General features: G+C 49.8%; 2 protein-coding genes and 1 long non-coding RNA gene across 7 annotated transcripts; 2 read left to right on the top strand and 1 right to left on the bottom strand.

Moving 5' to 3' along the window:
- Nucleotides 1-7,633: 7,633 nt before the first annotated feature.
- LOC113904046 (cytochrome P450 11B1, mitochondrial-like) lies at nucleotides 7,634-14,766 on the top strand. 3 transcript variants are annotated; one of them, XR_003514379.1, is made up of 10 exons: nucleotides 7,649-7,887; nucleotides 8,261-8,416; nucleotides 9,215-9,414; nucleotides 9,509-9,712; nucleotides 9,984-10,138; nucleotides 11,552-11,718; nucleotides 12,135-12,213; nucleotides 12,288-12,479; nucleotides 12,611-14,331; nucleotides 14,429-14,766. XR_003514379.1 is itself a non-coding variant. In XM_027560689.1 (9 exons), the coding sequence occupies exons 1-9, from the start codon at nucleotides 7,649-7,651 to the stop codon at nucleotides 12,722-12,724; spliced, it is 1,506 nt and encodes a 501-aa protein (XP_027416490.1). In that variant the 5' UTR covers nucleotides 7,634-7,648; the 3' UTR covers nucleotides 12,725-14,766. The 3 variants fall into 3 exon arrangements, 1 of the variants encoding a protein (XP_027416490.1); XR_003514380.1 differs by having other exon boundaries at nucleotides 12,611-14,428; nucleotides 14,617-14,766; XM_027560689.1 differs by having other exon boundaries at nucleotides 7,634-7,887; nucleotides 12,611-14,766.
- Nucleotides 14,767-17,994: 3,228 nt separating this feature from the next.
- Nucleotides 17,995-45,251, bottom strand: LOC113904045. Its single transcript, XR_003514378.1, has 4 exons — nucleotides 45,129-45,251; nucleotides 25,243-25,321; nucleotides 24,543-24,650; nucleotides 17,995-18,469 (listed from the first exon to the last, which is right to left on the bottom strand). It is a non-coding gene; the product is annotated as an uncharacterized LOC113904045 (long non-coding RNA).
- An 8,171-nt stretch (nucleotides 45,252-53,422) lies between these two features.
- Nucleotides 53,423-60,532, top strand: LOC113904044 (cytochrome P450 11B1, mitochondrial). 3 transcript variants are annotated; one of them, XR_003514377.1, is made up of 10 exons: nucleotides 53,433-53,676; nucleotides 54,051-54,206; nucleotides 55,005-55,204; nucleotides 55,299-55,502; nucleotides 55,774-55,928; nucleotides 57,341-57,507; nucleotides 57,924-58,002; nucleotides 58,077-58,274; nucleotides 58,406-60,123; nucleotides 60,220-60,532. XR_003514377.1 is itself a non-coding variant. In XM_027560687.1 (9 exons), exons 1-9 carry the CDS (start codon nucleotides 53,438-53,440, stop codon nucleotides 58,517-58,519), a joined length of 1,512 nt encoding a protein of 503 aa, XP_027416488.1. In that variant the 5' UTR covers nucleotides 53,423-53,437; the 3' UTR covers nucleotides 58,520-60,532. The 3 variants fall into 3 exon arrangements, 2 of the variants coding, with proteins under 2 accessions (XP_027416488.1, XP_027416489.1); XM_027560687.1 differs by having other exon boundaries at nucleotides 53,423-53,676; nucleotides 58,406-60,532; XM_027560688.1 differs by lacking the exon at nucleotides 54,051-54,206 and having other exon boundaries at nucleotides 53,423-53,676; nucleotides 58,406-60,532.
- Nucleotides 60,533-69,391: the final 8,859 nt, after the last annotated feature.

The following is a 69,391-nucleotide window of genomic DNA, read 5'->3' as shown; positions in this document are numbered from 1 at the left end:
GTTACAGGCATCTCGTAGAAGAGAGAACAGGGTGAAAATTTTCTCAGCTGCCATTCAGGAAGTTAGATAAGCATAGATTAACTACCCAAAGAAATGAAGGAAATACAAAGAGGAGAGGAGAAATGAATAGGAGGTAAACACACAAAGCCAAAGTTGATTATCTGAAGGCATTCAAAGTATTGGTGAAACAGAAGAGACAACAAAGAAAAATACTCATTCCCAATATCAGAAATGGAAAGGGAGGCATCGATCAGCTGTTACTGATCTTATAAAGAAAATGAGTGGCTGCGATGAGTAGGCTTCCTGTGATAAACGTCACATTCCTGATGAAATGAACTAAAACCTGAAGAACACTGGGAACCAGAGGTGACTCACAATGCAAGTGTAGGCTGAAATTATCAGACTCTTTTGGAAAAACTAGGTACCAGGTCTTCTATCGAAGTTAAATCCTTGAAACAATAGAAGGATAACCAAGCTTATGAATGCTAAGTCCCCAAAGAGTAAAGATAAATCTACAAATTCAATGCAATTTCAGTAAGAGTCTAAACAGGTGCTGTGTGTGTGTGTGTGTGTGTGTTTGTGTGTGTGTCCGTTTGTGCATGTGCGTGAAGTTGATTCCAAATATTCAGATGTTTCAGAAACGGAAAGGGCTAGGAGTAGCCAAGGCAATATACTGGGAGAAGAAAAGTACTGGAGGACTTGAGCTCCCAACTGCCAAGATATTTATATTTTCTCACTTATTGAGAGAGTATGGTGTTGGCTCAGGGTTGAAAAACAGACCAATAGAGGAGAAAGCAAAGTCAGAAAGCACAAATATCCAATTACAGGCTTTCTGATGAGGCTTCCCCTGCCTTGGCATGGGGAAACGTTCTTGTGTGCCTTGACGAATGGTGAATAGATGAGATATTATACACGGGTACCACACAAAAGAAGCAGTTCAGGACATTTGTGGATCTCAATGAATCCTCAGAAAGGAAAAAGGAAAATGTACAATGCTATCCTGGTGTCCGTTGGAAAATTAAGCATATACAAAATTGAAAAAAAATATTGCTGGTCACATAAGAAAAAGTGATACATGACAATATGTAAAAACTCACAACATCTGCTGTTCTACTGACAAGACAGTGCAAACCCAGGAGAAAGCATGTAGCCCTTATCTCCTTAACTGGTATTCAGGATATAGAACTTCTTCCTAGCAACTGGTAACTAAAATAGCAGATCATCCAATAGAAATTTGAGAGAAAGGCATAAAGGCAGTTTACCAGATAGGAAATTTGTGAGGGTACTAAATATAAGAGAAGTGGCTGAACACAATTTCTCTTGGAGCAAATGATGACCCCAACAGGGATGATTAAACATTCAAAGACAACCACACCATGTGTTGGTGAGATTTTGAAGTGTGTGGGCTCCTGAGGAGTACAAATAGGTATAATCAGTTGAAATGTCTCCCACAGCCTCTGCCAAAGCAATACTTAAGCATATCTGAGCCCCCAGATTACCACTCCTGGGCACTCAGCTCCTGAAATGCTCGCATGGCCACACCTCAAGACAAGGACAAGCACGTTCACCGCAGCACTACTTGGTATAAATTACAACCAGAACCAGCCTTAAAGTCCGCCAATAATGCCCAACAATAAACTGTCTTCATCAGAGCATACAACTGTGAGAATGAAGAACATACAACCATACACAAAGACAGGGACTCATATCACAAACATCAGTAGAGAAGAGAAGGCAGCAACAAAAACTCACAAAGCAGGATTTCATTGTTAGTGGTTCAAAAGCAGACAAACTCACATATAGGCTCAGGAACCCAGCCCCTTTCTTCTTAGAGTTGCACGGGTCTGCTTCTACTGCCTGAATAGAGGGATGTGGGGAGGAATTTGGGGCTCTCCACCCAGTTCAGTTTCCTGAGATGGATTCTGGTAGGGGCTTATGTACATTTGGTGAAAATCCGTAAAGCTGTCCACATAGTGTTATGCACTTTGTGTAGAATGTTGAATTTTAAAGGCCCCTCTTTTGAACAAGGGGGAGGGGAAAGTTCTGGGAGGTGACTGAAGCCCAGGGCATCCATCTCACCCTGGAAATGGGAATAGTGACTGTAGCATGCACCTTCTAGGAAAGCTGCCAGGGGAGGGTGAGACAACTCGTGACCCCAAACTATGGATCGCACAAGCACAGGGAGGGCTCCAGCTGTGTGGTTGCTGGGTCCCTGGGAGAGTGGGGAACCCACAATCACGCTCCTGTCACAGATTTTCCCCACCCTTGGAGCTCATGTTCCTGGAGGAAAGAAGGATGTGGGCCCCTAGCACAGACCCCATGGAGTGGGGCAGGGACCTCTCACCTTTCTGACTGAGAAGGGGCTTGCCGGCCACCCTCCCACTCCCTGCCAGTGACCCTGTGTTCTGGGTTCTCTGCTCCTCAGCTGGATCAGCCAGGCCAGACTGACAGGGCCTTGGCCACATTACTGCCGTGGCTGCCAGTGTGCCAGTGGAGTCTCTGAAGTGCCCCCCCGTAGGACCGCAAGCCCCTATTGGAAGGGATCCTTGTTGGCTTCACAGAGTGCAGGTCGCAATCAGGCAGAGTAGGCATGGTGGTCCCCAGGGTGCGGACTGTAGCCAAAGCTTGCTGACTCTAGATCGAGCCTTTGTCTGCCACTGGTCTAGTGCCTCAGATTCCGTGTGCTCATTGCACAGTCCGTCCTCAGTCTCTGGTCGGTAACTGAAGCCCTGCTTCAAGCTGCTGCAGGTCAAGGCCGCCTGAGATCACCACTGCAAGACACACTGACTTCTCACCCCGTTTAGAAATAAAACACATGATAAGTACAGCCCGAAGTTGAAGAGGTAATAGAATGAGATGTGGAAATGGCTCTGTTCGTATCAGCTCGTGTGAACTTCAACGTGGAAAAATGCGTGAGAGCTAAAGGAGGATGGAGATTTTGCATTCAGAAGGGATTTTGAAACTCAGAGTACCTTTCCTAACTGGATTAAGCAAGAAAAGAGTCGTTTCTGTTGTTTGCAAATTAAGAACACAATTCTAGATGTCAATGCCCTCCCTACTTCCCACCCTCATCATTCCCAGTAGAAAATAGAAAATATTTGGGAAATGTGATAAGAAAAGTATTACAGAACAAAACCAGACGTGGCAGGATAAGAACGTATACAATCACACAGAAACGCTATAGACCAGGGATCTCATTTTCCAACTCCAAAAACCCGGAAAGTGACAGCAAATTCAACGCAAAACGAAGGGCCTAAAACAGAAACAGCAGAGAATGGAATGGGGACGCATTGCTATGTGTCAGGTGGAGGTTCCTGTACCCAGGGGTGGGGCTGCTAGATGGATTGGGGAAGCCGAGGGACCCCATGGGTGGGGGTGCTTTGGGGCTCGGCTGGCAGAGTTGTGTCAGCGGGATTCTGCAACCTTGTTCTAGGGCAGCAGGGTCAAATGCCAGGATCTGTCAACACTGATCTGAGGCCAAGTCTGGGGCTCTAGCCCCCCACCACCCTTGACCTGCCCAACTTTCTAGAACATTCGACACTTGCCGTGTTCTGCCCAGAACTTCGGGGACCTACCCCCTCCCCAAGCCCCTGACTCACTCCCCCCAACCCCTTCCATCCTCTTGTCCAGACCATCTATAATTTTTTGTCTCCATTTTCTGCCCAGATCTTCTGGAAGTTTCCCCATGGCAACCATATCTTGCCCCATATTCTGGAACCTTCCCAGTTGTCTTTGCTCAGATTACTGACCTTCCCTGTGGCCTTGGCTTCTGCTTAGACCTTCTGGGACATTTGCCACCACACCCTTCCACCCCTACTCCCCTGGGTCCTGCCTGGCCTTCTGAAACCTTCTCCAGGGTCTGTGTTCCTTGAAGACCTTCTGGAGCCTTCCTTGAGACGCATCCTGCCAAGAACTCTGGATCCTTCCTGTAGTCCCATATCCTTCCCAGACTTTAGAACTTCCTACCCCCACCTCCTGCCCTGTGTCTTGCCCAGACCTCTTGGAAATTTGCCTGCCCTTGTGTCCTGCCCAGACCTTCTGGACATGCAAGCCTTCACCGAGCCCTAGAACCTTGGCATTAACTCCACGTCCTCAGCAGACCTGCTTTCCAATTTTCCTTCACAGTAATCATCACGGGATCTTTCCACTCTTCAGCTTCTCAACCTATTTGAAACTGTTTTCTCTGGTGCATATAAGTCTCTAGTTCAGTCCAGATACAAAGTGTATTACAATGCTGCAAACTTCTGATGTGTGTTTCATTCATTTAATATTGTCTTGCTAGCCAGTCCTTCTGTTTTTGGTCATCCTCCTTTTCGTGTGTCCTGCAGTAATTCTGTCCATCATCGTTAGAAATTCAATTGTGTGACTGTAAGCAAAGGGGACATATTCTGTCTGTTCATATTGAGCTAAGTGTGTGAATGAAAGGTAAACCTTCGATTACGCCACTCATACAATTCAATTGGGTAAATGTCCCACTTTGTAAAAATTGGAGTTGATGTATGATACCACTTAAGTTACAGGTGTAGGATATAGTGACTGAAAATTTTTAAATGCATAGTCCGTTCGTGGTTACCATAAAATATTGGCTCCATCTCCCGTCCTGTACAACATATGTCCCTGTGGCTTCCTGTATACAGAAGAGTCCCCCACCTCTATACTGCCCCTCTCCTTCCCTCTCCCCACTGGTAAGCACTAGTTTGTTCTCTGTATCTGTGAGTTGGTTCTTTTTTGTTGTAGTCGCAAGTTTGTTTTATTTTTCAGCTTCTGCGTATGAGTGATAACATAACAGTGTTTGTCTTCTTCTGTATGACTTCCCTCTCTAGCACAGTGGCCTCCAAGTGCATTCATCTTATTGCACATGGCAAAATCTCATTGTTTTTTATGGCTGAGTAGTATTTCCCACATAGTTCTGGTGGCTTAGATGGTAAAGAATCTGCCTGCAATGCAAGAGACCTAGATTCAATCCCTAGGTTGGGAAGAGGTCCGGGGGAAGGGCATGGAAACTCAGTATTCTTGCCTGCAGAATACCATGGACAGAGGAGCCTGGTGGGCCTCAATCCATGGGGTGGAAAAGAGTCAGACGCGACTGAGTGACTAACACTTTCACTTTCTATATATTTACATATAGACTATGCATATATTCATACATATTATGCATGTGTATATATACATATATATTTCTATATGTTCATATATATCTGCATGTATATATATGGATATACACCACTTCTTCCTCATCCAATCCTCTGCTGATGGACACTCATGCTGTTTCTATATCTTGGCAGCTGTAAATAATGGTTCTAACATCTTCCCAAATTAGCGTGTTTACTTTTCTCAGCTATGTACCCAGGAGTGGCCATCCTGGCACATTGCTAGTCTTTTTCTGTTGCACACAGACTGTTACTAACAGCATGGACCTTGCAGATGCTGAGGTCTGTGAGGTCCAGTGCATCAAGTAGGGGGCCCCTGCCTCCTCGAGGAGGTCCCCGTCTATCCTGGCTGGGCTCACACTGCAGTTGGCAGTCCACTCCCCTCAGAGGACGGCAAAGAGTTCAGATATCCAGGCCAGAGGATCCTGTGGTTCGACCTGTGTGGGAAGGCTGAGGAAGGGGCTGGGCCACTGTTGGGGTTCCGGTTAACTCCCCCAGCCCAGGGAAAGAGGGGAAGGAGTCTGAGAACTGTATTGGGGCGCAGGCTCTGAGCCTGGAGTTGGGGTAGGAAGGACCAGGGATGAAGTGTGGAGAATTCGGTACCCAGCACGCCGGGGAGGAGAAGGGTTCTGCCTGGGAACAGCCTGATACAGATATCAGGGCTCCTGGGCACTGATCTTGCCCTGGGACGCCCACTGAGTGGTACTGTTCTCCCGCAAGACCCAGGCCTGGCCCCACCGGGGGAGACCATCAGGCAAGGCCTCCCCTCTCAGGGCCCTGGGCCTTCTGGGGCTAAGCTGGGTCCTCAGCCACAGCTGTGCCTCGGGGGACGACAGCTCAGCTGGCTGGCCCTCAGCACAAGAAGAGGTCTGCCGGGGGTGGGCTCAGGGCCCATGCAGAAGGCAGAGCCCCACCTTCGGCAACATGGGGACCAGGGGCCCTGAGAGCACTCTCGGGTCTTCCTCTGTGAGGAGTCATTGTTTGAAGATTCCCCTGGGACCTGCACCTTTCTCTGAAGCTTGGCCGGTCTAGGAAGTACCAAGAGCTCGGCCCAAGTTCAGGAGCTTTTGGTGCTAGTGCAGGCAGAGGCCACACAGACAGGAACAGGTTCATGAGGCTGGCCAGGGTGGGCTGGGCCGAGGCAGCGGCACCCCAAGGGCAGGCTGGGGCTCCAGGCTGCGTCTCAGCCCGAGGACAGCTCTTACGCCACCTGGGGCTGAGGCCCATCGTGCATCTCGGCTTGATGAGGGACCTTGGCAGTTCTGACTCATGGCCACAGCTGAATATCCCCCAAGAAAGTGTCAAGAGAGGGAATGAGTGAAAGTAGAAGAACAAGGAACACTCAGATCTTCAGCCACCCTGCTAGAAGCCCACGTGCTCCCTGTCCTACCTCCAGAGCCTGCAAGGTGGTGTCATCAGGGCACCATCCCCAAATCAGGGCTGGGGCCCCTGGGCACCTCTGCAGAGGCCCAAGCATGAGGGCCCTGGGGCCCTGCTGACACAAGGGGGGCCTGGGGAAGGCACAGAAGACCTGCTGTCAATCTCCTGCTTGAAAGCAGGGCCAGGGACAGCAAGACCGACCTCCTGGGAGAGCTGCCAGGGGTGGGTGAAACGACATGGGGTCTGAAACTATGGGTCCACGAGCACAGGGAGGGCTCCAGCTGTGTGCCTGCTGGGTCCTTGGGAGGGTGTGGGGCCCACGACCACTCCCCTGTCATAGACTTTCCCCACCCTGGGAGCTGCTCATGTTCCAGGAAGAAAGAAGGATGTGGGCCCTGAGCACACACCCAATGGGGGCAGGGTCCTCTCACCTTTCTGACTGAGGAGGGGCTTGCAGGCCAGCCTCGCCCTCCCTGCCAGTGACCCCGTCTTCTGGGTTCTCTGCTCCTCAGCTGGACCAGCCAGGCCAGACACACAGGGCCTCGGCCACAAACTGCCCGGGATGCCAGTGTGCCAGTGGGGTCTTTGCATCCCCTAAGTGCCCCCTGTGGGACTGCAAGCCCCCATTGGGAGGGACCCTGGCTGGCTCCTGCCTCCACCCCTGGACTCAGCATCCGGCCCTGGCAAGAGTAGGCAAAACCCGGGGCTGCAGGAGATGAGAGCCCAGCCCTTCCCACTGCTCCCCGTTAAGGTCCTTGTAGAAGAGAGACGAACATACCCAAGGTCCCCTTTCATCCCTTGCGAAGATAAGGCACCCATCCATCTTGCGCCTGTCCCATACTGGAGGGGGAGGAGGCCTCTTGCCCCCACCGCCACCCCTTTGGGTCCGTGCTCCAACCCTGACCCGTTCCCAAGAGCCACCCACCAGCAGGCCTGGGTCACTGCCGGACCCGGTGCCATCCATCTCCCTCCTCCTGCTGGAGGCCTTCAGCGTGAGCGCAGCCCCAGGCTTCCTGGTCTGGCCCAGAGCCAGTCTGGCCTGTGACGTGATCAGATCGCCTGGGCAAGCAGGCCCGGTGAGATAAAAGGAAGGGGCTGAGGGGGTGGGGAGCAGCAGGATGGCACTGTGGGCAAAGGCCAGGGTGAGGATGGCAGGGCCCTGGCTGTCCCTGCACGAGGCACGCCTACTGGGCACCAGAGGTGCTGTAACCCCCAAGGTGGTGCTGCCCTTTGAAGCCATGCCCCGGTGTCCTGGCAACAAGTGGATGCGGATGCTGCAGATCTGGAAGGAGCAGGGCTCTGAGAACATGCACTTGGACATGCATCAGACCTTCCAGGAGCTGGGGCCCATTTTCAGGTAAAGCTCTCCCCGCTCACCTCAGCGAGAACACCCTCACGTTCTGTCCCCCTTGGTGCCTGAGTCCCACTGGGCCAGGGCTGTGCCACATCCCACTGCCCACATCCCGGCAGGGGCACCCGGCCGTGGGAAAGGGGTAGGGAGGGGGCTCCTTGGGGCAGGTGTGCGTCTCAGCCACTGCAGACTGGGGCCCTTGTCAAGCAGGAGCCCTGGGCGGCTCGCTGCTGGGAGCACAGAACGCAGACCCCAGAGGAGAGGAGGCTTCAGTGAGACCACGGGAGGGCCCGCCTGCTCTGATCCAGCGCCTGGCTCTATGGAGCGGGGACCAGGCAGGACACGGCCCCTCAGCAGACCGCAGAGCTCTGTCCCACAGGTACGACGTGGGAGGGAGACACATGGTGTTCGTGATGCTGCCCGAGGACGTGGAGAGGCTGCAGCAGGCGGACAGCCATCACCCCCAGCGGATGATCCTGGAGTCCTGGCTGGCCTACCGACAGGCTCGCGGGCACAAGTGTGGCGTGTTCTTGCTGTGAGGGCCGGTAGGGGTGCGGAGGGAGGGGCAGGGTGGCCTGGGTGCAGAGAGCACGTGGGATGGGGAGGGCCTCAAAGCGAGCCTGCCCGAGGCCCACCTGGGTGGGTGGGGAGACGGTGCCCACCGGCTCTGGATCGGGCCCGTGCCCCAGGCAACTTGTGTGCCCTGGAGCCAGGTAAGGGGCGGGCCACAGTGGGAGCCCTCCCTGCAGGGCCAGAGGAGGGAGGGTGAAGCCTGCAGAGGCCTCCGAAGGGCCTTCCGGCTGGGTGCATGTCTCACTTCCCTCAGGCCCCCAGGCCCTGCTAGCAGCCCCCCACGGGCACTGGGCCCTGTGTGGGGAACACCAGGAGGGGCACAATTGGATTCTGCCTCAAGGGGCAGAGGCTGTGTGGGGAGGGGAGTGGGCAGCCAGTATGGCAGAGGCCTCGCCCACTCTGGGGCGCGGTGAGAGCAAGCTGGGCCAGCTCCCAGGGGCTCAGCCTCCTTCCTCACAGAAGAAGCCTCCAGGCCCAGAGGTGGCCCAGTGGGGAGGTGCGTGTGGCAGGCAGGGAGCCTGCGATTCTGCAGACACCCCGGCAGCAGTCTCAGCCAGAAGCCCCTGTCTCAGCCTGGGTGAAGTACAGGAAGCTGCCCCGAGGAAAGAGGTGCCACCGGCATCCCAACAGGGTCAGCCTGCCCCTGACGACCAGCAGGCGGCTCCCTGTGTGGCCCGTTTCGCTCTGGAGAGAGGAAGGTGGGGTGCAGGTCAGGGCCACTGCTGACTGACACCCTGACACTCCGCTCCCTGCTCTACAGCAACGGGCCCCAGTGGCGTTTGGACCGACTGCGGCTGAACCCAGACGTCCTCTCGCTGCCAGCCCTGCAGAAGTACACGCCCTTGGTGGATGGCGTGGCCAGGGACTTCTCCCAGACCCTGAAGGCGAGGGTGCTGCAGAATGCTCGGGGGAGTCTGACCCTGGACATCGCGCCCAGCGTCTTCCGCTACACCATCGAAGGTGTGGGCTGGGGAGGCAGGCGCACCTCAGGGCGTGGGGGGAGCTGGCCCTGAGGCCCAGGCTGCCTGGGGCTCAGGAACCCCTCATCCCACAGCCAGCACCTTAGTCCTTTACGGGGAGCGGCTTGGCCTTTTGACCCAGCAACCAAACCCTGACAGCCTGAACTTTATCCACGCGCTGGAGGCCATGTTGAAGTCCACCGTGCAGCTCATGTTTGTGCCCAGGCGCCTGTCACGGTGGATGAGCACCAACATGTGGAGGGAGCACTTTGAGGCCTGGGACTACATCTTCCAGTATGGTGAGGGCCGGAGCCCGGGCCGTGCGGTGACTAGGGATCCCGGGGCCCCCTCCACTCACCACAGTCGCAGAAGGACTGAGGTCCCGGGAGGGGCTTGTGGCTTCGTTATGGTCCCAGACCCATCGGCAGTGATGCTGGCCTGGGCGGGCCTGAGAACTGGGGCAGGACGTGGAGAATTGGGGGTATGGAGGAGGGTAAAGGGCAGGAGGATGACAAAGAGCAGTGCTTCCCAGCGCCAGACCCGGGGCTTCTGTCGCTATGCATCCTGCAGCCAACAGAGCCATCCAGAGAATCTATCAGGAGCTGGCCCTCGGCCACCCGTGGCACTACAGCGGCATCGTGGCAGAGCTGCTGATGCGAGCAGACATGACCCTGGATACCATCAAGGCCAACACGATCGACCTCACTGCTGGGAGTGTGGACACGGTCAGGCCAGCACCCAGCCCTTCCCATAGAGCAGGGAGCTCCCCTGCCTCCAGGCAGCCTCCTCCCAGGGCAAATGTCTCCTCCACGCCCCTCCCCAATCTATGCCTCCAGCTTCCCAAAGGGAAGGAGTCTATGGTGACCCACATGAGAAACCAGGCTCCAGACAGAGTGTAGAGTGGCCGGAGGCCTGGGTACCTGCAGCATCAGAGGTCCTCGGGGTCCTGGGGGGAGGGGAAGGGCTGAGGTTCGGCTGCAGAGTCACACTAGAGACCTTTTCCAGGGACAGACACGATCCTTAGGAGGTGACTGGCTAATGGGAAAGGGCAGCAGGAGTCTCCAGCTTGTGGGGGAGAGAGCAGGTGGCAGGGAAGCCAGCCCAGGGGGCGGGCCAGGCCCAGGGTATGCAATGCAGCTGAAATGTCCTGCCTCTAGACCGAGCCTCCCTCTGCCAGCATCTCTGAGGGCCAGGCACCCAGGCCCTGAGCTGAGGTGCGGGCTTCAGATGGAGACACTCCCTGAGCCGGGGCTGTGATGCAGCCATAAGGTGAGAGAGGGTGGGCCAGGCATGTGCCTGCTCTGGGAAGGCTTCCTGGAGAAGAACAGCTTTCGCTGAAACTGGAGAGACCGCACAGAAGAGGAGGCCCGGAGGGCAGCAGGCCAGGCCCTGCAAGATCCGGCAGCAAGGAAAGGCCATGAGGCTGAGTGGAGGGAACAGGGCAAGCGGGCAGAGGAAGGCAGACAGGGTCAGGGCCTCTGTCAGGAAGGGCCTTGCACACCCGGCCTGTATCCCAGGCTAGAGGAAGCCAGTGTGAGGAGTATCTCACTCAGGCATCGGGTCCCTCACAGGCCACAGGGCAGAGCACAGTATGGACTACAGCTCAGGGAGCCCCAGGGAGGCCCGATCTGCACGGCAGCGGATGCCAGAGGCAGGTTACCTTGGGGACGACATTTAGGAGATACCGAGCTGCCCAGGTCTCCAGCTGGATAGCGGGCACCACTCTTTGCACATGGAAATGATCCAGGAGGAGGCAATGGCTGGGAGTCTGGGTGGCCGGTTCCTGCTAGGACCCTGTGAACCGACCTGCCTGTGGATGCCCAGATAGACCTCAGCTCCTCAACTCTGCCCACTTAGTAGATGCCAAGAGTGAGCCCCTCCTGGACCCAGAGGAGGAAGAGAACCTCAGGTTCTGAGGTGGCCAGAGGAGGCCTGGGTCTCAGTGCCATTGGGGGCGCCTCCCCTGAGGGATTCAGGGAAAGCTGACGAGCTGGTTTTAGAATCTCCAGGACCCCAGGTCTGGGCTTTGTGGTCTCCGAGCATGCAGGTCCCCTGTCCCCAGAGGACCACCATCTTTCTGGGAGAGGCTCCGGAGTGGAGGGGCACGGCCTACACCTGGCCCTCTGCGCCCCCTGCAGACAGCCTTCCCCTTGCTGATGACTCTCTTTGAGCTGGCTCGGAACCCGGAGGTGCAGCAGGCACTGCGCCAGGAGAGCCTGGTGGCTGAGGCCCGGATCTCAGAAAATCCCCAGAGGGCCATCACGGAGCTGCCTTTGCTGCGGGCGGCCCTCAAGGAGACCTTGAGGTAGGCGAGATGGACCTGGACTTCCCCACGGCCCTGGCCCTGTGCCTGCAGAGCCCTCTTGCTGGGCTTGACGACGGATCCTGGGGCTGACAGCTCCTTTGCCCAGGGGTGCACACCCCTTGTACCTCCTCTTCTTCTCTCTTGGGGGAGCCTGGTGCTCCTTCCTCCGGGATCCCACCTCAGTGTCCTGGTGACCTTGTCAGTCACGTCCTCGCTGGCTTGGGGAGCTTTGGCTTACTTGGGAATTGGAAGGGAGGAATGCCTCAGGATCTGGGCTTCCCAGTGCCAGGAGTGACCTGTGAGGGTCCGGGGTTGGGAGGCTGCCCTCAGGCTATATGCACTGGGCTAGGAAGGCTGCAGAGGGTGTCCGGAGCCCGGTCACAGCTGAGGACCCTGCTGGATGCTCCTGTGCGCAGGCTGTACCCCGTGGGTATCACCTTGGAGCGGGAAGTGAGCTCGGACCTGGTGCTGCAGAACTACCACATCCCAGCTGGGGTGAGTGAGGCCCTGGAGCCCCGTCGAACTTCACCCAGGGGCCAGCTGACATTGGCCCCTTCCCGCTGCTGCAGACGCTGGTGAAGGTCCTACTCTATTCCCTGGGTCGAAACCCCACCGTGTTCGCCAAGCCTGAGAGCTATCACCCCCAGCGCTGGCTGGACCGCCAGGGCTCTGGAAGCAGATTCCCGCACCTGTGCTTTGGCGTGCGCCAGTGCCTGGGGCGGCGCGTGGCCGAGGTGGAGATGCTGCTCCTGCTGCACCATGTGAGTGGGCCGCGAGGGGCACGGGTGGACAGCCTGGCCGGGGACCCCTGGCTTCGTTCTGGGGCGCCCAGCCTCAGGGCCCTGGAAGGCAGGGCAGGCTGAGGCCAGGCGGAACCCTGCCTCTGTCCTAGGTGCTGAAGAACTTCCTGGTGGAGACACTGGAGCAAGAGGACATAAAGATGGTCTACCGCTTCATACTGATGCCCTCCACCCTGCCCCTCTTCACCTTCCGGGCCATCCAGTAGTCGTGTCAGCACACTGCTGGGCCACGCACGCTACAAGCCCCTCTGTCGGACCCCGGCCACACCTCTTTCTCCTACAGGCCCTGACTTTTGAGTCACACCACTGTGCAGCCAGCACTTTGCACTCATGGAACAGCACAGGCCCCCGCGGGTCAGGCTTGCCGGCCTGTGCAGCAAGGCCAGGGCAGAGCTGGGGATGAACCTTGGTGGCAGGTCCTGGTCGCATGCCCAGTCCCACCAGCTCTTTCTCCAGCAAGGAGCGCTGTCTGAGGGCCCTTGACCCCAGTCACCCCAGCACTAGCCCCAGGCCCCTCGTGTGGTCATCCAAGCGATGGGCCTCAGACCGTACCGTCTGCCTCCCTGTCCACTCTTTATACCTCCTGCGCTCAATTCTGCTCCAATGCAAGAGCTGACAACTTGGGCGTGCCCTGTCCTGATGGCTGCCATTTCAAGTGCCGTCCCCTTTGCCTCCAGAGCTCTGGCATGGACTTGCCTTCAAGCTGGGTTGTTATCTGTCTACCTAGCCTCTTGGGCTCACCCTGGCAGTGCCAGTCGTCTGTGATTGTGGCTGAAGTGCCCAGCCCAGGCTTGGACAGGCAGGTGGTGAGTCCGGTTTCCTAGAAGAGACGCTGCCAAAAGCCAACCTGGACATCAGGGTCAATGATACTCATCTGAGAGCACGAGGGATGGTGAACCCCTCTGGCACGAGGCAGGCCGGCCATAGAGAAGCCTCTAGAAGAAGGGTGTGGGGCCACCTCTCACTCCCTTCAGTAGAGCCAGTCTGAAGTGCCCACTACCCTCTCACAGTGACCCACAGTGACCCACAGAGGGACCACCCTGATCTCAAGGCCGGAAGAGGCTTTGAACCACTGAGAGCCAACTGGGATCCCCTAGTTGCAGAAGCAGGCAGTCTGTCCCATCCCACCTAGGGCCAGGTGACTCCCCCGGTAGAAAGTGGGCCCAGAGGCAGGATGAGGGGCCGTGTGGTCTCTCCACTCTCCCGCCCTCGCCACCCCCAGTTCATCTGCTGAGGCACAGGCAGGCCGAGCAGGCAGCAAGGTGTGAGGAGTCGTGTTTCTGGCTGCACCAGCCCTGCCCCTACTGAGGGCTGGGGGGTCTCTCCACTCTCCCTGCCGTCAGTGAACCGCCCCCCAGGGCATCTGTTCAGTGCCAAGATCCCTGGAGGAGGACAAGAGCTGCACACCCCGTCACCACTCCAGTCCATCCGCGGCCAAAGAGGCCTGCGGCCGCCAGTGTGATCTTCTCCCACCCCAGACAGGACTGTTGAAAGGGACCCAGAGATTCATGCAGGAGGGAGGAGGTTCCAGACTCTGTGGTCACACAGGCACTAGCTGGAGCCCTCGCCCAGCATACAGGCCCAGCCTTCATTCCCTCTGAGCCCTGAGTTCTTCTTACGGGAATTCTATAGTATCACCATTTCGCTGGGCCCCCTGAGGCACCGTGAGATGGGTTTTTGGGAAGTGCCGAGTTTTCTGGCTCAACTGGCACTCAACCTATCCGATCCTTCTCCCACCACTCAGTGGCCCTCCTCTGCAATGAGTGGAGCAAGTGTGGTGACAGGAAAGGAGTGAAAACCTAGTCCCCTCGTGGTGAGTGTGTGTCATTGTGCGGAGCTTGGCACATGTGGATGCTTGATTTTCACGGCAGCCCAAAGAGGCACGTGCTACCCTCATTCCCATTTTGCAGGTGAGAAAACCGGGGCTCAGAGGATTCGCTCATCTGGCAGAGTCTCATGGCGCTTCCATGGAAGGGGTGCTGCCTGAAGCCGTGAGGACCGTCCGATCTCTAAGGCCCTCGTTAAGGAACTTGGTTTGGTAGTGCTCACGGACATCGTGGAGACAAACTCCAGCTAAGCATCTCTGTCTGCTTTCCAGATCCTCTCCTGGATTTCTGTTTCTCCAGATTTCCTCTTTCAAGCCTATGGAGGGGCCCCTTTTTCTTGATCTGGCGTGGAATTTCCCGTCTTGCCGTGTGAGGATCTGTCCGGCTCTTTCTGACAACCTTCCAGGTTATTGCGGTCTCGAGTCTGCTGTGTGGTCCTCATGATTCTTGCGCCTCTTCGGGCCTTTCAGTGTAGCTGCAGTAGTGCCTTTAAGAAGCCCGATGCCAGGAACCGGAGCGCCCTCTGTGCTCCCTGCTGCTGGGGTCTGCCTCGGGGCCCTGCCATCTCTTGCCCAGCGCTGTCGCTGTCCTGGAGCCACTCTGTGCTCACTGCTCAGCCCGGGTCTCCTCTGGGCTGACTAGTGTCAAGGCTAAACCCCCTTGAGGGCCTTGTCTTGGTTCTCGGGAGGGAACGGGGATCCAGGGCTTTGTCCTCAATCCACCTTGCAAAGCTAGGCTCGCTGCTCGCCTGATGGTGCTGAGGGCACCTGCCGTGTTGGTGTAGTGTTTTCAAGGTCTCACCTCCACGTGGGGCTCTGTGACAGCCTACAGGGGAGGGAAGGGAGGGGGTGGGAGGAGGTTCCAGAGGGAGGGAACCATGTATACCTGTGGCTGCTTCATGCTGAGATATGGCAGAAGCCAACACAACACTGGAAAGCAATTATCCTTCAATTAAAAATAAATACATTAAACAATACATGCAGCTGACAGGTGTTTCAAGTTCAGCCTTCTTTTAAAAGCCTGGCCTCTCCGCAGGGTTCTAGTTGTGATTCCTAATCTTACTCTTGTCCTGTGCTTCAAGCCTTTCCCTGGGAAGTGGGGCCAGCAGACCATCAGGCTTGGTGGCTTGGCCCCAAGCCTCCCCTGGCAGCGCTGTACTGGCTTCCGTGCTCCCTCCTCCCTGCTCCTGGTCGCACCTTGCTTCCTGGTCCTGAAGACATCCTGCCCTTTTACAAGCACAGAAATGCACTTTCTACATGTTCTGGATTGTGTAGAGTTGCTGGAGTGGGGGGATTTTCAGAGTATTAGCTTGAACCTTGCTCGAATCCGAGGACCCTCAGTGGCTCATTTAAGCAGACAGCTGGTGTCTGGAAGCTTTCTGTCTGTGGCTGCCCTGGGGGATGACCAAGCATCCCACAACTGTCAGGTCTCCACAAAGTGTTCTTCAGCTTTCTTGTGGGAGGAGCTGCCTACCTTGCAGGAGGGGTCTTAGGTGCTTGTAGAACCCTGGACACCGGTCAGATTGCGGGCCAGTTTCAAATGGCTAAATATCCCCTTTCATTGATCACTTAACACGTGCTTATCAATATCCAAAAGTCCGTTCATCGTAAGAGGACAATGAGCCCATTAGTAGCATAGAAAAGAAAATTCACATCCTCCTCACCTCTATAGACACAGAGGAGCATTTAACCAAATTCAATACCATTGCTGTGCTAAGAGCTACGGCACAAACCAGGAGTGGAACAAGGGCATCTATGAGAACCCAGGGCTAACACCATACTTCATTGTGAAAAACAGGCTGCTTTCCTCCTCAGACCAGGAACACGAGGACTGCTCTCACCACTGCCAGTCAGCCCAGTCCTGGAGGTTCTACCAGAGCAGTTTGGCAACTAGAAGTCATCCAGGCAGAAGAGGAAGGAAAACTGTCTCTACGGATGGATCAGATGATCCTGCTTACAGACCACCCGAAGGAAATCACTTCAAAGGATGATTTCTAAGAAAGCTTGCAGCAGTATTTCAAGATCCAAGTGCCGGGTATAAAAATCTATTGCATTTCTCTTCACTTGTAATGACGAAGGAAACACATTCCATTTACAAGAGTGTCAAAAAGAGGGAAACACCTAAGAATTAGTTCAGCAACAGATGTTCAAATCTGTCCTGGGAAAACCACAAAGCACCACCGAAGAAATGAAAGACGGCTAGAGTTGTAAAGCCTCCTGCATCCATGGGTCAGAAGAGAGCATACTGCTACCAGGACAATTCTCCTCACATCACTCTCAGGTTTGATGTAATCCCAGTGAAATTTCCGGGCTTCCCTGGCAGCTCAGGGATAAAGAATCCACCTGCAATGCAGGAGATCCAAGTTAATTCCCTGGTCTGGGAAGATCCCCTAGAGGAGGGCATGGCAACCCATTCCAGCATTCTTGCCTGGAGAATCCCATGGACAGAGGAGCCTGATGGGCTACAGCTCATAGGGCTGCAAAGAGTCAGACATGACGGAAAGTACTGAGCACACATGCGTGCTCTGAAAACTCCATGTTCATCTGTGTAGAAAGTGCCAAGTTGATTCTGAAATTCACATGAATGCAAGGAACCTAGATGGCCAGTGTAATCCTAAAAAAGAATGACAAGGCAGGAGGACTCGCGTTTGCTGATTTCTAAGCTTACTGCATAGCAAACTGCTCAAGACAGGATGCTACTGGCACAAGGACAGACAGACCAATGGACTTGAACACAGCGTCCAGAAATGAAATGATATGTCTGTGGTCTTGAGTTTTTACAGAGGGGCTAAGGCCATTCAACAGGGAGCATCTGTTTTCGAGGAATGTTGCTGGCACAACTTTCTAGCTACGTGGGAAAAAAAGAAGGTGGACCTCTACCTCATTCAGACAAGAACCGACTCAAATGCCCAAAGACTTAATCATAAGAGCTAACAGTGTAAAAGCCTCAGAAGAATACACGAAGCGAACTCTTCATGATCCTGGATTTGGCGAGATTCTTAAATTGGCAGCGAGTGCTGTTAAAAATGTGAATTTGAGGCACTGCTTTATCTCAGTCATTTCAATTCAGGGTGATTTAAAGGAGTAGAAGGAGGAGGAGAGCAACGATGGTCTGAGTTTCTGTTCCGTCAACACCTTTTTCTGATGCTGACCTTCGAGCACGGAGCGTGACAGCAGTCGCCTGGACTTCTGTACCTGCCACTTCAAGGCAGTCAGAGGCTGGCCTTAGGGCCCTCACCCTCCTAATAGGCAGCATCTGGAGAAACGTTCCGTCACTCTTAGGAAGCCAGGCGCCACCGTGGGAGACGGCTCGAGTCATGCAGAAGGTGTCTGACGGCAACAGGGCGATGTGCAGGGCGATGCACAGTCTCCATGGCAGCTCTGCCTGTCCTCATTCCACTGCTCTGCCAAGCACACTCTCGACTTCCGCCATCCCCACCTGAAGACTGGGAGCGTGCAGGCTCGGGTGCCTCAGGGGCATGTGGTCTGAGCAAACCTGGGGCCGCTCTTTAGGTGGGCATGTAGACCAGGCCCTGTGACGCTTTTGCTGTTACTAAAATACTCCACCTCTGCTCACTAAAGTGGCAAGAGGTTGTGTGAGGTGACACCTACCAAAGGGAAGACAGATCAAACGTTAAAACCACAAAGAAATCTCTGAGTCCACAGAACCTGAACGATTCTGGTGTTTATTTCTCTCTGGAAACAATTCCTAAATGGGGAACTCATCAACTCGGGGCTCCAGGGGTTAGTGTCTGGCTCACAAGACAGTAAAGGACAGCTACCTTGTGAGAGATGGGGAGATAGTCAGCCCCCCCAAAGGAGGCCTCTCACGTCAGTGTGTTCCTGACCAGGATGGAGACGATGCTTAGGAACACAGTGGATTGCACCAATTGCGCATTTCCTTCGATATCCTCTTCAAGTGGATAATCGAGTGTGATGTCCCTCTCCAGATTAGTAGGTCCTCCAAAATTGCACATGTTCGAACCACAACAATGAACCCAATAGAAACTGTTAAATCTATGAGTCGTCTTTCTTCTGGGGGTTTCCGGAGGCTCTTCGGCTCTATACAGAAATGTGCAGTTAAATGTACAGTTCTTGTAAACGAGTATTTCCCGAGAATTCAAACCTAAAAAAGAACAGAAATGAAAATCACAGATTTCACGCTTTCAACATCCAAATATCGAAGCACAGTTATCTTAACTAGCTCCATCCCTAAATATTGTTGTTGTTCTGTCGTGCAGTCATATCTGACTCTTTTCGACCCCATGAAGACAGCACGCCAGGCTTCCCTGTCCGTCATTATCTCCTGAAGTTCGCTCAAACACGTGTCCACTGACTGATGATGCCATTCAACCATCTCATCCTCTGTATCCCCTTTCTCCTCCTGCCTTCAACCTTTCCCAGCTTCAGGGTCTTTTACAATAAAGCGACTCTGCGTCAGGTGGCCAAAGTACTGGAGATTCAGGGACTCTCAAGATCTTCTGTAACACCACAGTTCAAAAGCATCAATTCTTTGGTCCAGATCTCACATCCATACACGACTACTGGAAAAACCATAGCCTTGACTATAAGGACTTCTGTCGGCAAAGTGATGTGTCTGCTTTTTAATGTGCTGTTTTAGATGTGTCACACCTTTTTTTCCCAAGGAGCAAGCATCTTTTAATTTCACCATTCTGCAGTCACCATTCTTAGTGATTTTGGATCCCAACAAAATAAAATCTGTTACTGTTTCCATTTTCCCCCCCCCATCTATTTGCAATGAAGTGATGGGACTGCAGGCCATAATCTTCATTTTTTGAATGTTGAGTTCTAAGCCAGCCTTTTCCCTCTTCTCTTTCATCTTCATCAAGACTCTTTAGTTCCTCTTCACTTCCTGCCATTAGGGTGGTGCCATCTGCATATCTGAGGTTGCTGATATTTCTCCTAGCAATGTTGATTCCAGTTTGTGATTCATCCAGCCTGGAAGTTTGCATGATGTAATCTTTGAATAAATTAAATAAGCAGGGTGACAATATACAGCCATGATGTACTCTTTTCCCAATTTTGAACCAATTCGTTGTTAAGTCTGGTTCTAACTGCTGCTTCTTGACCAGCATACAGGTTTCTCAGGAGGCAGGTAAAGTGGTCTGGTATTCCCATCGCTTTAAGATTTTTCCACAGTTTGTCGTGATCCACACAGTCAACGGCTTTGGTGTAGTCAATAAAGCAGAAGGAGATGGTTTTCTGGAACTCTCTTGCTTTTTCGATGATCCAACAGATGTTGGCAATTTGATCTCTGGTTCCTCTGCCTTTTCTAAATACACCTTGTATATCTGGAAGATCTGGGTTCCTGTAATGTTGAAGCCTAGCTTGAAGGATTTTCAGCATCAACCTGCTAGCATGTGAAATGAGTGAAATAGTGCAGCAATTTGAACATTCTTTGGTGTTGCCCTTCTTTGGGACTGGAGTGACAACTGACCTTTTCTAGTCCTGTGGCCACTGCTGAGTTTTCTAAATCTGCTGGCATATTGAGTGTAGCACTTCAACAGCATCATCTTTTAGGGTTTGAAAGAGCTCAGCTGGAATTCCATCACTTCCACTAGCTTTGCTCTTAGCAATGGTTGCAAAGGCCCACTGGATCACACTCCTGGATGTCTGGCTCTAAGTAAGTGACCATGCCGTTGTGGTTATCCAGGTCATTAAGACCTTTTTTGTATAGTTCTTCTGTGTGTTCCTGATGCTTCTTTTTTGTCTCTTCTGCGTCTCTTAGCTCCTTGCCATTTCTGCCCTTTATGGAGCCCATCTTTGCCTGCAATGTTCCCTTGGTATCTCTAGTTTTCTTGAGGAGATCTCTGGTCTTTCCCATTCTATTGTTTTCCTCTATTTCTTTGCACTGTTCACTTAAGAAGGCTTTCTTATCTCTCTTTGCTATTCTCTGAAACTCTGCATTCAGGTGGATACATCTTTCCCTTTCTCCTTTGTCTTCCACGTCTCTTCTCTGTTATTTGCAAGGCCTCCTCAGACAACCATTTTGCCTTCTTGCGTTTGTTTTTCTTGGGGATTGTTTCGGTCACCACCACCTGTACAATGTTATGAACGTCCGTCCATCCATAGTTCTTCAGGGACTCGGTCTTTCAGATCGAATCCCTTGAATCTATTTGTCACTTCTACTGTACAAATTATTTAACTCACACCAGAGTGGCTGAGTGGTTTCCCCTAGTTTCTACAATTTAAGTCTGAATTTTCCAATAAGCAGTTCATGATCTGAGCCACAGTCAGCTCTGGGTCTTGTTTTTACTGTTGTATAGAGCTTCTCCAACTTTGCCTGTAAAGAATATAATCAATTGGATTTTGGTATCGATCATCTGGTGATGTCCACATGTGGACTCACCTCTTGTGTTGTTGAAAGAGGGTGTTTGCTATGACCAGTGCATTCTCTTGGCAAAACTCTGTTAGCCTTTGCCCTGCTTCGTTTTGTACTCCAAGGACAAAGTTGTCTATTACTTTACATATCCCTTGACTTCTTACTTTTGCATTCCATTCCCCATGATGAAAAGGACATCTTTCGGTGTGTGTGTTAGTTCTAGAAGGTCTGTGGGGCTTCCCAGATGGCACTAGTGGTCAAGAACCTGCCTGCCAATGTAGGCGATGTAAGAGATCTAAGTTTGATCCTTGGGTCGGGAAGATCCCCTAGAGCAGGGCCCGGCAACCCATTCCAGTATTCCTGCCTCAATAATCCCATGAACAGAGGAGCCTGGTGGACTACAGTCCACAGAATTGCAGAGAGTCGGACACAACTGAAGCAACTAGCATGCACACATGCTAGAAGGTCTGGTAGGTTTTCATAAAACCGTTCCACTTCAGCTTCTTTGGCATCAGTGGCTGGGACATAAGACTTGGATTACTGTCACGTTGAATGGTTTGTCTCGGAAACAAACCAAGGTCATTCTGTCACTTTTCAGACTGCCCCCAAGTACTGCATTTTGGACTCTTTGGTTGACTATTAGGGCTACTCCATTTCTTCTAAGCGATTCTTGCCCACAGTAGTAGATATAATGGTCATCTGAATTAAATCTCCCATTCTCGTCCATTTTAGTTCACTGATTCCTAAAATGTCAATGTTCACTCTTGCCATCTCCGGTTTGACCACTTTCCTGTTGGACAACATCCAATTTACCTTGATTCATGGACCTAACCTTCCAGGTTCCTATGCAATAGTGTTCTTTACAGCTTCAGACTTTCACCACCAAACATCTACAACGCAGGGCTGTTTCTGCTTTGGCTCAGCCTCTTCATTCTTTCTGGAGCTATTTCTCTGCTCTTCCCAGTAGGATATTGGATACTAACCTAGGACGTTCATCTTTCAGTATCATTTGCCTTTCCATACTGTTCATGGGTTCTCAAGGCAAGAATGGTGAAGTGGTTTGCCATTCCCTTCTCCAGTGGACCACGTTTTCTTAGAGCTCTCCACCATGACCCATCTGCCTTGGGTGGCCCTGCACTGCGTGGCTCAGAGTTTCATTGAAATACACAAGGCTGTGATCCATGTGACCTTTTTGATTAGTTTTCTGTGATTGTGGTTTTCATTCTGTCTGGCCTCTGATGGATGGGGATGAGAGGCTTGTGCAAACCTCCTGATGGGAAGGACTGGCTTTGTGGAAGACCTGGTCTTGCTCTGGTGGGCAGGGCCTTGCTCAGTAAACCTTTAATCCAATTCTCTGCTGATGGGTGGGGTGGTGCTCCCTCACTGTAGTTTGGTCTAAGGCAGCCCAGTCCTGGAGTCTGTAGTGTCTATGATAGGCTGCAGGCTCTATGGTCAGGCGAATGGTGATCTCCTCCAAGAGGATTTACGCCAACATGCTACACCTCCCAGGACTGCTGTGGCCTGTGCCCCTGACCCCACAGCAGGCCACTGTCAACCCACACCTCTGCCAGAGACTCTCAAACATTCACAAGCAAGTCTGCCTTGGTCTCTTGTGGGGTCACTGCTCCTTTCACATGAGTCCTGGTGCACACAAACTTTTATTTGTTCAGTTCAGTTGTTCAGTCATGTTTGACTCTTTGCAACCCCACGGACTGCAGCATGCCATGCTTCTCTGTCCATCACCACCTCCCAGAGTTTACTCAAACTCATGTGCACTGAATGGTGATGCTATCCAACCGTCTCATCCTTTGTCGTCCCCTTCTCCACTCATCTTCAATATTTCCCAGCATCAGGGTCTTTTCCAGTGAGTCGGTTCTTCACATCAGGTGGCCAAAGTACTGGAGTTTCAGCTTCAGCATCAGTCCATCCAGTCAATGTTCAGGACTGATTTCTTTTAGGATGGACTGGTTGGATCTCCTTGCAGTCCAAGGGACTTTCAAGAGTCTTCTCCAACACTACAACTCAAAACTATCAATTCTTCAGCACTCAGCTTTCTGTATAGTCCAAATCTCACATCCATACATGATTACTGGAAAAGCCATAGCTTTGACTAGATGGACCTTTGTAGGTAAAGTAATGTCTCTGCTTTTTAATATGCTGTCTAGTTTGGCCACAGCTTTTCTTCCAAGAAGCAAATGTCTTTTAATTTCATGGCTGCAGTCACCATCTGCAGTGATTTTGGAGCCCCCAAAATAAAGTCTCTCACTGTTTCCATTGTTTCCCCATCTATTTGCCATGAAGTGATGGGACCAGATGCCATGATCTTAGTTTTCTGAATGTTGAGTTTTCAGCCAGCATTTTCACTCTCCTCTTTCACTCTCATCAACAGGCTCTTTAGTTCTTCTTCACTTTCTGCCATAAGGGTGGTGTCATCTGGGTATCTGAGGTTATTGATATTTCTCCCAGCAATCTTGATTTCAGCTTGTGCTTCATCCATCCCAGCGTTTCTCATGATGTACTCTGCGTATAGGTTAAGTGAGCAGAGTGACAATATACAGCCTTGACATACTCCTTTCCTGATCTGGAACCAACCACTCTGTTGTTCCATGTCCAGTTCTAACTGTTGCTTCTTGATCTGCATACAGATTTCTCAAGAGGAACGTCAGATGGTCTGGTACTCCCATCTCTTTCAGAATTTTACACAGTTTGCTGTGATCCACACAGTCAAAGGCTTTGGCATAGTCAAGAAAGCACAGGTAGATGTTTTTCTGGAACTCTAATTTTTTCGATGATCCAATGGATGTTGACAATTTGACATCCGGTTCCTCTTTGTTACAAGGCCTTAAATTCTTTTGAAAAATGTTTATGTATTCCATAGTTTGGGCCACATCAGGTCTTAGATGCAGGATGTGGGAGCTTTCCTTGTGGCACCCAGGTTTCTCTCTCCTTGTGGCCCACGGGCTCCAGAGCATGAGGGATCATTAGTTGTAGAAGACGGCCTTAACCGCCCTGCCACATGTGGGATCTCAGTTCCCCAACCAGGGTTGAACCCACGTCCCGTGCACCGAAAGGTAGATTCTTAACACTGGACCACCAGGGAAGTCCCCAGTGCCTAAACTTCTCGAGTGAGCAAGAATATTCAGGTCCACTAGAATTTTCATTACCTCATCAACAACTTCACCTGGGGATGATTTTCCATCGGCACTGCCAACTTGTCTAGGCACCTGGCCTCCCTAAGTAAGTTTACAGTCCCTTGTAAGGAAGCTATACAAAGGAGTCACTCTGTTCATTATTTGTCATAAGGAATCTAGGGACCCAGAAATGAATGGAGACCAGGAAATATGTTTTTGCTGATGTCCCAAAGATCATACAGACCCTCAACAAGAAAGCGCCTATAGCATGGTCTTCTGCTGATAGTCTGCAGTCGCCATGGCCCTTCTACATCAGCTCCTTGTGTGGTAAGCACTTTCCTGAGGGATCTAGGTGCATCCACGTTTTGGGCCTGCTTTGTTGGAAAACCTTCTGGAGGACCACGCTCCTGTGGGAAACAAGGAATTGCCTAAGCTGCACTGGGGAATCTACCTCCTTGACCAGGGATGGCCAAGGAGTGGAGGCCTTGAGTGGCAGCAGTCCTTCCAGCCCCTGAAGACACAGCAGGACACCTGTGGACACATGGGCCCACGTGGCAGGCTATGTGTCTCTGCAAGAGGCTATTACTGCCTGCCCTTTAATGGTGCTGAGCCTCAACATAGAAACACGCTCTCGGGATGGGTACACAGAAAAGAGTGACAGTGTCCCCTGAAACTGCATTGATGGGGTGACTCGTTAAGGAGTAAGAAGGTAATCTGGTACTTACGCATGGAGACAGTAAAACAGCGCCTAATATCATAAGGACACGTTCTCTTAACTGGACAATGGAAGGTGTTTTTCACGATACACTCATGGCATTGTACGTTAAAGGTCCCTAGATAAAAGAGAACAGAGTCAGACTCCACCTTCATTGCCACTCACTGCATCTGCCCAGCAGCCGGACCCTTCCCTCAGCCTCAAGGACTCCCTGAGGCTACACAGCTCAGTCCTCAGTGGGCTCCGAGCCTGGGCAACATGAGCTTCCTGGACACCAGGACGCCAGGTACACCCAGGAGTTTTTTCTTCTCAGAGACAGGTTCTCAGGAAAGCTCCCAGCTGTCAGGACTGTGAGCCTCTGCTCTGTTGATGGACCCACCTTTTCACAGGTCCCTTATGTAGTCATAAGGGACCAAAGCCTCCCTGAGTTCCCTGCACCCAGCCATGCCCGCCTGTTTCAGAGAGGAAGGGCCACAGCCAGAGACTCCCCCGTGCCCACCCTGCGGCCCTGCATCCACTGGTCCTTAGAGGGGCTTCCCTCCATCCTGACCCTCCCCCTGCTCCTGGACACCCTGTGCTCACCAACTGCACAATTGCTAAGATGGAGATCTCAGCTGGCTAAAATGGTGAAAATTCCATTCAGACCCTTAAAATGACCCCAATAAAGTCAAGTCTCATCCTCTTCAAGAAACAGAAGCACTGATACTCACAGGGCTCGACGAAGCCCAGTGGCAATCCCATGAAGAGGAGGAAGGCAAAGAGGAGCATCATCCCTGTGAGGGCTTGAACCTGTAGGTGAGGAAAGCCAGGGCACAAGTCAGAAAGTGTGTGGCTCTTGTAGCCACTTCTGGTCTCTCATCTGAGCAGCACGAGTCCGGACCACCCTTCCCACCTCCCAGCACCTCTGGCTCTCGGCTGAGCATGGCTCTGGGTAGTGACGAGCTTGCAGCCCTTTCCTACACACAGTGGCTTCGCCTTGCTCAAGCCTTCATCCTAGATGAAGACATGCTCCTACTCTCCATCAGGCAGAGCGTGAGGCTCAGAGTGGTCTGGGGCTGTCTCCTCGTGGCCCTCACACTCCACAAGGAACCCCTGATCTCCCTGTGGTGTCCCGACCTCAAGGCTGACCTGTGTGAAGAGCTGGAACATGCTCCATTCAAGTACTTCTAACTTGTATGAGCTCTGAGACAGAGGTAGAGGGCAGTGACAAGAGAAGAGGAACTAGTGGAGAAGAAGCCAGAAGCCCAGTGCCTGTGCTAGGAAGCATGGACCACATGCCATCATGTCTCCCGGGGACTGGGCATCACATGGCTCCACATTTCTAGAGGGGAGGCCCTGTGGCTCGTCACCCAAGCCCACACACCAGCACTGGCTGGAGGGAAAGCCCCCCCAGCACCAGGAGTGCCCGCACCTGAAACATTTCCTTGTGGGGACTCATCAGCAACCTTGAAGCCTCCAATGTCTACGGTCCTTCCGGATATTCCCTCCCCGTCCCCAGGGGCCCCGTCTCCCTTGTCAACCAGGGGATTTGCCCTTTCTGCTCAGGGGCTCCTGTCTGAGGGACATGCCTCGCCTGCTGCTGCCTGTCACCCTGAGGAGACCCAGGGGCAGCCCCTGACAGGTACCTGCCATGGGACCAGCTGAAGCCCAGGATGGGGGCTGACTGTGCATCAGCCAGCCATGCTCCTCGGGTGGGGACCATCAGTGTCCTGCCCCTGGGCCCCTGGGTCTCTTCACGCATGCTCTCTCAGGGATGGCTGGGCCTCAACCTGCTTATGGACAAATGTCCTCCCACTCGAGGTGAATTTGGGTCAAAGCAGCAGGTGCAGAGGACCAAGACTGAGGAGGGGATCCGAGTCATTGCCCTGCAGGGGCTGCTGATCTGCCCAGCCAGTCAGCCTCCCACGTGGTACCACCGTCTCCATGTCCAAACCCCTTCCCACCCATCCTGTCTGCTCTTCTTACATCTGTCCCTTCCTTCAAGCCACCCGTGCTCCCACTGCCAGTCTCGAGGGCAGCTCAGACCCAGAACCACCCCAAGTGCTCCCGGAAGAGGAGCCTCAGATAGAGAAACTGAGGAGACTGTCATATCCACCATCTCATCGGGACAGCGAGGGAGAGAACAAGACTGTGGAGGAGTAGGTGGCCATGGAGTACGTCTCTCTCCACGGATACATCAGGAATACACCTTTAGACACAGAAATGCATCCAGAACTCCAGCTGAGAGTGGAGAGGAGCGCCTGACCAGTGGAAAACAATATACAAAGCCACGCAAAACTCAGTAGGACAAAGGAACTAGAGGGATAAACAGGACTGTTAGCAGGACTGGACCTGCCCTCAGCCAGTGGGGGAACTGAAACAGGGGTCTGATCTCGACACTGGGGCGATTGTCTGAGCCAGACCAGAAACATTTAAGGCTCAGAGTGAAACAGCTGTTCCTGGCCACCTAAATGGAATGAGAACCAGAGAGTCCTTTCCACAGCCATACATACCCCAGACAGGGACGCAGGTCCCCTGGAAGGCGCATCGACTGGTAGCTGGACCTTAGGGATTGTGGAGCAACCCCAGGGCAACGGCTGCTGTTGACTGTGCGAGACACAGCGAGGGGATGTGAGCAGGGAGACTGTGGTGGGAAATGCCTGTGCAAGAAAGCCAGGCAGCCATGGAAGCAAGGCGATACTGCTGAGTCACGTGCAGGGCATGAAGCCATCACCATAGCTTCTCTCTCTCCACACACCAGCATCGGCAGCTGAACAACAGAGAGGCTGGCCCATCAAACGCCTGACACACTGAACCACAGAGGAGGACCCCGCCCAGGGTGCCTCTCCAAGTGCCTAATGTGCCGATCTACAAAGTAGACCCCAGGCAGAGGGGCCCCTCTATGTGCCTGATGCGCCAAACAACAGAGAAGGACCCCAGGCAAGGGAATCCTCTAAGTGCCTGAATGGGCGGAACTACGGAGAAAGACTGGCCAAAGAGGCCTTCTGATCGCCAGCTACAAGAGGCTTGAAAAAAGACTCTGATAGGGCCATAACTCCTGTGGCAGAGGCAGTCCATGTCCCTGCACACTTGGTGCTCCAGGGTCATCGCAAGCCAAGCAGCTGTGCCACCTTCACGTTCAACTCTAACTGGGGCAGAGCTGCAGCAGGCAAAAAAGTCTTGTATCTACACACACAGGGGCGCTTCGGTAGAGTCCCAACTCTTTGGGATCCTGTAGACTGTGGCCTGCCAGGCTTCTCTGTCAGGGAAGGGGGTTCTCTAGGCAAGAATACTGCAGCAGATGGGCTAATACTGGTTGCCATACCCTTCTAGGGCACTATATTTTCCGCTGCCCTAGCTGCCAATTCCCCTGAGTACCTATGCTGCCAGAACCCCTGTGACCCAAGCAGCTGCACCACCTCCACACCTGGCCCTCTCAGGGGCAAACCCAAGTCCTCTAGGGCAGCCTCAGGAGCAAACCCCAAAGGACAACCCACATGCACAGGTGGAAATAAAGCCACAATTGAAACCCAGGAGCAGTGTGGCTAAGGAAGAAGACCCAAAACCTTCCTGCCAGCCTTACAAGCTGCAGATTAAATCCACAGGATCAACTAGGCAGACTCTGTGTCTACAGTATACATAAAAAGACATTGAGAGCTCTCACAAAAGAAAATGCACTAGTTCTGATAGCTGTGGACACTGAAAACAAGAACACACAGGAGTAGGACCAGATTAGAATATGAGATGCCCCTGCAGCAGGTCCAGAGACCAGCACAGTGTTGGAGGGCATCCTAGGAAGGTGAGGTGGACTGTGACTCCCAGTGAGGGAAAGGACTCTGACAGCAGCCACTCAAGAAAAACATTTATTATTCTGTTTTTTAATTAATTAATTTATTTTATTTTACAATATTGTATTGGTTTTACCATACATTGACTTGAATCTGCTGTTGGTGTACATGTGTTCCCCATCCTGAACCCCCTTCCCACCTCCCTCCCCATCCCATCCCTCTGGGTCATCCCAGTGCACCAGCCCCGAGCACCCTGTATCATGCATCGAACCTGGACTGGAGATTCGTTTCACATATGATAATTCACATGTTTCAATGCCATTCTCTCATATCATCCCACCCTCACCCTTTCCCGCAGAGTCCAAAAGACTTCAATGCATCTGTGTCTCTTTTGCTATCTCGCATACAGGGTTATCATTACCATCTTTCTAAATTCCACATATATACGTTAGTATACTCTATTGGTGTTTTTCTTTCTGGCTTTTTTCACTTTGTATAATAGGCTCATTTCATCCACCTCATTAGAACTGATTCAATTGTATTCTTTTTAACGGCTGAGTAATATTCCATTATGTACATGTACCACAACTTTCTTATCCATTCGTCTACCAATGGCCATCTAGGTTGCTTCCACGTCCTGGTTATTATAAACAGTGCTGCGATGAATCCTGGGGTCCATGTGTCTCTTTCCATTCTGGTTTCCCCAGTGTGTATGCCCAGCAGTGGGATTGTTGGGTCCATATGGCAGTTCTGTTTTCAGTTTCTTAAGGAATCTGCACACTGTTCTCCACGGTGGCTGTACTAGTTTGCATTCCCACCAACAGTGTAAGAGGGTTCCCTTTTATCCACACCCTCTCCAGCATTTATTGCTTGTACACTTTTGGATAGCAGCCATTCTGACTGGTGTGAAATGGTACCTCATTGTGGTTTTGGTTTGCATTTCTCTGATAATGAGTGATGTTGAGCATCTTTTCATGTGTTTGTTAGCCATCTGTATATCTTCTTTGGAGAAATGTCTGTTTAGTACTTTGGCCCACTTTTTGATTGGGTCGTTTATCTTTCTGGAATTGAGCTGCAGGAGTTGTTTGTCTATTTTTGAGATTAATTCTTTGTCCATTGCTTCGTTTGCTATTATTTTCTCCCATTGTGAAGGCTGTCTTTTCACCTTGCTTATAGTTTCCTTTGTTGTGTAGAAGGTTTTAATTTTAATTAGGTCCCATTTGTCTATTTTTGCTTTTATTTCTAATATTCTGGGAGGTGGGTCATAGAGGATCCTGCTGTGGTTTATGTCAGAGCGTGTTTTGCTTATGTTTTCCTCTAGGCGTTTAATAGTTTCTGGTCTTATGTTTAGATCTTTAATCCATTTTGAGTTTATTTTTGTGGATGGTGTTAGAAAGTGTTCTAGTTTCATTCTTTTATGAATGGTTGACTAGTTTTCCCAGCACCACTTGTTAAAGAGATTGTCTTTCCTCCATTGTATATTCTTGCCTCCTTTGTCAAAGATAAGCTGTCCATAGGAGTGTGGATTTATATCTGGGCTTTCTATTTTGTTCCATTGATCTATATTTCTGTCTTTGTGCCAGTGCCATACTGTCTTGATGACTGTGGCTTTGCAGTAGAGATTGAAGTCAGGCAGGTTGATTCCTCCAGTTCCATTCTTCTTTCTCAAGATTGCTTTGGCTATTCGAGGTGTTTTCTATTTCCATACAAATTGTGAAATTATTTGTTCTAGTTCTCTGAAAAATACCATTGGTAGCTTGATAGGGATTGCATTGAGTCTATAGATTGCTTTGGGTATTATACTCATTTTCACTATATTGATTCTTCTGATCCGTGAACACGGTATATTTCTCCATCTGTCTGTGTCCTCTTTGATTTCTTTCACCAGTGTTTTATAGTTTTCTATATATAGGTCTTTTGTTTCTTTAGGGAGATATATTCCTAAGAATTTTATTCTCTTCGTTGCAATGGTGGATGGAATTGTTCCTTGATTTCTCTCTGTTTTCTCATTGTTAGTGTATAGGAATGCAAGGGATTTCTGTGTGCTAATTTTATATCCTGCAGCTTTACTATATTCATTGATTAGCTCTAGTAATTTTCTGGTGGAGCCTTTAGGGTTTTCTATGTAGAGGATCATGTCATCTGCAAACAGTGAGAGTTTTACTTCTTTTCCAATCTGGATTAGGATAAATGCCCACCAAACCAAACAAAAGAGGAAGAGATAGGGAATCTACCTGATAAAGCATTCCGAATAATGATAGTGAAAATGATCCAAAATCTTGAAAACAAATTGGAGTTACAGATAAATAGCCTGGAGACAAGGATCGAGAAGATGCAAGAAAGGTTTAACAAGGACCTAGAAGAAATAAAAAGAGTCAATATATAATGAATAATGCAATAAATGAGATCAAAAACACTCTGGAGGGAACCAACAGTAGAATAATGGAGGCAGAAGATAGGATAAGGGAGGTAGAAGATAGAATGGTAGAAATAAATGAAACAGAGAGGAAAAAACAATTAAAAGAAATGAGGACAACCTCAGAGACCTCTGGGATGATGTTAAATGCCCCAACATTCGAATCATAGGAGTCCCAGAAGAAGAAGACAAAAAGAAAGGCCATGAGAAAATACTTGAGGAGATCACAGTTGAAAACTTCCCTAAAATGGGGAAGGAAATAATCACCCAAGTCCAAGAAACCCAGAGAGTCCCAAACAGGAGAAACCCGAGGCAAAACACCCCAAGACACATATTAATCAAATTAACAATGATCAAACACAAAGAACAACTATTAAAACCAAAAAGGGAAAAACAACAAATAACACACAAGGGGATTCCCATCAGGATAACAGCTGATCTTTCAATAGAAACTCTTCAGGCCAGGAGAAAATGGCAGAACATACTTAAAGTGATGAAAGAAAATAACCTACAGCCCAGATTACTGTACCCAGCAAGGATCTCATTCAAATACGAAGGAGAAATCAAAAGCTTTACAGACAAGCAAAAGCTGAGAGAAATCAGCAACACCAAACCAGCTGTCCAACAAATGCTAAAGGATCTTCTCTAGACAGGAAACACAGAAAGGGTGTATGAACTCGAACCCAAAACAATAAAGTAAATGGCAACGGGATCATACTTAACAATAATTACCTTAAATGTAAATGGGTTGAATGCCCCAACCAAAAGACAAAGACTGGCTGAATGGATACAAAAAAAGACCCCTATATATGTTGTCTACAAGAGACCAACCTCGAAACAAGGGACACAGAGTGTCACACTTTCACAGAGTGAAAGTGAAGGGCTGGAAAAAGATATTCCACGCAAATAGAGACCAAAGAAAGCAGGAGTAGCTACATTCATACCAGAGAAAATAGACTTTAAAACAAAGGCTGTGAAATGAGACAAAGATGGACAGTACATAATGATCAAAGGATTGATCCAAGAAGAAGATATAACAATCATAAATATATATGCACCCAACATAGGAGCACTGCAATATGTAAGACAAAGGCTAACACGTGTGAAAGGGGAAATTAACAGTAACACAATAATAGTGGGAGATTTTAATACCACACTCACACCTATGGACAGATCAACTGGGAAACACAAACTTTAAATGACACAATAGACCAGTTAGACCTAATTGACATCTATAGGACATTTCACCCCAAAACAATGAATTTCACCTTTTTCTCAAGCGCACATGGAACCTTCTCCAGGATAGATCACATCCTGGGCCATAAATCTAGCCTTGGTAAATTCAATAAAATTGAAATCATTCCAAGCATCTTTTCTGACCACAATGCAGTAAGATTAGATGTCAATTACAGGAGAAAAACTATTAAAAATGCCAACATATGGAGGCTGAACAACACACTGCTGAATAAACAATAAATCACAGAAGAAATAAAAAAGAAATCAAAATATGCATAGAAATGACTGAAAATGAAAACACAACAACCCAAAACCTAGGGGACACTGTAAAAGCAATGCTGAGGGGAAGGTTCATAGCCATACAGGCTTACCTCAAGAAACAAGAAAAAAGTCTAATAAATAACCTAACTCTACACCCAAAGCAACTTGAAAAGGAAGAAATTATGAACCCCAGGGTTAGTAGAAGGAAAGAAATCTTAAAAATTAGGGCAGAAATAAATGCAAAGGAAACGAAAGAGACCATAGCAAAAATCAACAAAACCAAAAGCTGGTTCTTTGAGAAGATAAATAAAATTGACAAACCATTAGCCAGACTCATCAAGAAACAAAGGGAAAAAAATCAAATCCACAAAATTAGAAATGAAAATGGAGAGATCACAACAGACAACACTGAAATACAAAGGATCATGAGACTATTATCAGAAACTATATGCAAATAAAATAGACAACTTGGAAGAAATGGACAAATTCTTAGAAAAGTACAACTTTCCAAAATTGAACCAGGAAGAACTAGAAAATCTTAACAGACCCATCACTGGCACAGAAATTGACACTGTAATCAGAAATCTTCCAACAAACAAAAGCCCAGGACCAGACAGCTTCACAGCTGAATTCTACCAAAAATTTAAAGAAGAACTTACACCTATCCTACTCAAACTCTTCCAGAAAATTACAGAGGCAGGTAAACTTCCAAACTCATTCTATGAGGCCACCATCACCCTAATACCAAAAGCCGACAAAGATGCCACCAGAAAAGAAAACTACAGGCCAATATCACTGATGAACATAGCTGCAAAAATCCTTAACAAAATTCTAGCAAACAGAATCGCACAACATATTAAAAAGATCATACATCATGACCAAGTGGCCTTTATCCCAGGGATGCAAGGAATCTTCAATATCCACAAATCAATGTAATACACCACATTAACAAATTGAAAGATAAAAACCATATGATTATCTCCACAGATGCAGAGAAAGCCTTTGACAAAATTCAGCATCCATTGATGAGAAAAACCCTCCAGAAAGCAGGAATAGAAGGAACATACCTCAACATAATAAAAGCTATATATGACAAACCCTCAGCAAACATTATCCTCAATGGTGAAAAATTGAAGGCATTTCCCCTCAAGTCAGGAACAAGACAAAGGTGCCCACCCTCACCGCTACTATTCAACATAGTTTTGGAAATTTTGGCCACACCAATCAGAGCAGAAAAAGAAGTAATGGAAAAACATTTATTATTCTTATGTTTTGACTTCTTCTGTATATTCTTTTGGATTTTTCTTCTTTCCCTCCACCCCCCCTCACCACTGTAGTTGTCGATTTTCTTTGCACTATGAAATGTGGTTAACCTGTTGAGCTTTTTTTTTTTCCTCAGTCACTTTTTTTTATAGTTGTTATAAACCTCTGCCTCTACATTGGGCTTTTGCAGTTCTGTGGAGTTTTCAGTTTTTTTCTTTAAAAAAATTTTTAAAACCTATTATTATTTTTTCATTATTCCTTTGCTTTTCCTATTCTTTCCCCCTTGAAGTTCATCTTAAATGTATATAAATCTTCCTCAACTACCTCTATTTAACTTTGCACATCTATTCTTTCTTTCTTTCCTCTCAACATATTTGATAGCTTTATTTTCATTGCTTTATTCCCCAATTGGCACCTTGCTTTAGTTTTGCTTTCCAGTTTGTTCTCTAGTTAGTTTTTTTCTGGTAGATATAATTTTTGGTTTCTTTTGTTCGCTGGGTCAATCTATTGTACTTTATATTTGTTGGACTGTTTTGATTTTGTTTATGTGTGTATATGGGGAAACAGTGGAAACAGTATCAGACTTTATTTTGGGGGGCTCCAAAATCCCTGCAGATGGTGACTGCAGCCATGAAATTAAAAGACGCTGACTCCTTGGAAGGAAAGTTATGAGCAACCTAGATAGCATATTCCAAAGCAGAGACATTACTTTGCCAACAAAAGTCCGTCTAGTCAAGGCTATGGTTTTTCCAGTGGTCATGTATGGATGTGATAGTTGGACTGTGAAGAAAGGTGAGCACCGAAAAATTGATGCTTTTGAACTGTGGTGTTGGAGAAGAAGCTTGAGAGTCCCTTGGACTGCAGGGAGTTCCACTAGTGCATTCTAAAGGAGATCAGTCCTGTGTATTCTTTGCAAGGACTGATGCTAAAGCTCAAACTCCAATACTCTGGCCACCTCACGCAAAGAGTTGACTCATTGGAAAAGACTCTGATGCTGGGAGGGATTGGGGGCAGGAGGAGAAGGGGACGACAGAGGATGAGGTGGCTGGATGGCATCACCGACTCGATGGACATGAGTTTGGGTGAACTTCGGGAGTTGGTGATGGACAGGGAGGCCTGGTGTGCTGCAGTTCACAGGGTCGCAAAGAGTCAGACCCGACTGAGTGACTGAACTGAACTGAACTGATGGGTGTATATGTATACATGTATATTCAGTCACACTTTTTAGTGTTATAAACCTCTGCCTCTACGATGGGCTTCTGCAGTTCTGTGGAGATTTCCTTTTTTATTTTTTTCCTTTTTCATTCTTCTTCGATTTTTTACTTTCCTCTTTTTCCAATTTTCAATTTTCATTTTTTGAAACATACCATATATTTTCTACATGTATTCCTTTCTTTGCCTTTCTGACTATTCTGTTCCCCTTGCAGTTAACCTTTAATGTATGTAAATCTTCATCTACCTCTTTTTAACTTCGCACAACTATTCCTTCTTTTCTTTCTTTCCTTTCCTCTCAACATATCTGTGGGTTGTGTTTTCATTGCTTTATTCCCCACTCGGCACCTTGCTTTAGTTTTGTTTTCCAGTTCGTGCTCTAGTTAGTTTTGTTCTTAACTGCTAAATATAATTTTTAATTTCCTTTGTTTGCCAGGTTAATCTACTGTACTTTATTTTTGCTGGACTATTTTCATTAGCTCATGGGTGTATATGTGTACATTCCATTATTTTAATCCTTATTTGCCTGATTTTGTAACTGCCAAACCCCATTTGTGTGGGGTTCATCTTTGGTTTCTTGTTTTGGGATATTTGTTTTAATCTCACTGAATGCCATAACAAACCACTTGCGGAATCTTGTTCCTGACCAGAGATCAAGCCTTGAGCCTTTGGAGTGGGAGCACTGACTCCAAGACCCTAGACTACCAGAGAACTAGCCCAAGGGAGTATCAAATGGTGAAAAGTCACACAAAGGAAACAAAAGGTCTTGAATACAAGACCCAGCATCACCCAACCACTAGTAGCACCCTGGGCAACATGTCTCATCTAAATAACAAACAAAACAGAAATACAAACCCAATCGTCAGCAGACAGGATTACCACTTCACTCAGCCTTGCCCATCAGAGGAAAAACAAACAAACAAAAACTCAGCACAAATCTCACCTAAAGAAAAGCTTACACAAACCACTGGACCAACCTTAGGAAGGCAGAAACCAAAAGGAAGAAAGAATTCAACCTTGAAGCCTGGGAAAAGGAGACCTCAAACACAATAAATTTTAAAAAGTAATGAAAAGGCAGAGAAATACTACACATATGAAAGAACAACCTAGAAACATAGAAGTCCAAATAAATGGAGAAGAAATAGGCAAACTACCTGAAAAAGAATTACAAATAATGATAGTAAAGATGATCAAAAACCTTGAAGACACAATGGAGAAAATGCAAGATTCAATCAACAAAGACCTAGAAGAATTAAAGAATAAACATACAGAGACAAACAACACAATTACTGAAATTAAAAGTATTCTAGAAGGAATCAATAGCAGAATATCTGATGCAGAAGAACGAATCAGTGAGCTGGAACATAAAATGGTGGAAATAACTTCTGAAGAGCAGAATAAAGTAAAAAGAATGAAAACCACTGACGACAGTCTCAGAGACCTCTGGGACAATATCGAACTCACCAGCATTCGAATTATAGGGGTCCCAGAAGAAGAAGAGAAAAAGAAAGGGTATGAGGAAATTTTTGAAGAGATTATACTTGAAAATTTTCCCAACATGGAAAACGAAATAGTCAATCAAGTCCAAGAGGCACAGAGTCCCATACAGGGTAAACCCAAGGAGAAACACGCCAAGACACATACTAATCAAACTAACAAAGACTAAACACAAAGAACACATATTAAACACGGCAAGGGAGAAGCAACAAGTAACATACAAAGGAAACCCCATACACTTAACAGCTGATTGTTCAGCAGAAACTCCGAAGGCCAGAAGGGAATGGCAGGATATATTTCAAGTACTGAAAGGAAAAAAAATCTACGACCAAGATTACCGAGCCAGCAAGGATCTAATTTCTTAACAGAATTCAGTACTATCAGACCAGCTTTACAACAAACGTTAAAGGGACTTATGTAGCCAAGAAATGCAAGAAAGGAAAAAAGATCTACAAAGTCCCAAACAATTAAGAAAATGGCAATAGGAACATATATATCAATAATTACTTTAAATGTAAGTGGACTAATGCTCCAACCAAAGGATACGGACTGGCTGAATGGGCACAAAAGCAAAACCCATATATAGGCCGTCCACAAGAAACCCACTTCAGACCTAAAGACACATATAGACTGAAAGGGAGAGAATGGAAAGCTATAGTTCATGCAAATGGGAAGCAAAAGAAAGCTGGAGTAGCAATCCTCATGTCAGACAAAATAGACTTTAAATTAAAGAGGATTACAAGAGATAAAGAAGGACACTACATAGTGATCAAGGGCTCAATCCAAGAGGAAGACATAACAATTATAAATATCTATGCATTCAACATAAGAGCACCTCAATACATAAGACAAACACTAACAGACATAAAAGAGAAATTGACAGGAACACAAGAATACTAGGAAACTTTAACACCCCACTCTCACCAATGGAAAGATCATCGAAACAGAAAATTAATAGGGAAACACAAGTCTTAAATGATACATTAGATGAGATGGACCTCCTTGATATCTTCAGGACATTCCATCCACATGCAGAAGAGCACACCTTCTGCTCAAGGATACATAGAACATTCTCCAGGACGCTTGAGACTCGATATCAATTACAAGAAGAAAAAAAAAAAGTATAAGAAACACAAACACTCGGAGATGAACAACACGTTTCTAAATAACCAGAAGTTTACTGAAGAAATCAAAAGGGAAATCAAAAAATTTCTGGAAACAAATGACAATGAAAACACAGCTCAAAACCTGTGGGATGCAGCAAAAGCAGTTCTAATAGGGAAGTTTATAGCAATACAATTCTACCTCAAGAAACAAGAAAAACCTCGAATAGACAAACTAAATTTACACCTAAGACAACTGGAAAAAGAAGAACAACCACCACCCCCAGGAATTAGTCGAAGGAAAGAAATCATAAAGATCTGAGCAGAAATAAATGAAAACGAAATGAAAGAAACAAGAGTAAAGATTAACAAAACTAAAAGATGGTTCTTTGAGAAGATAAACAGAATTCAGAAACCTTTAGCCAGATTCAAGAAGAAAGAAAAAGAGAAGAATCAAATCAATAAGATTAGAAATGAAAAAAAACAGAGGTTATAACAGACAATGCAGAAATACAAAGGATTATAAGAGACTATTATGAACAACTATATGGCAATAAAATGGATAACCTGGAAGAAACGGACAGATTCTTAGAAAACTTCAATCTTCCAAGACTGAACCAAGAAGAAATAGAAATTATGAACAACCCAGTAACAAGCACTAAAACTAAAGCTGTGATCAAAAATCTCCCAAAAAACAAAGGCCCAGGGCCAGATGGCTTCACAGCAGAATGTATCAAACATTTAGAGAAGAGCTAATGCCTATCCTTCTAAAACACTTTCCAAAAATTGCAGAGGAAGGAACACTTCCAAATTCATTCTACGAGGCCACCATCACTCTGATACCAAAACCAGATAAAGACAAGACAAAATAAGAAAACTACAGGACAATATCACTGATGAACATAGATGCAAAAATCCTCAACAAAATTTTAGCAAACAGAATTCAGCAACACATCAAAAACCTCATAAACTGTGATCAAGTTGGGTTTATTCCAGGGATGCAAAGATCCTTCAATATATGCAAATCAATGTGATACACCATATTAACACACTGAAATACAAAAATCATATGATCATCTCAATAGACGCAGAAAACGTCTTTGACAAAATTCAGCACCCATTTATGACGAAAACTCTTCAAAAAATGGGCACAGAAGGAACCTACCTCAACATAGTAAAGGCCATATATGACTAGCCTACAGCAAACATTATTCTCAATGGTGAAAAATGAGAGCATTTCCCCTAAGATCAGGAACAAGAAAAGGGTGCCCACTTTCACCACTATTATGCGACATAGTTTTGGAAGTCCTAGCTACAGCAGTCAGAGAAGGGAAAAAAAAGGAAAGGAAACAGATATGAAGAGAAGTAAAGCTCTCACTGTCTGCAGATGACATAATACTGTACATAGAAAGCCCTAAAGATAGTATCAGAAAACTACTACCGCTGATCAGTGAGTTTAGCAAAGTTGCAGGATACAAAACCAATACACAGAAATCACTCCACTTCTATACACTAACAATGAAAAATCAGAAAGAGAAATTAAGGAATCAATCCCATTCACCATTGCAACAAAAAGAATTAAGTATCTGGGAATAAACTTACCTAAGGAGACAAAAAACTCTATACCGAAAATTGTAACACACTGATGAAAGTAATCAAAGATGACATCAACAGATGGAGAGATATTTCATGTTCCTGGGGAGGAAGAATCAATATTGTGAAAATGACTGTACTACTAACACAAACTACACAGTCACTGCAATCCCTACCAAATCACCAATGGCACTTTTTCACAGAACTAGAACAACAAATGTCACAGTTCATATGGAAACACAAAAGACCCCGAGTTGCAAAAGCAGCCTTGAGAAAGAAGAATGGAGCTGGAGGATTCAACCTTCCTGACTTCAGATTAAACTACAAAGCCACAGTCATCGAGACAGTATGGTACTGGCACAAAAACAGAAATATAGACCAATGGAATAAGATAGAAAGCCCAGAAATAAACCCATGCACCTATGGGTACCTTAGTTTTTGACAAAGGAGGCAAGAATATAGAATGGTGACAAAACAGCCTCTTCCATAAATGGTGCTGGGAAAACTGGTCAGCTACATGTAAAAGAATGAAATTAGTACACTTCCTAAAACCACACACAAAGATACACTCAGAAGGGATTAAAGCCCTAAATGTAAGGCCAGGAACTATATAACTCTTAGAGGAAAACATAGGCACAACACTCGATGACATAAATCAAAGCAAGATCCTCTATGATCCACCTCCTACAGTAACAGAAATAAAAACAAAAGTAAACAAGTGGGACCTCATAAAACCTTTTGCACAGCAAAGGAAACTATAAGCAAGGTGAAAAGACAACCCTTAGAATGGAAAGAAAATAATAGCAAATGAATCAACTGAAAACGATTAATTTCCAAAACATACAAGCAGCCCATACAACTCAATACCAGAAAAACAAACAACCCAATCAAAAAGTGGGAAAAGGAACTAAACAGACATTTCTCCAAAGAAGACATACAGGTGGCTAACAAACACACGAAAAGATGCTCAACATCGCTCATTATAAGAGAAAGGCAAAGCAAAACTATACTGAGGTATCACCTCACACCACTCAGAATGGCCATCGTCAAAAAGTCTACAAACAGTAAATGCTGGAGAGGGTGTGGAGAAAAGGGAACGCTCTTGCACTGTTGGTGGCATTTAAATGGATACAGCCACTATGAAAGACGGTATGGAGATTGCTTAAAAAACTAGGAATGAAGCCACCATATGACCCAGCAATCCCACTCCTTCCTCAGGCGTGAACCCTGAGGAAACCAAAATTGAAACAGACACATGTACCCCATTGTTCACTGCAGCACTATTTACAATAGCTAGAACATGGAAGCAACCTAGATGTCCATCGACAGATGCATGGATAAAGAAGTTGTGGTAAATATACACAATGGAATATTATCCAGCCATTCAAAGGAACACACTTGAGTCAGCTCTGATGAGGTGGATGAACTCAGAATCTATTATGCAGAGTGAAGTGAGTCAGAAAGAGAAAGATAAGTATCCTATCCTAACACATATACATGGAATCTAGAAAAGTGGTACTGAAGAACTTTTTACAGAGCAGCAACGGAGAAACAGACATAGAGGATAGACTTATAGACATTGGGAGAGAAGAGGGTGAGATGTATGGACAGATCAACATGGAAACTTACATTACCATACGTAAAATCGACAGGCAACGGGAATTTGCTGTATGGCTCGGGAAACTCAAACAGGGGCTCTGTACCAACCTAGAGGGGTGGCATGGGGAGGGAGATGGGAGGGAGTTTCAAAAGGGAGGGGATATATGTAAACCGACAGCTGATTCATGTTAAGGTTTGACAGAAAAGAGCAAAATTCTGTAAAGCTATTATCCTTTAATTTAAAAAAAAAAAGTTAAAAAAAAAAAGACAATGACACCCCAGGGCTTCCCTGGTGGCTTACAGAGTAAATGGTCCACCTGCCTGTGCAGGAGACACCACTTCAATCCCAGGTCCAGGAAGATCCCGCATGCCGCAGAACAGCGAAGCCTGTGCATGCCACAATTACTGAGCCTGCGATCGAGAGTCCAGGAGCGGCAACTCCTGAACTCCTCCAGCCCAGGGGCCCAAGCTCTGTAAGAAGAGATGCCAGTGTGATGAGAAGCCATGCACCACAACCTGAGAGCAGCCCCCCGTGATGCAACTAGAGAAAAGTCTGCACAGGAAAGAAGACTCTGCACAGTCAGAAATAAATAATCACATATTATAATCACTAATTATTATAGAAATGGAAACCAAAACTCTAGTGAAGAAATATCACGTCACACTCGTCAGAAGGACCATCATATAAAAATCTACAAATAATACATGCTGGGGAGGCTGTGGAGAAAACGGAAGCCTCCTACACTGTTGATGGGAATGTAAATTGGTGAAGCACTCGGGAGAACAGAATGGAGGTTCCTTAAACAGTGACTATCACAGCTGCATATCATCCTGCAATCCCTCTTCTGGGCATAGATTGGGGAAAACTCATAAGTCAAAGACACACAGGTACCCCAATGATTACTGCTGTACTATTTACAATAGCTAAGACATGGAAGCAGCCTAAATGTCCACTGACAAAGGAAGAGGTGAAAAAGATGATGCAATATTACTCAGCCATAAAAAGAACTAAATAATGCCATCTTCAGCAGTAGAGATGGATGGACCTAGAGATGATCATGAGGCTTCCTCGGTGGCTCAGCGGAAAAGAATCCACCTGCCAATGCAGGAGATGTGTGTTTGATCCCTGAGTCAGGAAGCTTCCCCCGGAGAAGGAAATGAAAACCCACTTCAGAATTCTTGCCTGGGAAATTCCATGAACAGAGGAGCCTGGGGGGCCACAGTCCACAGGACTGCAAAGAGTCGCACGTGTCAGAGCGACTGAGCACACACCCAGCTTGCTTACAGGCTTCTGGCAGTCCTCCCAGGTCACTAAGGAAGGTCACTTCCTGACAAGCACAGGAACCTCAGGGTGGTCTGGGACCCTCGAGAAAGGACAAATTCACCCAAACCTTAGGTATTGCAGACAACATCTGATGGCAAATAACTGAACTGGCTCCTCAGCCTCGAGCGGGCTTCAGAAGTCCAATCAGTCACTCCTCATGAAAAGTTCCAGCAAACAGTGTTTTAAATTTTACATGGTCAACCTCGATTCTTGTTGCACTCATTGGAATGATCAAGCCAAGTTGACTGCAACTAGACTAACTGGCAAACGCAGTCTCACTATGGTTGTCTCCAACAGAAATGGGGGTATCCGAGGAGAGAAAAAATTATGTTTTGGTAATACCGCTGAATGAATATCAGGTTCTACTTCTGCTGTCTACCTTTGAGGTTATGTTTCTGAACTGTAAACTGGACTAAACCCTGAATTCTTCTAGTCCTGTTCCCTCATAATTTGGCTACATCCTTCCAAACTAAAATTTCCTGTTTTCTTCCCACCCTCTTGACTTGCGGTCATTAAGAACTAAAGCTGTCCTTTTTTGAAAGCCATGCAATACAGGTGGACAACTCTGTCTAAACTTCTCAGCAATTACCACAACAGCTCATGTATAGACAGTCATGGTGCCTGTTGCCATGTGGGCCACTCAGGACCATCACTCAAGACCTTCAAACCGCAAACCAGGAAAGTCTGTCAATTTGCCACCACCTGCCCTCTAGGTAAACACTTCAAATCTGACATGAGAGCTCTGCTTTACTGGCCGCACTCAACACTCAGAAACTGGTTTACCACTGGCTCCCATCATTCACCGTTACTTCCTTCTTTTTCCATGGCAACGCCTCATTAAATACCCAGCTTCTCCCACAATGTAGGGCTAACTTAAGAACGTCAGCTGCATAACTGCCCCCTAGAATGAGACACAATTACTTACCTGACCTCTGTTCAAGACTAAGCGTGTAATTCAATGAAAAATGGGGACACCTGCCACCTCAGCTTTAATGTGTGAACATTCCAGGTTAAGCTGAAGAGGACACTAAGAGGGCCCGAGGCACGCCTCCACAAAATACACCAACTCTGCATAATGATTACTTTGCTTCAATATGACTTAACAAACACCCAGTACAAGAGGACATGCTCTGATCCTACTTTGTTCCCCTGAAAGGAAGAGGCAAAACTCCCAGGGGAAGGTATTCCATCTGTGTGAGGAGGATTGGAGAGCATCCTTATGGTGGAAGACAGGGAGATACTGAGGCTGAATGGGGGCATAAACAAACTTTGTTACTTCTTCATTAATGTGGTACCACAGGGAAAAATCCCTCTTTCTTATAAATTCTTCTCAAATAATTAATCCTTTATCTAGAAGGTCACATAAACAGTTTCCTGTGATTGCTTCTTAGGTCCTATAGCTGTCGGGCCTCCATACATACAAAATTAAATTGGTTTTCCTTCTGTTAATAGGGCTGACATCAACTTGATTAGACCAGGCAAAGGAACCTAGAAGGCATTACAACCTCCAGAAAGAGAAAGAAACGAACATCCTAAGACAGAAACACAAAATATCTGAAATGAAAACTCACTGAACGGGACAAACAGATAAGCAGATGCTACAAAACAGAGCAATAGGAAATGTGAAGAAAGGTTTACACAAAATATCCAAACTGATACCCAGAGAAACGCAAACAAAGGAATGAACACAACAGCCAAAGCGGGACTCATAGGTCAGAGTCCCACACCTAGTATCCACCTAACCAGAGTCCTGGAATGAGAGGAAAGAGAGAGCGCCAGTCTCTGAAGAAATAATGCCAGACACGACAATTTCCCAAGATGACCTGGGCCATCAGCCCACAGCCCAGAAAGTTCAGTGTGGCAGGTCAATAGGAAATCTCACACAAGGAAGATCAATCTTAGACGGACCACAGCTGAACAGTGGAAAACGATTCTTAGTCAGGGACAATGTGAACGTGAACCAGAGGATACCCAGGCAGTACCTCCGGGCAGCAGCCATGTCTGGTCTTGCCACAATCCTCAGGGACAATCGCTTCCAAATGCTGTAGAGTGAAGACACTGTGCACCAGGACCTCTACTCTAATGAAGGGAAATGATACTTCAAAAATGAAGGTAAAATGAATATGTTTCAACACAAGAAGACTTCCCCTGTCTACTTACCGGCAGGTCCCACTACAAGACATGTTAGCTGCACATCCCAGTTAGAAATAAAGCACGTGAAACTAGAGCCCGAAGCAGACGGTGTAATAGAACCGAGATGTGGAAACGGCTCATTCGCATTAGTCAGTGTGAACTTGAAGGCAAAAAAGATAACAGGGAAAGAGACCGTAAGAGATGGAGGAGGATGGTGATTTCATGTCCATAAGGGACCGTGAACCTCAATCAGAGTATCATTCCTAACTACAGGGATATTAAGCAAGATAGGAGTCACCTCCCCTGTCTGCAAATTAAGAACACAGTTCCAAAATAATAATGCCCTCCCTACTTCCCACCCCCTTCATTCCCCGTAGAAAACACAACCTATTTTGGGCGCCACGATAATAAAAATATTACAAAACAAAACCAGGCCTAAACAGCCTCAAGACCCGGCAGGAAAAGTAGGGAGACAAGCATCCATCAGAAATGCTGCAGACCCGGGGTCCCGTATTCCATCTCCAAACCCAAGAAAGTGACGGCCAATTCAACCCGAAACGAAGGACCTAAAGCAAAATCAGCCGAGAACGCAAAGGGGAGGGAGTGCTATGTGCCAGGTGGAGGTTCCTGTACCCAGGGCCGAGGCTGCTAGATGGACTGGGGCACCCCATGGGCGCCGGGTGCTTTGGGGTTCTGCGGTGTGAGTGGCGCCAGCAGGATCCCGCATCCTTGTTCTAGGGCCCAGGGCCAAATCCCAGAATCTGCCGACACTGATCTCAGGCCGACCCCGGGCCTCTAGCACAGCCCCCACCTCCCGTTCCTTGCCCAACCTGCCAGAAGCGTCAACACTCCCTGTGTCTGGCCCAGAGCTCCGGACACCTATCTCCTCCACAAGCCCCTGACTTCACTCTCCACCCGTCGTCTTGTTCTGGGCTACAACTGTCGTGTGCTGCTAGAAACGTCTCCGTGCTCCATGTCCTTCCCAGGCGTCCCCAACGTTCCCCGGGGGCATCCCATGTGCCGGCAGACCTTCTGGAACCCTCAGTCCCCGTGCTCAGTGAAGACCTTCTGGAATCTTCCCTGACACGCGCGTCCTGCCAAGAACCGTGGAACTTCCCCGCCCCCGTGTCCCAGCCAGACCGTGGAATTTCCTTTCCACTGCCTCTCGACCCCACCCTCGTCTTGTCCAAACCTTCTGGCACCTTCCCGGACACGACCTCCAAGGGGTTCCACAGGCTATAGGTAGTGCGACCGCCGCGGGTGTGTGAGGACAGGCCTCCCAGGCTCGGCACCCACCCTCCACCCGGAAGCTGAGCGGCGTCTCCCAACGGGCTTTGCGCGGCTTCCAGAAGGTTTCTCCGCGCTCGGAGCGCCCGCAGGGGCACTCTTCGTCAGAGCGCCTCGAGGAGGTCGATGCCTGAAAGTGTTAGAGGACACGGAGCGGGGAGATGGTTCCAGGAGGTCTGGGCAGGAGCAGGGGTGGCGGGGCAGGTTCATGCCGTGACATACCCCAGCTTCACAAGTCTCCGTGACTGACAGTACTAGCGTTCCTTCTCTGTTAGAGTGAAACTGAGGGAGAATCATTACTCAAGAGAGAACCAACAAATCCGCAAATACTTGGTACCTAGTCCTAAACCAATTACACAGAAGAGAGGCCCCAGCGGATACTGGGTAACAGTAAGGTCTAAAGGATTGTGAGGTGATCACATGTTAAAAGTGCAGGGAAAAGAGCAGAAAAGGTGCTTAGTGAAAATATATCACATCACAGGCATCTAGCAGAAGAACAGGGTGAATATTTTCCCAGCCTCCATTCAGGAAGTGAGATAAGAATAGATTACCTACCCAAAGAAATGACGAAGGAAATAGAGGAGAGGAGAAATGAATAGGAAGTAAACACACAAAGCCAAAGTTGGCTATCTGGAGGGATTCAAAGTATCGGCAAAATAGAAGATGAGATCACAAAGAAGAAAAGTAAATTCTCATTTTCAATATCAGAAATGGAAAGGGAAGAATAAATCAGCCGTCACCGACCTTATAAAGAAAACGAGTGGCTGCGATGAGTAGGCTTCCTGATGAAATGGACTAAAACCTGAAGAACACGGAACCAAAGCTGACTCACAGTGAAGGTGTAGGCTGAAATAATCAGACTCAATTTTTGAAAAACTAGCTACCAGGTCTTCTGTTGAAGTTAAATGCTTTAAAAATAGAAGGATAACCAAGCGGATGAATGCTAATTCCCAATAGAGTAGGGATTAATCTACAGATTAATTGAAATTTCATTCTGAGTCTCAGCAGGGTGTGTGTGTTTGTGTGTGAATCTGTGTGTGTGTGTGTGTGTGTTTCTGTGTTTATCAATGATGTACAGGCGGGAGGGGGAGGCTCTGGGGGGTGACTGAAGCCCAGGGCATCCATCTCCTCCTTGAAAATAGGAATGGTGACATGAACATGCACCTTCTGGGAAAGCTGCCAGGGGCGGGTGAGACAACTCATGACCCCAAACTATGGATCCCCCAAGCACAGGGAGGGCTCCAGCTGTGTGCCTGCTGGGTCCCTGGGAGAGTGGGGAGCCCACGATCACGCCCCTGTCATAGACTTTCCCTCCCTTGGAGCTATGTTCCTGGAGGAAAGAAGGATGTGGGCCTTGAGCACACACTCCATGCGGGGAGTAGGGTAGGGGGTGGATGGGGAGTGCTTGGTATCTCTGACTACTCTGGCTGAGAAGGGGCTTGCAGGCTACCCTCCCGCTCCCTGCCAGTGACCCTGTGTTCTGGGTTCTCTGCTCCTCAGCTGGATTAGCCAGGCCAGACTGACAGGGCCTTGGCCACATTACTGCCGTGGCTGCCAGTGTGCCAGTGGAGTCTCTGAAGTGCCCCCCGTAGGACCGAAAGCCCCTATTGGAAGAGATCCTTGTTGGCTTCACAGAGTGCAGGTCGCAATCAGGCAGAGTAGGCATGGTGGTCCCCAGGGTGCGGACTGTAGCCAAAGCTTGCTGACTCTAGATCGAGCCTTTGTCTGCCACTGGTCTAGTGCCTCAGATTCCGTGTGCTCATCGCACAGTCCGTCCTCAGTCTCTGGCCAGTAACTGAAGCCCTGCTTCAAGCTGCTGCAGGTCAAGGCTGCCTGAGATCGCCACTACAAGACATACTGACTTCTCACCCCGTTTAGAAATAAAACACATGACAAGTACAGCCCGAAGTTGAAGAGGTAATAGAATGAGATGTGGAAATGGCTCTGTTCGTATCAGTTCGTGTGAACTTCAACGTGGAAAAATGCGTGAGAGCTAAAGGAGGATGGAGATTTTGCATTCAGAAGGGATTTTGAAACTCAGAGTACCTTTCCTAACTGGATTAAGCAAGAAAAGAGTCGTTTCTGTTGTTTGCAAATTAAGAACACAATTCTAGATATCAATGCCCTCCCTACTTGCCACTCTCATCATTCCCAGTAGAAAATAGAAAATATTTGGGAAATGTGATAAGAAAAGTATTACAGAACAAAACCAGACGTGGCAGGATAAGAACGTATACAATCACACAGAAACGCTATAGACCAGGGATCTCATTTTCCAACTCCAAAAACCCGGAAAGTGACAGCAAATTCAACGCAAAACGAAGGGCCTAAAACAGAAACAGCAGAGAATGGAATGGGGACGCATTGCTATGTGTCAGGTGGAGGTTCCTGTACCCAGGGGTGGGGCTGCTAGATGGATTGGGGAAGCCGAGGGACCCCATGGGTGGGGGTGCTTTGGGGCTCGGCTGGCAGAGTTGTGTCAGTGGGATTCTGCAACCTTGTTCTAGGGGAGCAGGGTCAAATGCCAGGATCTGTCAACACTGATCTGAGGCCAAGTCTGGGGCTCTAGCCCCCCACCACCCTTGACCTGCCCAACTTTCTAGAACATTCGACACTCGCCGTGTTCTGCCCAGAACTTCGGGGACCTATCCCCTCCCCAAGCCCCTGACTCACTCCCCCCAACCCCTTCCATCCTCTTGTCCAGACCATCTATAATATTTTGTCTCCTTTTTCTGCCCAGATCTTCTAGAAGTTTCCCCATGACAACCATATCTTGCCCCATATTCTGGAACCTTCCCAGTTTGCTCAGATTACTGACCTTCCCTGTGGCCGTGGCTCTGCTTAGACCTTCTGGGACATTTGCCACCACACCCTTCCACCCCTACTCCCCTGAGTCCTGCCTGGCCTTCTGGAACCTTCTCCAGGGTCTGTGTTCCTTGAAGACCTTCCGGAGCCTTCCTTGAGATGCATCCTGCCAAGAACTCTGGATCCTTCCTGTAGTCCCATATCCTTCCCAGACTTTAGAAATTCCTACCCCCACCTTCCACCCTGTGTCTTGCTCAAAATTCTCCAAGCCAGGCTTCAGCAATATGTGAACCGTGAACTTCCTGATGTTCAAGCTGGTTTTAGAAAAGGCAGAGGAACCAGAGACCAAATTGCCAATATCTGCTGGATCATGGAAAAAGCAAGAGAGTTTCAGAAAACCATCTATTTCTGCTTTATTGACTATGCCAAAGTCTTTGACTGTGTGGATCACAATAAACTGTGGAAAATTCCAAAAGAGATGGGAATATCAGACCACGTGATCTGCCTCTTGGGAAATTTGTATGCAGGTCAGGAAGCAACAGTTAGAACTGGCCATGGAACAACAGACTGGTTCCAAATAGGAAAAGGAGTACGTCAAGGCTGTATATTGTCACCCTGCTTATTTAACCTATATGCAGAGTACATCATGAGAAACTCTGGACTGGAAGAAACACAAGCTGGACTCAAGATTGCCAGGAGAAATATCAATAACCTCAGATATGCAGATAACACCACCCTTATGGCAGAAAGTGAAGAGGAACTAAAAAGCCTCTGGATGAAAGTAAAAGAGGAGAGTGAAAAAGTTGGCTTAAAGCTCAACATTCAGAAAATGAAGATCATGGCATCTGGTCTCATCACTTCATGGGAAATAGATGGGGAAACAGTGGAAACAGTGTCAGACTTCATTTTTCTGGGCTCCAAAATCACTGCAGATGGTGACTGCAGCCATGAAATTAAAAGACGCTTACTCCTTGGAAGGAAAGTTATGACCAACCTAGATAGCATATTCAAAAGCAGAGACGTTACTTTGCCAACAAAGGTTCATCTAGTCAAGGCTATGGTTTTTCCTGTGGTCATATGGATGTGAGAGTTGGACTGTGAAGAAGGCTGAGCACCAAATAATTGATGCTTCTGAACTGTGGTGTTGGAGAAGACTCTTGAGAGTCCCTTGGACTGCAAGGAGATCCAACCAGTCCATTCTGAAGGAGATCAGCCCTGGGATTTCTTTGGAAGGAATGATGCTAAAGCTGAAACTCCAGTACTTTGGCCACCTCATGTGAAGAGTTGACTCATTGGAAAAGACTCTGATGCTGGGAGGGATTGGGGGCAAGAGGAGAAGGGGACGACAGAGGATGAGATGGCTGGATGGCATCACTGACTCAATGGACGTGAGTGTCAGGGAACTCCGGGAGTTGTTGATGGACAGGGAGGCCTGGCGTGCTGTGATTCATGGGGTCGCAAAGAGTCGGACCCGACTGAGCGACTGATCTGATCTGATCTGTGTCCTGCCCAGACCTTCTGGACATGCAAGCCTTCACCGAGCCCTAGAACCTTGGCATTAACTCCACGTCCTCAGCAGACCTGCATTCCAATTTTCCTTCACAGTAATCATCACGGGATCTTTCCACTCTTCAGCTTCTCATCCTATTTGAAACTGTTTTCTTTGGTGCATATAAGTGTCTAGTTCAGTCCAGATACAAAGTGTATTGCTGCTGCTGCTAAGTCGCTTCAGTCATGTCCGACTCTGTGCGACCCCACAGACAGCAGCCCAACCAGGCTTCCCCGTCTCTGGGATTCTTCAGGCAAGAACACTTGAGTGGATTGCCATCGCCTTCTCCAATGCATGAAAGTGAAGAGTGAAAGTGAAGTCACTCAGTTGTGTCCGACTCTTAGCGACCCCATGGACTGTAGCCTACCAGGCTCCTCCATCCATGGGTTTCTCCAGGCAAGAGTATTGGAGTGGGGTGCCATTGCCTTCTCCACAAAGTGTATTACGATGCTGCAAACTTCTGATATGTTTCATTCATTCAGTTTTGTCTTGCTAGCCAGTCCTTCTGTTTTTGGTCATCCTCCTTTTCGTGTGTCCTGCAGTAATTCTGTCCATCATCGTTAGAAATTCAATTGTGTGACTATAAGCAAAGGGGACATATTCTGTCTGTTCATATTGAGCTAAGTGTGTGAATGAAAGGTAAACCTTCGATTACGTCACTCATACAATTCAATTGGGTAAATGTCCCACTTTGTAAAAATTGGAGTTGATGTATGATACCACTTAAGTTACAGGTGTAGGATATAATGACTGAAAGTTTTTAAATGCATAGTCCGTTCGTGGTTACCGTAAAATATTGGCTCCATCTCCCGTCCTGTACAACATATGTCCCTGTGGCTTCCTGTATACAGAAGAGTCCCCCACCTCTATACTGCCCCTCTCCTTCCCTCTCCCCACTGGTAAGCACTAGTTTGTTCTCTATATCTGTGAGTTGGTCCTTTTTTGTTGTAGTCGCAAGTTTATTTTTCAGCTTCTGCGTATGAGTGATAACATAACAGTGTTTGTCTTCTTCTGTATGACTTCCCTCTGTAGCACAATGGCCTCCAAGTGCATTCATCTTATTGCACATGGCAAAATCTCATTGTTTTTTATGGCTGAGTAGTATTTCCCACATAGTTCTGGTGGCTTAGATGGTAAAGAATCTGCCTGCAATGCAAGAGACCTAGATTTGATCCCCATGTTGGGAAGAGGTCCGGGGGAAGGGCATGGAAACTCAGTATTCTTGCCTGCAGAATACCATGGACAGAGGAGCCCGGTGGGCCTCAATCCATGGGGTGGAAAAGAGTCAGACGCGACTGAGCGACTAACACGTTCACTTTCTATATATTCACATATAGACTATGCATATATTCATACATATTATGCATGTGTATATATACATATATATTTCTATATGTTCATATATATATCCACGTGTATATATATGGATATACACCACTTCTTCCTCATCCAATCCTCTGCTGATGGACACTCATGCTGTTTCTATATCTTGGCAGCTGTAAATAATGGTTCTAACATCTTCCCAAATTAGCGTGTTTACTTTTCTCAGCTATGTACCCAGGAGTGGCCATCCTGGCACGTTGCTTGTCTTTTTCTGTTGCACACAGACTGTTACTAACAGCATGGACCTTGCAGATGCTGAGATCTGTGAGGTCCAGTGCATCAAGTAGGGGGCCCCTGCCTCCTCGAGGAGGTGCCCCGTCTATCCTGGCTGGGCTCACACTGCAGTTGGCAGTCCACTCCCCTCAGAGGACGGCAAAGAGTTCAGATATCCAGGCCAGAGGATCCTGTGGTTCGACCTGTGTGGGAAGGCTGAGGCAGGGGCTGGGCCACTGCTGGGGTTCCGGTTAACTCCCCCAGCCCAGGGAAAGAGGGGAAGGAGTCTGAGAACTGTATTGGGGCGCAGGCTCTGAGCCTGGAGTTGGGGTAGGAAGGACCAGGGATGAAGTGTGGAGAATTCGGTACCCAGCACGCCGGGGAGGAGAAGGGTTCTGCCTGGGAACAGCCTGATACAGATATCAGGGCTCCTGGGCACTGATCTTGCCCTGGGACGCCCACTGAGTGGTACTGTTCTCCCGCAAGACCCAGGCCTGGCCCCACCGGGGGAGACCATCAGGCAAGGCCTCCCCTCTCAGGGCCCTGGGCCTTCTGGGGCTAAGCTGGGTCCTCAGCCACAGCTGTGCCTCGGGGGACGACAGCCCGGCTGGCTGGCCCTCAGCACAAGAAGAGGTCTGCCGGGGGTGGGCTCAGGGCCCATGCAGAAGGCAGAGCCCCACCTTCGGCAACATGGGGACCAGGGGCCCTGAGAGCACTCTCGGGTCTTCCTCTGTGAGGAGTCATTGTTTGAAGATTCCCCTGGGACCTGCACCTTTCTCTGAAGCTTGGCCGGTCTAGGAAGTACCAAGAGCTCGGCCCAAGTTCAGGAGCCTTTGGTACTAGTGCAGGCAGAGGCCACACAGACAGGAACAGGTTCAGGAGGCTGGCCAGGGTGGGCTGGGCCGAGGCAGAGGCACCCCAAGGGCAGGCTGGGGCTCCAGGCTGCGTCTCAGCCCGAGGACAGCTCTTACGCCACCTGGGGCTGAGGCCCATCGTGCATCTCGGCTTGATGAGGGACCTTGGCAGTTCTGACTCATGGCCACAGCTGAATATCCCCCAAGGAAGTGTCAAGAGAGGGAATGAGTGAAAGTAGAAGAACAAGGAACACTCAGATCTTCAGCCACCCTGCTAGAAGCCCACGCGCTCCCTGTCCTACTTCCAGAGCCTGCAAGGTGGTGTCATCAGGGCACCATCCCCAAATCAGGGCTGGGGCCCCTGGGCACCTCTGCAGAGGCCCAAGCATGAGGGCCCTGGGGCCCTGCTGACACAAGGGGGGCCTGGGGAGGGCACAGAAGACCTGCTGTCAATCTCCTGCTTGAAAGCAGGGCCAGGGACAGCAAGACCGACCTCCTGGGAGAGCTGCCAGGGGTGGGTGAAACGACACAGGGTCTGAAACTATGGGTCCCCGAGCACAGGGAGGGCTCCAGCTGTGTGCCTGCTGGGTCCTTGGGAGGGTGTGGGGCCCACGACCACTCCCCTGTCATAGACTTTCCCCACCCTGGGAGCTGCTCATGTTCCAGGAAGAAAGAAGGATTTGGGTCCTGAGCACACACCCCGTGGGGGAAGGGTCCTCTCACCTTTCTGACTGAGGAGGGGCTTGCAGGCCAGCCTCGCCCTCCCTGCCGGTGACCCCGTCTTCTGGGTTCTCTGCTCCTCAGCTGGACCAGCCAGGCCAGACACACGGGGCCTCGGCCACAAACTGCCCTGGACGCCAGTGTGCCAGTGGGGTCTTTGCATCCCCTAAGTGCCCCCTGTGGGACTGCAAGCCCCCATTGGAAGGGACCCTGGCTGGCTCCTGCCTCCACCCCTGGACTCAGCATCCGGCCCTGGCAAGAGTAGGCAAAACCCGGGGCTGCAGGAGATGAGAGCCCAGCCCTTCCCACTGCTCCCCGTTAAGGTCCTTGTAGAAGAGAGACGAACATACCCAAGGTCCCCTTTCATCCCTTGCGAAGATAAGGCACCCATCCATCTTGCGCCTGTCCCATACTGGAGGGGGAGGAGGCCTCTTGCCCCCACCGCCACCCCTTTGGATCCGTGCTCCAACCCTGACCCATTCCCAAGAGCCACCCACCAGCAGGCCTGGGTCACTGCCAGACCCGGTGCCATCAATCTCCCTCCTCCCGCTGGAGGCCCTCAGCGTGAGCGCAGCCCCAGGCTTCCTGGTCTGGCCCAGAGCCAGTCTGGCCTGTGACGTGATCAGATCGCCTGGGCAAGCAGGCCCGGTGAGATAAAAGGAAGGGGCTGAGGGGGTGGGGAGCAGCAGGATGGCACTGTGGGCAAAGGCCAGGGTGCGGATGGCAGGGCCCTGGCTGTCCCTGCATGAGGCACGCCCACTGGGCACCAGAGGTGCTGTAGCCCCCAAGGCGGTGCTGCCCTTCGAAGCCATGCCCCGGTGTCCTGGCAACAAGTGGATGCGGATGCTGCAGATCTGGAAGGAGCAGGGCTCTGAGAACATGCACTTGGACATGCATCAGACCTTCCAGGAGCTGGGGCCCATTTTCAGGTAAAGCTCTCCCCGCTCACCTCAGCGAGAACACCCTCACGTTCTGTCCCCCTTGGTGCCTGAGTCCCACTGGGCCAGGGCTGTGCCACATCCCACTGCCCACATCCCGGCAGGGGCACCCGGGCCGCAGGGAAGGGGCAGGGAGGGGGCTCCTTGGGGCAGGTGTGCGTCTTGGCCACTGCAGACTGGGGCCCTTGTCGAGCAGGAGCCCTGGGTGGCTCGCTGCTGGGAGCACAGAACGCAGACCCCAGAGGAGAGGAGGCTTCAGTGAGACCGCGGGAGGGCCCGCCTGCTCTGATCCAGCGCCTGGCTCTATGGAGCGGGGACCAGGCAGGACACGGCCCCTCAGCAGACCGCAGAGCTCTGCCCCACAGGTATGACGTGGGAGGGAGACACATGGTGTTCGTGATGCTGCCCGAGGACGTGGAGAGGCTGCAGCAGGCGGACAGCCATCACCCCCAGCGGATGATCCTGGAGCCCTGGCTGGCCTACCGACAGGCTCGCGGGCACAAGTGTGGCGTGTTCTTGCTGTGAGGGCCGGTGGGGGTGCGGAGGGAGGGGCAGGGCGGCCTGGGTGCAGAGAGCACGTGGGATGGGGAGGGCCTCAAAGCGAGCCTGCCCGAGGCCCACCTGGGTGGGTGGGGAGACGGTGCCCACCGGCTCTGGATCGGGCCCGTGCCCCAGGCAACTTGTGTGCCCTGGAGCCAGGTAAGGGGCGGGCCACAGTGGGAACCCTCCCTGCAGGGCCAGAGGAGGGAGGGTGAAGCCTGCAGAGGCCTCCGAAGGGCCTTCCGGCTGGGTGCATGTCTCCCTTCCCTCAGCCCCCCAGGCCCTGCTAGCAGCCCCCCACGGGCACTGGGCCCTGTGTGGGGAACACCAGGAGGGGCACAATTGGATTCTGCCTCAAGGGGCAGGGGCTGTGTGGGGAGGGGAGCGGGCAGCCAGTATGGCAGAGGCCTCGCCCACTCTGGGGCGCGGTGAGAGCAAGCTGGGCCAGCTCCCAGGGGCTCAGCCTCCTTCCTCACAGAAGAAGCCTCCAGGCCCAGAGGTGGCCCAGTGGGGAGGTGCGTGTGGCAGGCAGGGAGCCTGCGATTCTGCAGACACCCCGGCAGCAGTCTCAGCCAGAAGCCCCTGTCTCAGCCTGGGTGAAGTACAGGAAGCTGCCCCGAGGAAAGAGGTGCCACCGGCATCCCAACAGGGTCAGCCTGCCCCTGACGACCAGCAGGCGGCTCCCTGTGTGGCCCGTTTCGCTCTGGAGAGAGGAAGGTGGGGTGCAGGTCAGGGCCACTGCTGACTGACACCCTGACACTCCGCTCCCTGCTCTACAGCAACGGGCCCCAGTGGCGTTTGGACCGACTGCGGCTGAACCCAGACGTCCTCTCGCTGCCAGCCCTGCAGAAGTACACGCCCTTGGTGGATGGCGTGGCCAGGGACTTCTCCCAGACCCTGAAGGCGAGGGTGCTGCAGAATGCTCGGGGGAGTCTGACCCTGGACATCGCGCCCAGCGTCTTCCGCTACACCATCGAAGGTGTGGGCTGGGGAGGCAGGCGCACCTCAGGGCGTGGGGGGAGCTGGCCCTGAGGCCCAGGCTGCCTGGGGCTCAGGAACCCCTCATCCCACAGCCAGCACCTTAGTCCTTTACGGGGAGCGGCTTGGCCTTTTGACCCAGCAACCAAACCCTGACAGCCTGAACTTTATCCACGCGCTGGAGGCCATGTTGAAGTCCACCGTGCAGCTCATGTTTGTGCCCAGGCGCCTGTCACGGTGGATGAGCACCAACATGTGGAGGGAGCACTTTGAGGCCTGGGACTACATCTTCCAGTATGGTGAGGGCCGGAGCCCGGGCCGTGCGGTGACTAGGGACCCCGGGGCCCTCTCCACTCACCACAGTCGCAGAAGGACTGAGGTCCCGGGAGGGGCTTGTGGCTTCGTTATGGTCCCAGACCCATCGGCAGTGATGCTGGCCTGGGCGGGCCTGAGAACTGGGGCAGGACGTGGAGAATTGGGGGTATGGAGGAGGGTAAAGGGCAGGAGGATGACAAAGAGCAGTGCTTCCCAGCGCCAGACCCGGGGCTTCTGTCGCTATGCATCCTGCAGCCAACAGAGCCATCCAGAGAATCTATCAGGAGCTGGCCCTCGGCCACCCGTGGCACTACAGCGGCATCGTGGCAGAGCTGCTGATGCGAGCAGACATGACCCTGGATACCATCAAGGCCAACACGATCGACCTCACTGCTGGGAGTGTGGACACGGTCAGGCCAGCACCCAGCCCTTCCCATAGAGCAGGGAGCTCCCCTGCCTCCAGGCAGCCTCCTCCCAGGGCAAATGTCTCCTCCACGCCCCTCCCCAATCTATGCCTCCAGCTTCCCAAAGGGAAGGAGTCTATGGTGACCCACATGAGAAACCAGGCTCCAGACAGAGTGTAGAGTGGCCGGAGGCCTGGGTACCTGCAGCATCAGAGGTCCCCAGGGTCCTGGGGGGAGGGGAAGGGCTGAGGTTCGGCTGCAGAGTCACACTAGAGACCTTTTCCAGGGACAGAGATGATCCTTAGGAGGTGACTGGCTAATGGGAGGGGCAGCAGGAGTCTCCAGCTTGTGGGGGAGAGAGCAGGTGGCAGGGAAGCCAGCCCAGGGGGCGGGCCAGGCCCAGGGTGTACAGTGCAGCTGAAGTGTCCTGCCTCTAGACCGAGCCTCCCTCTGCCAGCATCTCTGAGGGCCAGGCACCCAGGCCCTGAGCTGAGGTGCGGGCTTCAGGTGAAGACACTCCCTGAGCCGGGGCTGTGATGCAGCCATAAGGTGAGAGAGGGTGGGCCAGGCATGTGCCTGCTTTGGGAAGGCTTCCTGGAGAAGAACAGCTTTCGCTGAAATTGGAGAGACCACACAGAAGAGGAGGCCCGGAGGGCAGCAGGCCAGGCCCTGCAAGAGCCGGCAGCGAGGAAAGGCCATGAGGCTGAGTGGAGGGAACAAGGCAAGCGGGCAGAGGAGGGCAGACAGGGTCAGGGCCTCTGTCAGGAAGGGCCTTGCACACCCGGCCTGTATCCCAGGCTAGAGGAAGCCAGTGTGAGGAGTATCTCACTCAGGCATCGGGTCCCTCACAGGCCACAGGGCAGAGCACAGTACGGACTACAGCTCAGGGAGCCCCAGGGAGGCCCGATCTGCACGGCAGCGGATGCCAGAGGCAGGTTACCTTGGGGACGACATTTAGGAGATACCGAGCTGCCCAGGTCTCCAGCTGGATAGCGGGCACCACTCTTTGCACATGGAAATGATCCAGGAGGAGGCAACGGCTGGGAGTCTGGGTGGCCGGTTCCTGCTAGGACCCTGTGAACCGACCTGCCTGTGGATGCCCAGATAGACCTCAGCTCCTCAACTCTGCCCACTTAGTAGATGCCAAGAGTGAGCCCCTCCTGGACCCAGAGGAGGAAGAGAACCTCAGGTTCTGAGGTGGCCAGAGGAGGCCTGGGTCTCAGTGACGTTGGGGGCGCCTCCCCTGAGGGATTCAGGGAAAGCTGACGAGCTGGTTTTAGAATCTCCAGGACTCCAGGTCTGGGCTTTGTGGTCTCCGAGCATGCAGGTCCCCTGTCCCCAGAGGACCACCATCTTTCTGGGAGAGGCTCTGGAGTGGAGGGGCACGGGCTACACCTGGCCCTCTGCGCCCCCTGCAGACAGCCTTCCCCTTGCTGATGACTCTCTTTGAGCTGGCTCGGAACCCGGAGGTGCAGCAGGCGGTGCGCCAGGAGAGCCTGGTGGCTGAGGCCCGGATCTCAGAAAATCCCCAGAGGGCCATCACGGAGCTGCCTTTGCTGCGGGCGGCCCTCAAGGAGACCTTGAGGTAGGCGAGATGGACCTGGACTTCCCCACGGCCCTGGCCCTGTGCCTGCAGAGCCCTCTTGCTGGGCTTGACGACGGATCCTGGGGCTGACAGCTCCTTTGCCCAGGGGTGCACACCCCTTGTACCTCCTCTTCTTCTCTCTTGGGGGAGCCTGGTGCTTCTTCCTCCGGGATCCCACCTCAGTGTCCTGATGACCTTGTCAGTCACGTCCTCGCTGGCTTGGGGAGCTTTGGCTTACTTGGGAATTGGAAGGGAGGAACGCCTCAGGATCTGGGCTTCCCAGTGCCAGGAGTGACCTGTGAGGGTCCGGGGTTGGGAGGCTGCCCTCAGGCTATATGCACTGGGCTAGGAAGGCTGCAGAGGGTGTCCGGAGCCCGGTCACAGCTGAGGACCCTGCTGGATGCTCCTGTGCGCAGGCTGTACCCCGTGGGTATCACCTTGGAGCGGGAAGTGAGCTCGGACCTGGTGCTGCAGAACTACCACATCCCAGCTGGGGTGAGTGAGGCCCTGGAGCCCCGCCGAACTTCACCCAGGGGCCAGCTGACATTGGCCCCTTCCCGCTGCTGCAGACGCTGGTGAAGGTCCTACTCTATTCCCTGGGTCGAAACCCCACCGTGTTCGCCAGGCCTGAGAGCTATCACCCCCAGCGCTGGCTGGACCGCCAGGGCTCTGGAAGCAGATTCCCGCACCTGGCCTTTGGCTTTGGCGTACGCCAGTGCCTGGGGCGGCGCGTGGCCGAGGTGGAGATGCTGCTCCTGCTGCACCATGTGAGTGGGCCGCGAGGGGCACGGGTGGACAGCCTGGCCGGGGACCCCTGGCTTCGTTCTGGGGCGCCCAGCCTCAGGGCCCTGGAAGGCAGGGCAGGCTGAGGCCAGGCGGAACCCTGCCTCTGTCCTAGGTGCTGAAGAACTTCCTGGTGGAGACACTGGAGCAAGAGGACATAAAGATGGTCTACCGCTTCATACTGATGCCCTCCACCCTGCCCCTCTTCACCTTCCGGGCCATCCAGTAGTCGTGTCAGCACACTGCCGGGCCATGCACGCTACAAGCCCTCTGCCGGACCCCAGCCACACCTCTTTTCTCCTACAGGCCCTGACTTTTGAGTCACACCACTGTGCAGCCAGCACTTTGCACTCATGGAACAGCACAGGCCCCCGTGGGTCAGGCTTGCTGGCCTGTGCAGCAAGGCCAGGGCAGAGCTGGGGATGAACCTTGGTGGCAGGTCCTGGTCGCATGCCCAGTCCCACCAGCTCTTTCTCCAGCAAGGAGCGCTGTCTGAGGGCCCTTGACCCCAGTCACCCCAGCACTAGCCCCAGGCCCCTCGTGTGGTCATCCAAGCGATGGGCCTCAGACCGTACCGTCTGCCTCCCTGTCCACTCTTTATACCTCCTGCGCTCAATTCTGCTCCAATGCAAGAGCTGACAACTTGGGCGTGCCCTGTCCTGATGGCTGCCATTTCAAGTGCCGTCCCCTTTGCCTCCAGAGCTCTGGCATGGACTTGCCTTCAAGCTGGGTTGTTATCTGTCTACCTAGCCTCTTGGGCTCACCCTGGCAGTGCCAGTCGTCTGGGATTGTGGCTGAAGTGCCCAGTCCAGGCCTGGACAGGCAGGTCGTGAGTCAGGTTTCCTAGAGGAGACGCTGCCAAAAGCCAACCTGGACATCAGGGTCAATGATACTCATCTGAGAGCACGAGGGATGGTGAACCCCTCTGGCACGAGGCAGGCCGGCCATAGAGAAGCCTCTAGAAGAAGGGTGTGGGGCCACCTCTCACTCCCTTCAGTAGAGCCAGTCTGAAGTGCCCACTACCCTCTCACAGTGACCCACAGTGACCCACAGAGGGACCACCCTGATCTCAAGGCCCGAAGAGGTTTGAACCACTGACAGCCAACTGGGATCCCCTCGTTGGCAGGAGCAGGCAGTCTGTCCCATCCCACCTATGGCCAGGTGACACCCCAGGTAGAAAGTGGGCCCAGAGGCAGGATGAGGGGCCGTGGGGTCTCTCCACTCTCCCGCCCTCGCCACCCACAGTTCATCTCTGAGGCACAGGCAGGCCGAGCAGGCAGCAAGGTGTGAGGAGTCGTGTTTCTGGCTGTACCAGCCCTGCCCCTACTGAGGGCTGGGGGGTCTCTCCACTCTCCCTGCCCCAGTGAACTGCCCCCCAGGGATCTGTTCAGTGCCAAGATCCCTGGAGGAGGACAAGAGCTGCACACCCCATCACCACTCCAGTCCATCCGCGGCCAAAGAGGCCTGCGGCCGCCAGTGTGATCTTCTCCCACCCCAGACAGGACTGTTGAAAGGGACCCAGAGATTCATGGAGGAGGGAGGAGGTTCCAGCCTCTGTGGTCACACAGGCACAAGCTGGAGCCCTCGCCCAGCACACAGGTCCAGCCTTCATTCCCTCTGAGCCCTGAGTTCTTCCTATGGCAATTCTATAGTATCACCATTTCGCTGGGCCCCCTGAGGCACCGTGAGATGGGTTTTTGGGAAGTGCTGAGTTTTCTGGCTCAACTGGCACTCAACCTATCCGATCCTTCTCCCACCACTCAGTGGCCCTCCTCTGCAATGAGTGGAGCAAGTGTGGTGACAGGAAAGGAGTGAAAACCTAGTCCCCTCGTGGTGAGTGTGTGTCATCGTGCGGAGCTTGGCACATGTGGATGCTTGATTTTCACGGCAGCCTGAAGAGGCACGTGCTCCCTCATTCCCATTTTGCAGGTGAGAAAACCGGGGCTCAGAGAATTCGCTCATCTGGAAGAGTCTCATGGCACTTCCATGGAAGGGGTACTGCCTGAAGCCGTGAGGACCGTCCGATCTCTAAGGCCCTCGTTAAGGAACTTGGTTTGGTAGTGCTCATGGACATCGTGGAGACAAACTCCAGCTAAGCATCTCTGTCTGCTTTCCAGATTCTCTCCTGGATTTACCTGTTTCTCCAGATTTCCGCTTTCAAGCCTATGGAGGGGCCCCTTTTTCTTGATCTGGCGTGGAATTTCCCGTCTTGCTGTGTGAGGATCTGTCCGGCTCTTTCTGACAACCTTCCAGGTTATTGCGGTCTCGAGTCTGCTGTGTGGTCCTCATGATTCTTGCGCCTCTTCGGGCCTTTCAGTGTAGCTGCAGTAGTGCCTTTAAGAAGCCCGATGCCAGGAACCGGAGCGCCCTCTGTGCTCCCTGCTGCTGGGGTCTGCCTCAGGGCCCTGCCATCTCTTGCCCAGCGCTGTCGCTGTCCTGGAGCCACTCTGTGCTCACTGCTCAGCCCGGGTCTCCTCTGGGCTGACTAGTGTCAAGCCTAAACCCCCTTGAGGGCCTTGTCTCGGTTCTCGGGAGGGAACGGGGATCCAGGGCTTTGTCCTCAATCCACCTTGCAAAGCTAGGCTCGCTGCTCGCCTGATGGTGCTGAGGGCAGCTTGCCGTGTTGGTGTAGTGTTTTCAAGGTCTCACCTCCAGGTGGGGCTCTGTGACAGCCTACAGGGGAGGGAAGGGAGGGGGTGGGAGGAGGTTCCAGAGGGAGGGAACCATGTATACCTGTGGCTGCTTCATGCTGAGATATGGCAGAAGCCAACACAACACTGGAAAGCAATTATCCTCCGATTAAAAATAAATACATTAAAGAATACATGCAGCTGACAGGTGTTTCAACTTCAGCCTTCTTTTAAAAGCCTGGCCTCTCCGTGGGGTTCCAGTTGCGATTCCTAATCTCACTCTTGTCCTGTGCTTCAAGCCTTTCCCTGGGAAGTGGGGCCAGCAGACCATCAGGCTCAGTGGCTTGGCCCCAAGCCTCCCCTGGCAGCACTGTACTGGCTTCCGTGCTCCCTCCTCCCTGCTCCTGGTCGCACCTTGCTTCCTGGTCCTGAAGACATCCTGCCCTTTTACAAGCACAGAAGTGCACTTTCTACATGTTCTGGATTGTGTAGAGTTGCTGGAGTGGGGGGATTTTCAGACTATTAGCTTGAACCTTGCTCGAACCCGAGGACCCTCAGTGGCTCATTTAAGCAGACAGCTGGTGTCTGGAAGCTTTCTGTCTGTGGCTGCCCTGGGGGATGACTGAGCATCCCACAGCTGTCAAGTCTCCACAAGTGTTCCTCAGCTTTCTTGTGGGAGGAGTTGCCTACCTTGCAGGAGGGGTCTTAGGTGCTTGTAGAACCCTGGACACCAGTTGGATTGCGGGCCAGTTTCAAATGGCTAAGTATCCCCTTTCATTGATGACTTAACAGGTGCTTCTGGGACTCTTTATGTGTCAGGCACTGTGCCATACGTTACTGAATAGGACAGGTATTTGACCTCAGTGGGATTATATCCTATGAGTCTCACTATAGAAAGGGGTATTTATTTCAATCTTTTTCATAATGTCAAAAACGTATGCAACACAATTTTCTTTCAAGAGGAGGATTGTTCTCTTTTGTACGTCTTGTCATGAGAACCCTAGCCATCTGTGAAATGGGAAAGTGAGGTACTTCTATATGCAGTTGTATAGGATGATGCTCACCAGGTATCAACTAAGAAGGCAAGGCACAGAGTTCTTCCAGTGTCTGGATGTGCCCACATGTTGCAGATGCACCTGCAGCCCCACACAGACATGCAACCATCGTGGAAACCTGTATCCTACTGTATTTTAGGCAGCACATTAACAGTGAAGAGAAACAGCAAAAAGCCTCCAGAAATCAAAGACAAATGTCCAATAGATTTGTCATGACCACACTATTATGGCAGAAAACAATAGAACAGAATACATGAGGTGTTTTGGGAAAATGGCCATCAATATAGGATTTCAATCTGTTCCGTGTCCATTCGAAAACAGCAGCTAAGTGAAACGTTTTCCAAGAAACCACGAGTGACAAGAGCAGACCTTCACTGAAAGAGCTCCCCAAGACTTGCTTCAGAGAAGGAACGTGGACCCAAGACAGAGATGAGGGATTTGAGGTGGGAGTGTGAGCAAGAAGCTGGTACAATCACATGGCTACATTGGCATCAGCACTGCCTGTGCGCAGGCCCCTTGGCACAGGTCCTGTGAGGGGCAGGGATGTGAGCCCTGTCCCCTCAGGACTTAGCACTGAAATATTTGGGACATTCCCGAGACAGCTCCCTACAGTAATATGTATTCTGCCTCAGCTCTCATAACCAGCCCCTCTGAATGCTCAGCACGTGCCACGCCCCTTTTATACCCAGCACCAGGTACTCCTGGACCACGGTGGATGCCTGCAAGTATGGCCCTGCCTCCTTGCAGCCACACACTTCACTGCTGGGAAGACCCTGGCACCTGAATCTCCCTTTCAGTGATGACCTTGGAAGAGCAGTGAAAAGCGTGTGAGCCTGGAAAAGCAGTGGGACTCCTTCAGGTGCTCTGGATTTTCCTTACTCTGCAGGGACAAGGAAAAACAACAGCATAGTCTTGGTAGTGTGGCAATAACACATCAACTGCTAGCAGGCGGGGGCACTTCCCTGGGACCTGCTCTGTATTTTGTATTAGTCCCATCCAGTCGCTGTGAGTGAGGCGCTGTCGCCATTCCAACTTGTCCATCGGCATAGGGGAGCCCAGAAAACGAGGGTCTTTGTCTGAGGATTCAGGCTACTCCACAAGACAGAGGGTATTGGAACCCTTGTCCCCGGGACCACAGGGCCTGAGCTCCACCCAGCCTTGCCCACAGTGCCTAGCAGGGGAGAGGCTTCCTGTGTGTGGAGGGTCAGAGGTCAGGGAGCATGAGGAGGAACAGTCCTGGGGAAGCTGTCCCCAGGAAGACAGGCTGAAGGACAGCTAGGACCAAATCTGGAATTTGGTGAATCTAGAGGCTGAGTCCAGCATTCCATCTGTGCCTCAGCAGCTGAAAGAGAGGCATCCAGGCTCCCCAGGTCCCAGCAAAAAGGATGCTGCCCACACGATTACACTTCTCCCTGAAGGCTGGCAGCACCCCACACACACGCACAAGGAGAGTCCTGACACCGCCCACACCACGCTCAAGGGCGCTGTGCTGGGAGGATAGGCAGGGATCACTGGTAGCAAAGTCTCAAGCAACAGAGATGGCCACTGGCCTCAGCGCCTCCATCCCTGGAACCCTTTAGGTGCACCTTCAGCTTCTCACACTGGGTGGAGGCTCCAGGTGGCCCTCATCATGGGTCTGGAGCTCAGGGATACAACACTCACGGCCCTCCTTCCAACACCTGCCACACAGCCATCACCCCGAATCCTCCCCTTCAGGCCTCACCCCTCAGGCCTCCTTCCCCTGAGATCTGGGACAGCAGCCAGCACCAAAGCCCAGATCTGCCTGGAAAGCAAGTGCTCACACCCCGCAGGACATGGGGCAGCACGCCTCACCCAACACAAGCCCCTGCAACCCTGACCAAAATGCCCCATGGCAGATACCATCAGGTTGAAGACACAGCTGTGGGCAGGACTGACCTGGTCTCTGCTGAGGTGGTGCGCCTGGCTGGGGCTTGCCTAGTCATCACGGAAGATTCCAGAAGGACCCAGACTGATCTCTGTGGGAGGAGGGAAAGACACCCACGAATCAGCAGCCCTCTACTGGGGAAGGAGTGAACCCTAATCACAGGGAGCCAGATGAGCACGAGGGGCCCTGGTGTTCCAGAACAGTCCAGGCCAGGCACTGGCCTTGGTACAGGAGAAGGACAGGGTGTCCTCACAGTTCCCCACAAAGTGACCTCCCCATCTTGGGACGCAGAAGTGCCTGTCCTCACTGAGACACTGGCCGGGCATGGCAGATGAGGCAACATGGACACCCTCTGGGGACCTCAGCCCTGTGGCCACCACTCTGTCCGCCTTGGAGTAGGTTTCAAAGAGGGTGACCAATGCACTCTTTTAGAGACTGGTGACCTGATGCCCACCTGGCTTTGATATGGAGCTCAGAATCCAGTGCAGCCAAGAGACTCAAAGTACTAAGTAAGAAATGTGCCTCTCATCGTCCCCCGCCCCGCCCCACCACCGCCTCCTGCAAAGCATGTGATGCCAGTGGCTCCCCTAGTCAGAGGATAGCTTCTGACCTACTTCCTGATAAATAGCATGTGCTGCATGCTGCAGACACCTCTGAGCACTTTGCAGACACTGACTCCTGTCTTCCCTTCAACCCCGCTGCTCTCCACTTGATGGGAGCAGCTGGGGCCTCCAGTCATGCAACTTGCTAAGGCTGCACAGGCGGTAATCAATCATATTTCTCTTCACTTGTAGTGACAAATCTGAACATAAAATAAAGAAATCTATTCCATCTACAAGACTGTCAAAAAGAGTGAAACAGGGAGGAATTCGTTAAGCAACAGATGTTGAAGATCTGTACTTAGAAAACCACAAAGGGCCATTGAAGAAATGAAAGGAGATATTTAGAGTTTTAAAGCATTCTGCATCCATGGATCAGAAGAGATAGATCACTACGATGACAATATTCCTCATGTCAGTCTCTAGATTTGATGTAATCTCTATGAAATTCCAGCTGCTTCTTTGTAGAAAGTGCCAAGTTGATTCTAAAATTCACATGGAAAGGCAGGAACCTAGATAGCCAGTGTATTCTTTTAAAAAACAACATGGTAGAAGGACTCATGTTTGTCGATTTCTAAGCTTACTGCAAAGCTGTATCATTCAAGACTGGATGGTACTGGCACAAGGACAGACAGACTAATGGACTTGAACTGAGCGTCCAGAAATGAAATGATGTGTCTGTGGTCACTTGAATTTTTACAAAGGTGCCAAGACCCTCCAATATGGACCATTTATTTTTCAAGGAATGTTGTTTAGACAACTTTATAGCCACTTGGGAAAAAACGAAATTGGGCCTTTACCTCACCCAGACCATATACAAAAACCAACTCAAATGCCCGAGAGATTTAATCATAAGAGTTAAAATTGTAAAACCCTTAGAACAATACATAAAAATTATTCTTCACGACCCTGGATTTGGCAAAAGATCCTTAAACATTACAGCAAGGGCATGAGCTCCTAAAGAAAAACTCGATAATTTGGATTTCATCAAAATTTAATAAAGTTCGGTCTTCAGAGGACACGTCCAAGAGAGTGAAAAGACAATCCACAGACGAGGAGGAAGTGTTTGCAAATCATATGTCTGATTAGATGCTTGCTTTCTGAATATGTACAGCATGCTCATGCTAGAAGGCATAAAGCTTTTAGAGGAAAACATAGGCTGTATATACTTTGATATACATCACTGCAAGATCCTGTTTGACTCACCTCCTAGATTAATGAAAATGGAAGCAAAAATAAACAAATAGGACTTCATTAAACTTAAAAGGTTTTTCACAGCAAAGGAAAAAAATAAGCAAGATCAGAAGACAGCCCTTAGGATGGGAGAAAATAATTGCAAATAAAACAATTGACAAAGGATTAATCTCCAAAATATACAAGTAGCTCATGCATCTCAATACAAGAAAAACAAACAACCCAATCAAACAAATGGGTGGAAGACCTAAATAGACATTTCTCCAAAGAAGATGTACAGATGGCCAACAAACACATGAAAAGATGCTCAACTATTAGAGAAACGCAAATCAAAACTACAAAGAGGTAAAAACCTCACATGGGTCAAAATAGCCATCATTAAAAAATCTACAAACAAAAATGCTAGAGAGGGTGTGGAGAAAATGGAACTCTCTTGCACTGTTAGTGGGAATGTAAATTGATACAGCCACTGTGGAGAACAGTACAGAGATTCCTTTAAAAATTAGAAAAGAACTACTCTATGAGCCAACAATCCCACTACTGGGCATATACCCTGAGAAAACCATAATTGAGAGAGACATATACACCCAAACGTTCATTGCAGCACTTTTTATAATAGCTAGAACATGGAAGCAACTTAGATGTTCATCAACAGATGAATGAATACAGAAATAGTGGTACATATACAGTGGGATAGTACTCAGCTATAAAAAAGGATACATTTGAGTCAGTCCTAATGAGTTGGATGAACATAGAACCTATTGTACAGAGTGAGGTAAGTCAGAAAGAGAAAGACAAGTACTATATACTGACATCGGTGTGCGGAATCTAGAAAGATGGCACTGATGGATCTATTCACAGGGCAGCAGTGGAGACGCAGATATCGAGAACAGACTTGTGGACACAGTGTGGGAAGGAGGGTGGGACGAGTTGAGAGTAGCATGGAAACATATACATTACTATGTATAAAATAGATAGCCAGTGGGAATTTGCTGTTGGACACAGGCAGCTCAACCCAGGGAGCTCAACCCAGTGCTCTGTGACAACCTAGAGGGGTGGGATGTGATGGGAAATGGGGAGGAGGGACAAGAGGGACGGGACACATGTATACCTGTGACTGATTCACGTAGATGTGTGGCAGAAACCAGCACAATATTGTAAAGTAATCAACCTCCAATTAAAAGAAAAAGTTTTAAAAAAAGAATGCTCAAAACTCGATCATAAAAAGACAACAATTTTTAATTGGGCAAAGCATTTGAATGGATATGTCTCCAAGGAAGATGCACTCACAGATGACCAACACACATGTGAAAAGATGTGCCACTTCATGAGCCATCAGCAAAATGCAAATCAAACCACAATGAAATGCTACTGCACACTCACTGGGAGGGCTAGAATCATAAAAAATCAGAAAATAACAAGTACTGCTGAGGATGTGGTGAAACCAGAGCCCTCATGCACTGCTGGTGGGGATGCAAAATGGTGAAGCCACTTTGGGAGCAGCCTGACAGTTCTTCCAATGGTTAGAGAGTGGTGGTAGGACCCACAACTCCTCTACTAGGCATTTTCCCAGGAGAGGTAAAAACGTAGCTCCACAGAAAGATATTTATGTAGATGCTGACAGCAGTATTATCTGTAATGACCAAAGGTGAAAACAATCCAAAAGTCTATCAGCTGATGAACAGATAAACAAAATGAGGTGTAATGACACAATGAAATATTATTAAGCAAGGAAAAGGAAATGCTGAAACACCACAACACAGATGAAGCTGGAAAGCACTGCAACAAGCTAAAAAAGCCAGGGTTATACAATTCCATTGACAGAAAATGTTCAGAATAGGGGACAGAAAGTACACTTGTGGTTGCCTAGTGCTGGGGGTGGGGTGAGGCTGGGCAGTGTAAAGGGATAACCGTGAATGGCTATGGGGTTTCAGTTCAAGGTTAAGTCATTATTGGACTATAGCGATGGTTGGCATAGCCGTGAATATAACAAAAATTATTGACCTGTGCACATTAAATGAGTGAATCCCATGGTATATAAATTAATATCTCAGTAAATTTATTTAGACACACAAATAAACAAGGTAACGACACATGTTACAACATGGAGGAAACTTGAAATATGACACCAAGTGAAGCAGCCAGGCACAAAAGGCCAAATAACGTAGGAGACCTTTTCTTTGAAATATCTAGAGTGATGGGTGATTTTGTGTGTCAATTTACCTAAGCTATGGTGTTCAAATTCTTGGCCAAACACCAATCTAGATCTTGCTATGAAGAGATTTTTCAATGTGATGAGCTCTTTCATCAAGAGACTTTGAGTAAAGCCAATTATCCTCCATAAAGTGGGTGGGCCTCATCTAATCAGTTGGAAGTCTAAAGAGTAAAGGTCCAGAATCTCCAGGGTAGAAGAAATTCTCCTTGGAAGACTATGGCACAGACCCCTGCCTGAGTTTCAAGCCTTCAGCCTTGTGGAATTCAGGCTCAAGGCTGCAAGAGAGCTCTTTGCTGAATTTCTGCCAGCCTGCCCGACAGATTCTAAACCTACCAGAGCCTACAACTATAAGAACCAATTCCTGAAAACAGTTGTCTCCTTCAAAGGTCTTCTTTTTCTCTCTCCTGTCATCACTCTCTCCCTCCCTTCCTCCCTGCATCAGAAAGCCTGTAACTGAACATTCATGCTTTCTGACTTTGCTTTTCTTCTCTATTGGTCTATTTTTCCACCCTTAGCCCAACACCACACTCTCTTAATAAAGGAGAAGGCATAAATGCTCTTGGCAGTTGAGAGAGCAAGTCCTCCAGCATTTTCCTTCTCATAGTAGATTGCATTTGCTACTTCTAGCCCTTTTCATTTTCATAAACATTTGAAATCAACTTCATGCACATCCACAAACACCCAGACACACAACACACACACACACACACAAAATACACATGTGCACACACGTGCCCACACCACCAGCTGAGATGTGGACTGAATTTCATTTAACTTGTAGGTTAATCTTCACTCTGTTGGGAATCAGCATTCATAAACTTGGTGTATCCTTACTGTCTTAAGGATTTAATTTCAATAGAAAACCTGGTTCGTAGGTTTTTCAGAAAGATTCAGGATATTTTAGTCTCCTGATCTCACTGAGTCAGTTAAAGTTCACAGTGTTTTTCAGGTTTTAGTCATTTCATCAAGATTGTGACATTTATCACATTTATAACATTTGACTTTTCATCAAATAAATAATAAACTCAGGGAAAGGGCTAATCGATGCCTCCCATTCCATTTCTGATATCGGTTTTGAGAATTTTATTTTTCTTATTTGGTGACTCTTTTTCTGTTTTACCATACTATGATTCCCTCCTATATAACCAACTTCTCTTTATATTTCCTTTGTCATTTCTTTGGGTGGATAATCTATTCTTTTCCTAACCTCTTGAACACGACTGAGCAACTTCACTTTCACTTTTCACTTTCATGCATTGGAGAAGGAAATGGCAACCAACTCCAGTGTTCTTGCCTAGAGAATCCCAGGGATGGGGGAGCCTGGTGGGCTGCCATCTATGGGGTCGCACAGAGTCAGACACGACTGAAGCAACTTAGCAGCAGCAACAACCTCTTGAATGGAACTTGAGAAAAATTTCACCCTTTTCTCTCTTCTGCTAGATGCCTGTGATGTGATATATTTTCACTAAGCACCTTTTCCGCTCCTTTCCCTGCACTTTTAA

Source organism: Bos indicus x Bos taurus, chromosome 14 (genome assembly GCF_003369695.1).
Source record: "Bos indicus x Bos taurus breed Angus x Brahman F1 hybrid chromosome 14, Bos_hybrid_MaternalHap_v2.0, whole genome shotgun sequence".
NCBI classification, from domain to species: Eukaryota; Metazoa; Chordata; class Mammalia; order Artiodactyla; family Bovidae; genus Bos; species Bos indicus x Bos taurus.
The sequence above is the reverse complement of the archived record's forward strand: the minus strand, read 5'-3'. Positions and strand labels throughout refer to the sequence as shown.

Coding starts and splice junctions, on each gene's coding strand:
- LOC113904046 (XM_027560689.1), top strand. CDS start 7,649: ATGGCACTGTGGGCAAAGGCCAGGGTGAGGATGGCAGGGCCCTGGCTG. Junction 9,415..9,508: donor CTTCCGCTACACCATCGAAG/GTGTGGGCTGGG, acceptor CTCATCCCACAG/CCAGCACCTTAGTCCTTTAC. Junction 9,713..9,983: donor GGACTACATCTTCCAGTATG/GTGAGGGCCGGA, acceptor TGCATCCTGCAG/CCAACAGAGCCATCCAGAGA.
- LOC113904044 (XM_027560687.1), top strand. CDS start 53,438: ATGGCACTGTGGGCAAAGGCCAGGGTGCGGATGGCAGGGCCCTGGCTG. Junction 57,508..57,923: donor GCCCTCAAGGAGACCTTGAG/GTAGGCGAGATG, acceptor TCCTGTGCGCAG/GCTGTACCCCGTGGGTATCA. Junction 58,275..58,405: donor TGCTGCTCCTGCTGCACCAT/GTGAGTGGGCCG, acceptor CCTCTGTCCTAG/GTGCTGAAGAACTTCCTGGT.